Source organism: Lytechinus variegatus, chromosome 6, assembly GCF_018143015.1.
Source record: "Lytechinus variegatus isolate NC3 chromosome 6, Lvar_3.0, whole genome shotgun sequence".
Taxonomy (NCBI): Eukaryota; Metazoa; Echinodermata; class Echinoidea; order Temnopleuroida; family Toxopneustidae; genus Lytechinus; species Lytechinus variegatus.
This window is the reverse complement of record NC_054745.1, coordinates 7,344,378-7,414,774: the sequence shown is the minus strand read 5'-3', so window position 1 is coordinate 7,414,774 and position 70,397 is coordinate 7,344,378. Positions and strand designations below refer to the sequence as shown.

Here is a 70,397-nt window from a genome sequence, read left to right as displayed (position 1 = left end):
GGGTGCTTTTTATGAAAAAAAACACAAAAACACAAAAAACAACGTATTAACTCAATTTCATGCAGTTATATAGCCCGCCGGCCAGATCTTTTCAAAAGAGCCCTCAAGTATCCCTACCCCCCCTCCGGTTGTTTTTTTTTTTTTTTGTTTTTTTTTTTTGTTCTGAAGAGGGGTGCGTTTGCACCCTCCGCACCCCCTGGCGACGGCCCTGGTATAGCTTAATAAATAGAGTAGAATTCACTGAGCATAATGCCTAAAATTTCATCAATATTTGATAACAAATAACACAGTTATAGAATTTTAGAGTTTAGCAATATTTGTGAAAACAGTCGTCATGAATATTAATTAGGTGGGCTGATGATGTCACATCTCCACTTGTTCTTTTGAATTTTATTATATGACATTAGGTTTATTCAATTTTTTTCCTCCAAGAACTACAAAAATTGGACAGTCAACTGATTTAGTGCATTGGATATTTATTGCTGCAACCTATATAAGGGAGACATATTATTCACACAAGCATGAAATAATGAACAAATTATGATTTTATGTAATAACAAAAGAAAACGGTTAGTGGAAATGTGACATCATCAGCCCACCTAATGAATATCCATGACGGCTGTTTTCACAAAATATTGCTAAACTTCAAACTTCAATAACTTTATTATTTGTTATCCGATTTTGATGAAATTATTGGCATTTTGCTCAGTGAATCCTACTCTATGTATTAAGATTTAAATATTTTCAGCCCGGACCATCCCTTTAAGCCAAACATAAAGTCTAACCTACAAGCTGAACCTACAAAACTCCGCCTGAGAAATTTTAGTTTTTCAATAAATACTTTTTAAATTAATAAAAATTAAAATTTAAATACTGCATGTTTGATAGAAAAGAGACGGTACGTGCTGGTCCCTATGAAGTCGTTTCATAACACCGTTTATAAATGTACTCATCAATTTACACAAGACTGGAACATATTCTTTGGTGCTAAGTCAATTACGTAGGCATGCTAGGAATGTATCATTTAGCGCAATTAAATGATCACTATCAGTCGTGTGTAAGATCGTTAGTTGTCAATAGGGGTCCATTTCATTATATCTAAAAAAAACCCAAAACACGGGATTTGTTTCTTAAATCTTATTGTAGTAACAAATTGCAATCCTTCTTTCTAATTGGCTTGTGGTAATATTTTTTATAGAAATTCTGCATTTATGAAACGGAACCGTTGTCAGAGCAACACCAAATAAAATATATACAATAGTAAGTATGTAATCTTCACATCGTTTTCAACGATAATATTTAACCTGCAGTAAAAATGTATTTTGAGATCAATTTCTAATTCGTGTTTCATTGTACTGAGGGCATAGATTTAAAGAAGAAAAATAAACACCTCGTTAAATCCGATAATTTACTGTTAAAGATTTGGAATACGTTAGTCTCTTACAATCGATTATAGATGTATCATAATTGGTTTCAATGGCTTAAAAAATTTGCAGATTGTTTTTTTTTATTTATCACTCTCCGTAGTACTTGACCATCTCTTTTATCATTAACAATATTATGTTTAACTTAATATTCCAAAAACATGATTATCAAATATTTTACACGTATTGTGTTTGATGCGTAATAGAAATCGACGTTCCACCAACGAGACTATATTAAACAAAATGGGTTTATAAATAAATTTTTCTCCCGTACTATGCATAGCAACCTTTAATTTAAAAAATACTTAAAAAAACATTTTTTGACTGCTTGCCTGATTACTCCACGGCATGCATTTTCTGTGAGCAAGAATAGTACTACAGTGTGAAATTATCTTGTTGAGATTTGGATTTTTCGGATTCCCCCTTGTTTCCGGCACGTTTTCTTAACTCTCAAAGCTGAAATTTTAATAAAAAAAATCCGGGGAATTCCCAAATTTGGGGAGAGAGAGAGAGAGATATGGAAACAGTTTAACCATCGTTCGAAGACAATCACACGTTGGTTCCGTAGCTTCAAAGGTTAGCGGGGTAATCACTCAATGGAACGGCCTTTCAATGTTATCGTTGAATACGTATTCTATATATTTGATAAATTTATTCATTTCAGTTTTGTGTTCTCAGGGCAGTCCTTTCAGTTTCGTAAACTGATTTGGAAGATTGCCCTAGGAATGATAAATACTAACAAAAACTTACAGATTATATATAATCAATAACAATGCAGATTTAAACACATTAGTTAAGTAAATCGTTAAAGGTCTATTAGAGACAAATCAAACAAGCATTATGCTGACAATTTCATCAAAATCGGATGTAAAATAAGAACGTTATGACATTTTAAAGTTTCGCTGAAAAAAAGTGATATGCACAAGTCATTGACATGCAAAATGAGACAGTCGATGATGTCCCCCACTCACTATTTCTTTTGTTTTTTATTGTTTCAATTATACGATATTTCATTTTTTACAGATTTGACCAACTTGATTGAACCATATAGTATTAAACAATGCTAATTGCACATGTTCCGGGAGGAATTAATTGTTGTTTCTTACGACAACATGGAGAAAATTTGAATATTCCATATAATAGAGTACAAAATAAATAGTGAATTAGTGATGTCATCAGTGTCCTCATTTGCATACCCACTATTAAATAAATACAAATAAAAATAAAATACTGCATGTACAAATCCATTGAGTGATTACCCCGCTAACCTTTGAAGCTACGGAACCAACGTGTGATTGTCTTCGAACGATGGTTAAACTGTTTCCATATCTCTCTCTCTCTCCCCAAATTTGGGAATTCCCCGGATTTTTTTTAATTAAAATTTCAGCTTTGAGAGTTAAGAAAACGTGCCGGAAACAAGGGGGAATCCGAAATTCCCTCCCTAATCATGTTAAATCGGTTAAGACTTTTACACAATTTAAAAGAGTATTGAAACAACACTTCAAAAATGTCCCCACTCTGTAATGTTAAATATTCTTTCTAATTTCATGTGTATCATGTAGTCTTATATATATATAACTATTTAGTTATGATTTATTTTAATAATCAACTTGTTTTACATTTTATCATCATCTTTTGTTGTTTGCGTGAAAGTTTGATGTCAAACTTATTTGTACTTTTTCATATCTTAGGTTTTACGATTTATGAATTTTGTATTAGTTACGATGCATTTAGCGCTATTTAAAAACTGATTATAGTATAATTTTCATATGTAACCTAGAAGTAATGATCGTTTACTCAACCTGTTTTACAATTATTTTAATCATATTTTGCGTAAATGGTTTTCATGGCAAACTTATTTGTTTTTGTCTTTTCATATATTAAGTTTTACAATTCTTCGTGTAATTTCAGTGGTCTAGACTTAATTGATGTAGTTTGTAGATTTCTATAGGTGTTTTTCATATATGTACATTGTTGTCAATTACTGATGTAAGGACCCCATTGGAAATAAGCCATCTCGGCTTTCATGGGCAATCCTGTCAAGGTATACACTACTGTTCATATTTTTCATGTACTTGTTCACAGTTACCTGACAAATCAAATCAAATCAAATCAAATCATTCTTTAGTGCTAAGACAATTACGTAGGCATGCTAGGAACGTATCATTTAGCGCAATTAAAGGATCACTATCAGTCGTGTGTAAGATCGTTAGTTGTCAATAGGGGTCCATTTCATTCTATCTAAAAAAAACCCAAAACACGGGATTTGTTTCTTAAATCTTATTGAAGTAACGAATTGCAATCCTTCTTTCTAATTGGCTTGTGGTAATATTTTTTATAGAAATTCTGCATTTATGAAACGGAACCGTTGTCAGAGCAACACCAAATAAAATATATACAATAGTAAGTATGTAATCTTCACATCGTTTTCAACGATAATATTTAACCTGCAGTAAAAATGTATTTTGAGAGCAATTTCTAATTCGTGTTTCATTGTACTGAGGGCATAGATTTAAAGAAGAAAAATAAACACCTCGTTAAATCCGATAATTTACTGTTAAAAATTTGGAATACATTAGTCTCTTACAATCGATTATAGGTTGATCATAATTGGTTTAAATGGCTTAAAAATGTGCAGATTTTTTTTTTATTTATTATTCTCCGTAGTACTTGACCGTCTTTTTTATCATTAACAATATTATGTTTAACTTAATATTCCAAAAACATGATTATCAAATATCACATGGGTTGTGTTTGATGCGTAATAGAAATCGACGTTCCACCAACGAGACTATATTAAACAAAATGGGTTGATAAATCAATTTTCTCCCGTTGAGGAGTGATTTAGTTTATTTTAAAAATGAATTGGAAATATTAATTTTGACTGCATGCCTGATTACTCCACGGCATGCATTTTCTGAGTGCAAGAACAGAATTAAAACTGAAGTGTGAAATATTCTTGTTGAAATTTTTTATTTTCGGATTCCCCCTTGTTTCCGGCACGTTTTCTTAATTCTCAAAGCTGAAAGTTAAAAAAAAAATCCGGGGATTTCCCAAACTTGGGGAGAGAGAGAGAGATATGGAAACAGTTTAACCATCGTTCGAAGACAATCACACGTTGGTTCCGTAGCTTCAAAGGTTAGCGGGGTAATCACTCAATGGAACGGCCTTTCAATGTTATCGTTGAATACGCATTCTATGTATTTGATACATTTATTCATGTCAGTTTTGTGTTCTCAGGGCAGTCCTTTCAGTTTCGTAAACTGATTTGGAAGATTGCCCTGGGAATGAAAATACTAACAAAACTTACAGATTATACATAATCAATAACAATGCAGATTTAAACACACTATGGCGCTGTCACACCTTGGCGTTTTAGACAGCGTATGCCGGACGTATGAGGAATTTGGCGAATACGCTGGCGTACGTCGAATACGTTACGGGCAAGTTTTGCATACGTTAAGAATACGCTAAAACACGCTGGCGTACGTCGTCATACGGCGAGGTCGTCGAAAAATTTTGTGCAAGCACAAAATTTTTCGACGTATGCCAGCGTATTGCTCATACGTAGTACGTCCCGCATGCGCGTTTCCGTTTTACACCCTGGCGAAGGTATTTTCCGCAAATATAGCTAAAAAGTATGGAAGCTTAAAAGTGCCACCGAGATGTTGAGATAATTATCTCGGGAAGTCGACATCTTGATAGCAAAGGATAAGATGACGAGATCCCAGATCTCATCATGTCGACATCTTTAAGAAGAGATGTTGAGATGACAAGATCCCGGATCTCATCATGTCAACATCTTTTGGAAGAGATGATGAGATGACAAGATCCCGGATCTCATCATGTTGACATCTTGTAGAAGAGATGATGAGATGACAAGATCCTGGATCTCATCATGTTGACATCTTGTAGAAGAGATGATGAGATGATCTTGTCATCTCAACATCTCTTCTAAAGATGTTGACATGATGAGATCCAGGATCTTGTTATCTCATCATCTCTTCTACAAGATGTCAACATGATGAGATCCAGGGTCTTGTCATCTCATCATCTCTTCTAAAAGATGTCAACATGATGAGATCCGGGATCTTGTCATCTCAACATCTCTTCTAAAAGATGTTGACATGATGAGATCCGGGATCTTGTCATCTCATCATCTCTTCTAAAAGATGTTGACATGATGAGATCCAGGATCTTGTCATCTCATCATCTCTTCTAAAAGATGTCGACATGATGAGATCCAGGATCTCGTCATCTTATCTTTTGCTATCAAGATGTCGACTTCCCGAGATAATTATCTCAACATCTCGGTGGCACTTTTAAGCTTCCATAAAAAAGCGACTAGTAAAGAGTCTATACCCGTCGCTGGTGTTTATATAGGGCCTTGTCGCTGGTTATTGAGAGTCAGTCCGACACTGGCGAGTTTCCCCACACACAACCGCATGCAATCTCAGTGGCTACACGGCCACATAACTTCATATGTACACAGAGCTTTCATATGAATTAAATCTGAGCAGCTTGCAGTGCCGTTTGTGTACTCAGGGAGGTGAGAAACTTAGAATTCGGGCGATAGCCAAAATTAATTTAGTAAGCAGAATAATGATAAGACAAGAGTAGCAACAAGAGTACCAAACGAAAGAGAATCTACAGCATGTAGAAAGAAGTCCAGTTGTTTCGAAATATAATTGTTTGAAAATGATTCTATAAGTTACGATGAATTAAAATATTACCACCGATACTACTACTACTACTACTGAGCTACTACTACTGCTGCTGCTACTACACTACTAGTCTACTACTACTACTACTACTACTACGTACTACTACAACTCTACTACTACTACTACTACTACTACGTACTACTACTACTACTACTACTACTACTACTACTACTACTACTACTACTATACGTACTACTATACTACTACTACTACTACTACTACTACAACTACTACTATATAGGCCTACGTACTACTACTACTACGTACTACTACTACTAATAATAATAATTATGATAATAATAATTATAATAATAATAATACATAATGATACAATAGTGATGATGATAAGAAAAAGAAGAAAACAAGATGAAGAAGAAGACTGAGAAGTAAGAGGAAGAAGAAGGGAAAAAAACTGAGAAGAAGGCCGTAGGAGAAGAAGCTAGAACAAGACGAACGGTAATAATTAAATAATTAATAACAGTATAACTACTAATACTGTTCATAAAAATGACGCAAACAATATAATAATAATGATAATAATAATAATAGTGATGATAATGATGATAATATTGACAACAGACTATGCAATTTATAATAACAGTTTCAAAATGATGCTAATGAAAATAAAGTATGCTATACTTCTACTACTACTACTAACCATGATAAAAATATGATAATAATAATTTATCATATAGCAGTAATAAATGTATAACTACATTAACTACTTAATGTACCACTATTAATACTACTACGACGACTCGGATGCGGCAACTACTAATATTACTACTACAACTAATTATAGTTATAATTTGGAAAACAAAGTAAAAACTACTTGTAGCAATTTATAATCAACAAAGTATAATTTGTCCAGTTAGTTTCCCCTTAAAGAAATCGTCCAGGCTGAAAATCTTAATAAATAGAGTAAAATTCACAGAGCAAAATGCTGACAATTTTATCAGAATCGGACAAGTTTTTAAAGTTTATTAATATTTTGTGAAAACAGTTATATGCACATCATCAAGGTGGGCTGATGATGTCACATCCCCACTTTCCTTTTACTTATGTTATTATACATGAAATTAATTTTTTTTTCTTCATTTTTTCATAAATCTGTAAATGATTTGTCTCCATTATGATGAAATAAGATGCGGCAATAAATAAATAATGCACTTGATCAATTCAATTCTTTTAGTTCTTGGTAGAAAAAAACAATTGAATAAACCTAATTTCATGAAATAAAATACAAAATATGACATCATCAGCCCATCTAATGAATATTCATGAAGACATGCCTAGAATTGTTTCACAGGAATGATGCAAATCTTTAGAATTCAATAACTTCGTTATTTGTTATCCGATTTTGATCAATTTTCCAGCACTGTTTTGCTCTGCGAATTTCACTCTATTTATTGAGCTTTTATATGTCTTTTATCACTAATACACGGCCCCAAATACCATCGTCAAATTAAGGTACAAAGTATACAGTACTTTACATCAAAGTTTAAAAAAACAAATAACATAAACATTTCTTGCCAACAAGTGAATAGATAATATATGAATAAATTGTTTGAACATATTGTATTCATCAAGCTTGTATGAATCTTAATCTTACATTAATAATGCAGTGATCAACAAACATTGTCTTACGTATACCCTATAGGCTATAATGATTGTTTTTCAAAAAAAAATTAACTTGAATAGGTCTATTTTACATCCTACTCATAGAATGCAGTGTCATACAACGGTGAATATCATGTTCTTCCATGATAGTGAGGGGGCAAAAAATAGGTCCATCGGGTGCAAATTACCTGCAATTCGGCAAAGGCAAATGATCAAGACAAACATTCGTGTTGAACCTGAATACAGCTGCATTTGAACATAGAGCTCTATGATTGGAACATGTTCTGTTGTTATCTTCGGTGCGGGCTTTTGCATCGCGCGCCCAGCTGATAATGTAAACAAACGTAGACTCTTCCCTAGTCGCTTTTTAGCTATTTTTGCGGAGAATGCCTTCGCCAGGGTGTAAAACGGAACCGCGCATCCCGGTAAGGGAAGCTTGTGCTTCAGGCTGAGCCCAAAGCACAAGCAGTGAGCCCTGAGTTCATCGTCAGTCCGATTTGTGCCTTTGGAACTTGAAGAAATGATTGATGAAAACAATGAAATATACAAATGACACTACAGGACAACCCCGGGGGTACAATACACAGAATGATAATTCCTAAATGCTGGCAAAACTGCTACACGAAAATTAACCTGCACGAAACACAGCGCGCGCCTTTGAGTCGAACCCGGAAGAAGCACGACACAATGACGTCATAGAATCATGATTCAAATCACGATATCGTTTATACGACCTTTTTCGTTCGTGATTCTACAGAAACGTCTTTCCAAACGCCCCTTTTTTCGTGTTTCATGTTTGTGATTCTAATCATGATTATATTCAATGCAATCGTGATTCTGCAGAATCGTGATTTGAATCATGATTCTAATCATGATTCTAGGGTAAAAAAGTGTCGAATAAACGCACCCATTGTCCCACAGAATTTGAAAGGAAATGAATAAAGGTGTAAATAACTGTAAATGCTATGGAAACTATAACATCTAGAAGAATAAAGAGGGGGGGGGGTACAAATATGGATTACTCGTAAACAGAGTTTGTTTGGGTGACGTTGCAACAAGGTGGGTGATCTAAATAATTTTCAGGTTTCCTGGAATTGTAAAAAAAAATCCTTCTTTTCTTTAAGAAATAAAAGTCACATCAAAGTTATGAAGAGCAAGTCAATTATTCGTACAACAGACCATTGATACCTTAGTCTCTGGTCCTCCAAAATTTGAACATATGTTTTGTTGTTTTATTCTGCGAAAACGAAATAAGGTTCGATGTTCCGATGGTTCTTTAATCCGAAAACAAAATAAGGTTCGTTAATCAATTCGTTTTCGGACTTACGAACCTCATTTTACACAAAGTAACCAAGTTACATGAATGTACAGTAGTTTGAATAATGCCTTAAATGAATATTTTCATGTAGTTACGAAAATATGAGACCCTTTCCATCTTTTTCATGCTAGTGATTATAATAACTACCTATTTCTGAGTTAATAACCTTCAAATGTAGTTTTTATATCAATAGGAAATTCCTCGGAGTACAGGTTCTCGGTTTTGAGCGGACACTTGGCTGGCATGTACACACGGGATAGTACGTATACGTCAGTGAAAATAGAACCAAGGGGCTTCCTTGATAGAACATACTGCGGGAATTCGCCAGTTGAAAGATTACAAGCATGGGTTAACTTATTAGACCAAGAAAGATGTAAATCATTGGTCTGCCAAAAAGTTGGAAATTAAACTTAAAATCTACTTGTTATTACTGTAATAATGGCAATCGCTTATTAGTAACTTTTATTTGTAAAATATCTGTTAGTTTAAGGATTGTAAATCTATGTATTTATATTCATCTATATCTAACAGGGCAATTTTTCTTAAAGATTTTTTTTACATGTCAATTTTTAACAAAAAATCCATAATATTCAATTACCTTTTTTAAGTTGGTGTTTGGATATTTTTAGTTGGAAACGATCGCTTAATCACATAATCGATCACATAATATTTGCTATCTTTATTTTCTGTTGTGTGTTTGCAGTAATAACCCAGAGATAATACTTTAATATAAAATGTAATAATCAATGATAATAATAATAATAACAACAACAACAATAATAATAATAATGTAATAATATTGATAATAATGATTATGGCCCCCAGCAAAATAATTGACAAACACAACAAACAACTTAATAAATGACATTGTCCCACAGAATTTGAAAGGAAATGAATAAAGGTGTAAATAACTGTAAATGCTATGGAAACTATAACATCTAGAAGAATAAAGAGGGGGGGGGGGGTACAAATATGGATTACTCGTAAACAGAGTTTGTTTGGGTGACGTTGCAACAAGGTGGGTGATCTAAATAATTTTCAGGTTTCCTGGAATTGTAAAAAAAATCCTTCTTTTCTTTAAGAAATAAAAGTCACATCAAAGTTATGAAGAGTGTTGATCCTTCAACATTAGGGGTTCGGTGCCAAACGCACTAATCATTCGCCAACGCGAGAACAGTTACAAAACACACTGAACAGTTCCAAATGTGCGATGTATTTACAACGTTTAATAGTAGGTCACCTCTTGTGACTTCTCAACGATTTCACCAATTGTGTTATACAGCGAGTCTAATTCAGAAGTGTAGTGCGACAAGTGATTCAGCTAGTGTTACTCAGCAAGTGTACACAGTAAGTGGTTTGACTGAAAACAATAGAGAAAATGACATAAATGATAAATGGTATATAATACAAGAAATAAGACACTAGCACTTAATTATGAACAACTACGTAAATATCAGAGTAAACAATTATATACAATTTATATACAACTCATACCAATGCAATTAATGTAGTTGACTGTTATCAACATAACTAAGTGAAATCTGAATTATTCGTATCTCTGTCTAAAATTTGGAAACATAATTATGTATGAATATCAATAAACTCAAACAGTATGACTATACATTGTACTATATATAATTGTCAAGTAAAGAATCCATAATATGCATAATGGAATTATTATAACTCAATATCAAATGAGAAAAGTATTCAATTATACTCTATAGTAGTTCTGATAAACAATAATTATTACTGCTGAAACAATTCTTATACTTAAAGATAAATTGATATAACTCACCAACTGTTAGAACCCTATTAACAACAGCTTAATCAGGATTGCTCTCTCTTTCTTAGTCCAACCTCTCCTCTTAAGAGTGACTTCGAACACAATGAAAATGCTCCTGCTTGAACCCAGTATAAATGCATCTTCTTCCACACAAAGAGAATTATGGGAAAGTTACCCCCCTTTGGTCACTGCGTTGGTCATTGGATTTATCACTACCTAAACATATTTATACCTGATTAGACACTGGTAAACATTGGAGTGCAGGAATTTGGAGTATGCATATAATACACATGCCTCTATGCTGTGCTTAGAACAATAGTGTCCTAATTCTAACTCCCATACTATATAATGCATAGTATGCCGCTACATTACCGGCCCCAAATTAACAGACCTCAGGATGTTAATTTCTATAAATTTCTCTAATTTCTAGCGGCAAAGATGCCTAAGTAACAACCTTAAATATAAACAATAAAATGTACTTAACAAACAAATAGGAAATGAGAATCGTATCAAATAAACATAATGAATATATAAAATGATTATACGGTTAAACAATTATACTCATTATTTCATGTCAATAATCATTGACACAGTAATCTAACTGCTTATAACCAACACAAATTATACAAGACAATATATATATTTTTTTTATGTGATAACGAGAAGGTTGGAAATGCATCAAGTTGCATGCAATTTACACAAAAATTATTTTAATTGAATGGTGGCTGCGCATATTCAGGGCAGATGAGCTCTATACCTCATTCATCTTGAGCAGCGTTATGCTCACTACTTTCAAGCAGGCAAAGCTTGGTTATAGGACGCTTGTAAAACCTTGGTCCAACCTTTACTTCTGCCTGGCGAACCTTGCCATCCCTTCCGGGGTATACCTCCGAGACCTTGCCAATGGCCCACTGTCCTCTTGGCATAGTCTCATCCACCATCAGGACCAGATCATCAACCTTGAAGTTCCTGATCGAATGTAGCCATTTCTGTCTGTTCTGTAGCATTGGTAGATATTCACGACGCCATCGTTTCCAGAACAGATCAGCTAAATATTGGCACTGTCGCCATCTGCGACGGCAGTATTGGTCATCCTTCGTAAAGATACCTGGAGGCAAGCAATGGGGTTGTTTCATCATCAGCAGATGATTTGGAGTAAGTGGCTCCAAGTCATTCGAATCTTGTCTGATATTAGTCAAAGGTCTTGAGTTAAGAATTCCTTCGACCTCCACTAGTGTTGTCACTAGGATCTCATCATTCACTAGTTGTTCTCCAAGAACGCTCTTTAGTATCTTCCGCACGGATCTTATAAGCCGTTCCCACACCCCGCCCATGTGACTTGCTGCGGGAGTGTTGAACTGCCACTCGATATTTCTCTGATGCAGAAAGTCTGCTACCTTCTTCTGATTCAAAATGTGAAGATTCTCACGTAGCTCACGTTCGGCACCCTTGAAGTTTTTTCCGTTGTCACTACGAATTTTCTCTGGCCTCCCTCTTCTACTCATGAATCTTCTGAGCACGTTGATAAACGAGTCAGTGTTGAGGGTGTGAGCCACTTCAAGGTGTACAGCCCTGCTTGCAAGGCATGTGAAGATACATCCGTATCTCTTCACTGTTTTCCGCCCTTCCTTGACATAGAGTGGCCCGAAATAGTCGATGCCAACACTGGAAAAGGGTGGCTTGTCAGGTGTGACTCTGTCTTTAGGCAAATATGCCATGAACTGTTGCCCTCTGGCAGCGTTCCTTTTTTTACATCTGAAACACCTTCCGATTATTTTGCGTACTGAAGATCCACCATTGATGATCCAAAACCGCTCTCTTAAGGAGTTCCATGTAGCACCTGCACCACAATGCCCAACCAATATATGATGATGGATGATGAGCAGCTTGGTGACATGGTGTCCACTTGGAAGGATCACTGGGTGTTTGCTGTCGTAAGGTACTGGTGCATTGGCAAGACGTCCACCAACACGCAACACACCATCTACCATGACGGGATTAACTTTCGTTAAGCCAAGGCCGGAAGTCTTCTGAGCACTTCCATGAACAACTTTCAGCTCATCAGGGAACTCCTTCGCTTGAACATATTTAACAATAGCCGCTTCAGCCTCCTGCAGCTCTGCAGGAGAAAGCACGTCCTTGGTGCATGACTCATTGTCTCCTAACCTCTTCAAGCGAAGGTATCTCAAGAATCGCCTGATCCAGGCAATACCCTTCTTGAGTCTCGTCCATGATGAGTAGCGTTCCAGGAGATCATCTATCATCCTGTCACTACTGACAAAGTTGCTCTTTGCCATCTTCTTCACTTCAGGGTCTCCTTGAAGTTCTTGCATCGATCGAGGGAGATGCAAGGGTTGTGGCCATTGATCCTGGTTCTTCCACAGGAAATCGGGCCCATTAATCCATCTTGCTTCTGAAGTCATTTCACTTGCAGACATGCCTCTAGAACCCTCATCTGCAGGATTTGATTTTGTGTCTACAAATCGCCACTGAGCAACATCAGTTGCAGCACGGATCTTAGACACACGATTAGCCACGAAAGTATGAAAGCGTCTACTCTCATTTTGGATATACTGCAACACTGACGTAGAATCTGTCCAGTAAGTGGTTGTGGCTATCGGCAATTTCAACTCTTTCTGGATGGTCTGGCCAAGCAAGACTGCCAGAACAGCTGCTGAGAGCTCAAGACGTGGTATCGTAGTCGTCTTCACTGGTGCTAGCCTCGTCTTCCCCATAACGAAGGCACAGTGAACCTTTCCATCCACACCCTCCGTACGGAGATAGGCCACTGCTGCATACCCTCTCTGGGAAGCATCACAGAAGACATGCAAGTCTTGTCTTGATGTCTCTGCACTAGCCTTTAGTTTCAGGCACCGTTGAATCTGCAGTCCTTGCAGTTTCGGAAGTCCATTCTGCCAGTGCCTCCATCGAACTTGTTCAGCTTCACCAACAGCTTGATCCCATCCTAGGCCTTCTATGCAAACATCCTGCAAGAGAATCTTTGCTACCAGCACAACTGGGGCTACAAATCCGAGAGGATCGTATAAGGCACTGGTCACCGAAAGAATACCTCTTCTTGTAGGAGGTTTCTCCTTTGGATTTACCTTGAAAGTGAAGATGTCAGCTTCAACATTCCAAGATACCCCAAGAGTCCGCTCCATTGGAGGATTCTCAAAGTCGAGGTCAACTACTGATGCTGCTCGCTCAGAAGGAGGGATACTGGCAATGACATCATAGTCGTTACTGACCCACTTCGTGAGTCGAAATCCTCCAGCTGACAGCACCTTACGCAGACCTCTTGAGAGGTCTATAGCATCTTGTCTGGTTGCAACAGACACAAGGCAGTCGTCTACATAGAAGTTATCCTTTACTGCCTTTGTTGCTTCCTCAAGCCCCACTCCGCCATTTTCCTCGGCAGCCTTCCTCAATGCAAAGGCTGCACAACTTGGCGAAGAAGTGGCACCAAACAAGTGTACCAACATCTTGTAGGTCCTTGGTGTCTTAGACAAGTCTCCATTAGGCCACCAGAGAAACCGCAGGGCATCACTGTCTTCAGGTGCAACCTTCACCTGGTGAAACATCGCTTCGATGTCTGCCATCAAGGCAACCCTCTCTTCCCTGAACCTTGTCAAGACACCGACTAGGTTGTTATTGTAGTCAGGCCCCTGGAGCAGCTGATCATTCAGTGATGTGCCATGGCTCCTAGCCGCACAGTCGAAGACTACTCTTACCTTACCCTTCTGTGGATGGACAACTGGATGATGAGGCAAGTACCATGTCTTTCCTGAATGACGTGTACTATCCACATCAAACACTTCTTGTGCATAGCCTTTCTCTATGTAACCCTCCACAGTTTCCGTATACTTCTTATGCATCACTTGGTCCTTAGCCAAGCGCCTCTGTAGTGATCGCAGACGTGTTTCTGCCATCTTCTTGCCATCCGGCAAATTGACATCTGGATGACGCCAGGGCAGTCCAATTTCATAGTGCCCATCGACTTTCTTGACGGTTTCCTTGAAGATCGCCTCAGCTCGCTGATCTTCTACTGACAGCCCCCTTTCACCCTCTAGGTGGTGCTCTCCAAAGTCAAGTTTCCAGAACTTCTCGACTTGTCTTTGGAGCAAGTCATCGCCCATACTTGTGTGGGTAAAGTTGGAATTGAACCCTGACCTTTGTCTATTCTGTCGAGAAGTTGGTCCTAGTAGGGTCCATCCCAATACTGTGCGCATAGCATATGGTTCTCCCTTCTTACCCTGTCTATCTTCTTTAACCCAAAATGCTTCTGGAGTATCCCCTCCAATGAGGAGCATTACTTCATTGGAATCGATTTGAGGGATGGTGATATCACGGAGATGTGACCATCGTTCAGTGTCAGTTGGCCGAGGTATGCTATCAGCAGAAATCGGTAACTTCTCCACTGTCCACACCCCTTCTAAGTCAATGTGTTCAGTTTCCTTAATTCCAGAGACTGAGAGTTGGATTTCTGTACCACTCATCTCCTTGTTCTCCTGGTTAATGGTAGACAGATTAAACCTTTTCCTGTCACCCTTTATACCTAGTTTCTGGGCGAGCCTCTTGTCACAAAGTGACACATCACTTCCTCCATCGAGCAGAGCCCAAGTTTCGACTTCTCGACCACGGTTCCTTACCTTTACTGGGATAATTCTCAGACATACCTTCTTATTAACAGATGCAGCCAGACTGGTAGCTGATGGTTGGTTCGAAACATTCCCAACCTTGTCATTCCTGTCATCACCGGCCCCAGTCGATGCATCCGTCCTCGGAAAGTGAAGAAGGGCATGGTGCTTACCTCTACAGTCCTTTTGGTTACATAAGGGCTTGCGCCTGCAATCCTTCGCCACATGCGAAGGCTTCAGACAATTGTCGCACAAACGACTCTGGCGCACTAACTTAAACCTTTCCTTTTGAGTTTTACCCTTGAAGACATCACATGTCTCCAGGTCATGGATTTTCGAGCAACAAGGACATTTCCTCTTGCTAACTTTCCCTTCTTCCTCATTACCAAAGGTTGAGAGGGTGGTCCATTTCTTTCCCCCACTCCCTTGCTTGGCATGTGCCTTTCCAGTTACTGCTTTATGGCCTTGCCCTATGTTCTTTCCGAACAGGTTATTGGCGACCATAGCTTGCCTTTCAATAAACTCAGTAAGGTGAGCGAAATTTGGCTCTACGCCGGCCAAGAGAAGACCATTGGCACGCTCTGCCCATCTAGCCTGTAGTTGGATAGGGAGTATACCCTGGATCTTAAGCAGGTTATCTGTGGCATTCATGTTTGCAGTATGACCCATCTGCTCAAGCGTTATTCGGCAAGAACTCATTTCCCTTGCCAACTCGCGCAAACTGTTACCATCATTGGGTTTTATTGGGGAACGATTTAACACCTTCGCCAACCTAGCTTGTGATATTACATGTGGTTGGCCATACTGACTGGCTAAGATACTCCTAGCTTTCTTGTATCCTTCATCCGAAGGCATAAGGTCACAGCACTCGATGCATTCCCGCGCCTTACCCTCACAATATTGCAACAGATACATCAATTTTGTCTTGTCATCCTTAACCTTACATGCTACGTTTACATCAAAGCTATTAATGAATCCACTGTACTTAACTGGGTCTCCGTCAAATTTAGCTAGTTCTGCCTTTGGCATATTCATAGACAATAACATCATATTACACAAATCAACCATTGGATTAACCATATCTACTGTACCTCGGATAGATTTATCTACCTCAGTATTACTGTTAAGATTGGCGTTCACACCAATCTTTCCCACCCCAACACCTGGAGCATCATTAATTACATCATCGTTACATGCACTATCAACAACATTAATAGTATGTTTGGTTTCTACGTTACCCAGAGGTTCATCATTGTTCTGAGACGGTTCATTAAGTTCTTGATCACATTCAAGCTCCTCTAATATCTCCACTTCAAGTTCAGCATTCTTTATTTCATTCTCCATTTGCAATGTTGCGAGTCTTTCATCCAGATCCCGCTTAGCCCGCTCAAGTCTCTGTTGCTCCTTCATCTGTTCCATTCTTTGTTCGGCTAACCTCTTCTTAAGCCTTGCTTCTCGGAGCCTCTCACTGCTCATTGAAGTAGAAGAACATATCGACGATTTAACAGTATCAGTGTCACTCATCCACACCTTAACACGAGTTTCAAACTCAGTAAAGTTCAGCTTCTGGCTATTGAATACAACGTTGGCGTCAGACTCCGCCTTTCCACTCAGTAGGGAAATATACTCCCCAAACTTCCCCTCATAGGAAGAGAATAAGTCAGTCAGCTGACAGTACTTTGTTTTGACTTGATCACGATTCACCGGATCCAACATCAGTTGCTCCAACTCCTTGTATCTTCGGCCCAATTGGCCGAGATAACCATTGCATGATTGCTTCAGAGCTGCTACCTGATCCATGGTGCCAGTTGTCAAACTTTAATGTTGATCCTTCAACATTAGGGGTTCGGTGCCAAACGCACTAATCATTCGCCAACGCGAGAACAGTTACAAAACACACTGAACAGTTCCAAATGTGCGATGTATTTACAACGTTTAATAGTAGGTCACCTCTTGTGACTTCCTCAACGATTTCACCAATTGTGTTATACAGCGAGTCTAATTCAGAAGTGTAGTGCGACAAGTGATTCAGCTAGTGTTACTCAGCAAGTGTACACAGTAAGTGGTTTGACTGAAAACAATAGAGAAAATGACATAAATGATAAATGGTATATAATACAAGAAATAAGACACTAGCACTTAATTATGAACAACTACGTAAATATCAGAGTAAACAATTATATACAATTTATATACAACTCATACCAATGCAATTAATGTAGTTGACTGTTATCAACATAACTAAGTGAAATCTGAATTATTCGTATCTCTGTCTAAAATTTGGAAACATAATTATGTACGAATATCAATAAACTCAAACCGTATGACTATACATTGTACTATATATAATTGTCAAGTAAAGAATCCATAATATGCATAATGGAATTATTATAACTCAATATCAAATGAGAAAAGTATTCAATTATACTCTATAGTAGTTCTGATAAACAATAATTATTACTGCTGAAACAATTCTTATACTTAAAGATAAATTGATATAACTCACCAACTGTTAGAACCCTATTAACAACAGCTTAATCAGGATTGCTCTCTCTTTCTTAGTCCAACCTCTCCTCTTAAGAGTGACTTCGAACACAATGAAAATGCTCCTGCTTGAACCCAGTATGAATGCATCTTCTTCCACACAAAGAGAATTATGGGAAAGTTACCCCCCTTTGGTCACTGCGTTGGTCATTGGATTTATCACTACCTAAACATATTTATACCTGATTAGACACTGGTAAACATTGGAGTGCAGGAATTTGGAGTATGCATATAATACACATGCCTCTATGCTGTGCTTAGAACAATAGTGTCCTAATTCTAACTCCCATACTATATAATGCATAGTATGCCGCTACAAAGAGCAAGTCAATTATTCGTACAACAGACCATTGATACCTTAGTCTCTGGTCCTCCAAAATTTGAACATATGTTTTGTTGTTTTATTCTGCGAAAACGAAATAAGGTTCGATGTTCCGATGGTTCGTTAATCCGAAAACAAAATAAGGTTCGTTAATCATTTCGTTTTCGGACTTACGAACCTCATTTTACACAAAGTAACCAAGTTACATGAATGTACAGTAGTTTGAATAATGCCTTAAATGAATATTTTCATATAGTTGAGAAAATATGAGACCCTTTCCATCTTTTCCATGCTATTGATTATAATAACTACCTATTTCTGAGTTGGACAACCTTCAAAAGTCGTTTTTATATCAATAGGAATTCCTCGGAGTACAGGTTCTCGGTTTTGAGCGGACACTTGGCTGGCATGTACACACGGGATAGTACGTATACGTCAGTGAAAATAGAACCAAGGGGCTTCCTTGATAGAACATACTGCGGGAATTCGCCAGTTGACTCGCGAGGATTACAAGCATGCATGGGTTCATTTATTAGACCAAGAAAGATGGTAAATCTTTGGTCTGCCATAATTTGAAATTTAAATAAAATTTTTATTGTTATTACTGCACCAAGGGCAATCGCCTATTTATAATATTTATTTGTAGATTTTTTTTTAGTTTAAGGATTGTAAGTCTATTTATTTATATTTATCTATACAACTAACAGGGCAGTTTTTCTTAAAGAATTTTTTAAAATTTAAAATTTGTAAAAAAAATCCATAACATTTAATTAACTTTTTTTAAGTTGGTGTTTGGATATTTTTTATATAGAAACAATCGCTTAATTACATAATCTATCACATAATATTTGCTATCTTTATTTTCTGTTGTGTGTTTGCAGTAATAACCCAGAGATAATACTTTAATATAAAATGTAATAATAAATGATAATAATATTAATAATAATAATAATAATAATAATAACAACAACAATAATAATGATAATGTAATAATATTGATGATAATGATTATGGCCCCCAGCAAAATAATTGACAAACAACAAACAACTTAATAAATGACGTCCCACAGAATTTGAAAGGAAATGAATAAAGGTGTAAATAACTGTAAATGCTATGGAAACTATAACATCTAGAAGAATAAAGAGGGGGGGGGGGGGTACAAATATGGATTACTCGTAAACAGAGTTTGTTTGGGTGACGTTGCAACAAGGTGGGTGATCTAAATAATTTTCAGGTTTCCTGGAATTGTAAAAAAATTCCTTCTTTTCTTTAAGAAATAAAAGTCACATCAAAGTTATGAAGAGCAAGTCAATTATTCGTACAACAGACCATTGATACCTTAGTCTCTGGTCCTCCAAAATTTGAACATATGTTTTGTTGTTTTATTCTGCGAAAACGAAATACGGTTCGATGTTCCGATGGTTCGTTAATCCGAAAACAAAATAAGGTTCGTTAATAATTTCGTTTTCGGACTTACGAACCTCATTTTACACAAAGTAACCAAGTTACATGAATGTACAGTAGTTTGAATAATGCCTTAAATGAATATTTTCATGTAGTTGAGAAAATATGAGACCCTTTCCATCTTTTTCATGCTAGTGATTATAATAACTACCTATTTCTGAGTTGATAACCTTCAAATGTCGTTTTTATATCAATAGGAAATTCCTCGGAGTACAGGTTCTCGGTTTTGAGCGGACACTTGGCTGGGCATGTACACACGGGATAGTACGTATATGTCAATGAAAATAGAACCAAGGGGCTTCCTTGATAGAACATACTGCGGGAATTCGCCAGTTGAAAGATTACAAGCATGGGTTAATTTATTAGACCAAGAAAGATGTAAATCTTTGGTCTGCCAAAAGTTGGAAATTTAAATTAAAATCTTGATTGTTATAATTGCACAAAGGGCAATCGCCTATTAGTAATATTTATTTGTAAATTATTTTTTAGTTTAAGGATTGTAAGTCTATGTATTTATATTTATCGATATCTAACAGGGCAATTTTTCTTAAAGAATTTTTTTACATGTCAGTTTTGTAAAAAAATCCATAACATTTAATTAACTTTTTTAAGTTGGTGTTTGGATATTTTTTATATGGAAACGATCGCTAAATCACATAATCGATCACATAATATTTGCTATCTTTATTTTCTGTTGTGTGTTTGCAGTAATAACCCAGAGATAATACTTTAATATAAAATGTAATAATCAATGATAATAATAATAATAACAACAACAACAACAACAATAATAATAATAATAATGTAATAATATTGATAATAATGATTATGGCCCCCAGCAAAATAATTGACAAACACAACAAACAACTAAATAAATGACATTGTCCCACAGAATTTGAAAGGAAATGAATAAAGGTGTAAATAACTGTAAATGCTATGGAAACTATAACATCTAGAAGAATAAAGAGGGGGGGGGGTACAAATATGGATTACTCGTAAACAGAGTTTGTTTGGGTGACGTTGCAACAAGGTGGGTGATCTAAATAATTTTCAGGTTTCCTGGAATTGTAAAAAAAATCCTTCTTTTCTTTAAGAAATAAAAGTCACATCAAAGTTATGAAGAGCAAGTCAATTATTCGTACAACAGACCATTGATACCTTAGTCTCTGGTCCTCCAAAATTTGAACATATGTTTTGTTGTTTTATTCTGCGAAAACGAAATACGGTTCGATGTTCCGATGGTTCGTTAATCCGAAAACAAAATAAGGTTCGTTAATAATTTCGTTTTCGGACTTACGAACCTCATTTTACACAAAGTAACCAAGTTACATGAATGTACAGTAGTTTGAATAATGCCTTAAATGAATATTTTCATGTAGTTGAGAAAATATGAGACCCTTTCCATCTTTTTCATGCTATTGATTATAATAACTACCTATTTCTGAGTTGATAACCTTCAAATGTAGTTTTTATATCAATAGGAAATTCCTCGGAGTACAGGTTCTCGGTTTTGAGCGGACACTTGGCTGGGCATGTACACACGGGATAGTACGTATATGTCAGTGAAAATAGAACCAAGGGGCTTCCTTGATAGAACATACTGCGGGAATTCGCCAGTTGAAAGATTACAAGCATGGGTTCATTTATTAGACCAAGAAAGATGTAAATCTTTGGTCTGCCAAAAGTTGAAATTTAAATTTAAAATCTTGATTGTTATAACTGCACAAAGGGCAATCGCCTATTAGTAATATTTATTTGTAAATTATTTTTTAGTTTAAGGATTGTAAGTCTATGTATTTATATTTATCTTTACAACTTACAGGGCAATTTTTCTTAAAGAATTTTTTTACATGTCAATTTTGTAAAAAAAATCCATAACATTTAATTAACTTTTTTTAAGTTGGTGTTTGGATATTTTTTATATGGAAACGATCGCTAAATTACATAATCGATCACATAATATTTGCTATCTTTATTTTCTGTTGTGTGTTTGCAGTAATAACCCAGAGATAATACTTTAATATAAAATGTAATAATCAATGATAATAATAACAACAACAACAACAACAATAATAATAATAATGTAATAATATTGATAATGATTATGGCCCCCAGCAAAATAATTGACAAACACAACAAACAACTAAATAAATGACATTGTCCCACAGAATTTGAAAGGAAATGAATAAAGGTCTAAATAACTGTAAATGCTATGGAAACTATAACATCTAGAAGAATAAAGAGGGGGGGGTACAAATATGGATTACTCGTAAACAGAGTTTGTTTGGGTGACGTTTATGGCAAGCCGTTTGTACCATAAAGGCGATAAACCGAGTTTATCGCCGATAAACTCGGTTTTTCGGTCGATAAACAGAGTTTATCGACCGAAAAACTAAGTTTTTCGGCGATAAACTCAGTTTATCAAGTGATAAACTGAGTTTATCGCGAGAAACTCTGTTTATCGTCGAAAAACTAAGTTTATCGCCGATAAACAGAGTTTTTCTCGATAAACTAAGTTTATCAAGTGATAAACTGAGTTTATCGAGATAAACTCTGTTTATCGGCGAAAAACTAAGTTTATCGCCCACTACATGGCCGATAAACAGAGTTTTTCGCGATAAACTAAGTTTTTCACTTGATAAACAGAGTTATTTGATAAACTAAGTTTTTCAAGTGAATAACTAAGTTTTTCAATTTTGAAATACCTAGTTTATCGAATCGAAAAACCTAGTTTATCAAAATCGAAAAACCTAGTTTATCGAAATTGAAAAACCTAGTTTATCGAACATGAAAAACCTAGTTTATCGAAATTGAAAAACCTAGTTTATCGCCTTTATGGGACAAATGGCGTTCTTCGATAAACTCAGTTTATCACTTGAAAAACCTAGTTTATCGCCTTTATGGGACAAATGGCGTTCTTCGATAAACTCAGTGTATCAGATTCGAAAAACTTAGTTTATCAGATTTGAAAAACTTAGTTTATCGGCGATAAACTAGGTTTTTCAAGTGATGAACTAGGTTTTTCAATTTCGATAAACTAAGTTTTTCGATTTGAAAAACTAGGTTTTTCGATTCGATAAACTGAGTTTTTCAATTTCGATAAACTAAGTTTTTCAATTCGAAAAACTTAGTTTATCGAAATCGAAAAACCTAGTTTATCGAGCGAAAAACTAAGTTTATCGCCGATAAACTTAGTTTTTCGGCGATAAACTAAGTTTATCGAGTGATAAACATAGTTTATCGAAATAACTCTGTTTATCGCTGAAAAACTCGGTTTATCGCCGATAAACAGAGTTTATCTCGATAAACTCAGTTTATCACTTGATAAACTTAGTTTATCGAGAAAAACTCTGTTTATCGGCGATAAACTTAGTTTTTCGACGATAAACAGAGTTTCTCGCGATAAACTCAGTTTATCACTTGATAAACTGAGTTTATCGCCGAAAAACTGAGTTTATCGGTGAAAAACTTAGTTTTTCGGTCGATAAACAGAGTTTTTCTCGATAAACTAAGTTTATCAAGTGATAAACTGAGTTTATCGAGATAAACTCTGTTTATCGGCGATAAACCGAGTTTTTCAGCGATAAACAGCGATAAACAGAGTTTAAACAGAGTTTATCGACCGAAAAACCGAGTTTATCGGCGATAAACTCGGTTTATCACCTTTATGGTACAAACGGCTTGCCATAGACGTTGCAACAAGGTGGGTGATCTAAATAATTTTCAGGTTTCCTGGAATTGTAAAAAAAAATCCTTCTTTTCTTTAAGAAATAAAAGTCACATCAAAGTTATGAAGAGCAAGTCAATTATTCGTACAACAGACCATTGATACCTTAGTCTCTGGTCCTCCAAAATTTGAACATATGTTTTGTTGTTTTATTCTGCGAAAACGAAATAAGGTTCGATGTTCCGATGGTTCGTTAATCCGAAAACAAAATAAGGTTCGTTAATCATTTCGTTTTCGGACTTACGAACCTCATTTTACACAAAGTAACCAAGTTACATGAATGTACAGTAGTTTGAATAATGCCTTAAATGAATATTTTCATATAGTTGAGAAAATATGAGACCCTTTCCATCTTTTTCATGCTATTGATTATAATAACTACCTATTTCTGAGTTGGATAACCTTCAAATGTCGTTTTTATATCAATAGGAATTCCTCGGAGTACAGGTTCTCGGTTTTGAGCGGACACTTGGCTGGGCATGTACACACGGGATAGTACGTATATGTCAGTGAAAATAGAACCAAGGGGCTTCCTTGATAGAACATACTGCGGGAATTCGCCAGTTGAAAGATTACAAGCATGGGTTAATTTATTAGACCAAGAAAGATGTAAATCTTTGGTCTGCCAAAAGTTGAAATTTAAACTTTATATTTTAATTAAGACTGAATTGATGGCAATCGCTTATTAGTAACTTTTATTTGTAATTTTTTTTCTAGTTTAAGGATTGTAAGTCTATGTATTTATATTTATCTATATCTAACAGGGCAATTTTTCTTGACGAATTTTTTTACATGTCAGTTTAAAAAAAAAAATCCATAACATTTAATTAACTTTTTTTAAGTTGGTGTTTGGATATTTTTATATGGAAACGATCGCTAAATCACATAATCGATCACATAATATTTGCTATCTTTATTTTCTGTTGTGTGTTTGCAGAAATAACCCAGAGATAATACTTTAATATAAAATGTAATAATCAATGATAATAATGTTAATAATAATAATAATAATAATAATAATAACAACAATAATAATGATAATGTAATAATATTGATGATAATGATTATGGCCCCCAGCAAAATAATTGACAAACAACAAACAACTTAATAAATGACGTCCCACAGAATTTGAAAGGAAATGAATAAAGGTGTAAATAACTGTAAATGCTATGGAAACTATAACATCTAGAAGAATAAAGAGGGGGGGGGTACAAATATGGATTACTCGTAAACAGAGTTTGTTTGGGTGACGTTGCAACAAGGTGGGTGATCTAAATAATTTTCAGGTTTCCTGGAATTGTAAAAAAAAATCCTTCTTTTCTTTAAGAAATAAAAGTCACATCAAAGTTATGAAGAGCAAGTCAATTATTCGTACAACAGACCATTGATACCTTAGTCTCTGGTCCTCCAAAATTTGAACATATGTTTTGTTGTTTTATTCTGCGAAAACGAAATAAGGTTCGATGTTCCGATGGTTCGTTAATCCGAAAACAAAATAAGGTTCGTTAATCATTTCGTTTTCGGACTTACGAACCTCATTTTACACAAAGTAACCAAGTTACATGAATGTACAGTAGTTTGAATAATGCCTTAAATGAATATTTTCATATAGTTGAGAAAATATGAGACCCTTTCCATCTTTTTCATGCTAGTGATTATAATAACTACCTATTTCTGAGTTGATAACCTTCAAATGTCGTTTTTATATCAATAGGAAATTCCTCGGAGTACAGGTTCTCGGTTTTGAGCGGACACTTGGCTGGGCATGTACACACGGGATAGTACGTATATGTCAATGAAAATAGAACCAAGGGGCTTCCTTGATAGAACATACTGCGGGAATTCGCCAGTTGAAAGATTACAAGCATGGGTTAATTTATTAGACCAAGAAAGATGTAAATCATTGGTCTGCCAAAAGTTGGAAATTAAAATTAAAATCTTCTTTGTTATTACTGTATTAATGGCAATCGCTTATTAGTAACTTTTATTTGTAAAATATTTTTTAGTTTAAGGATTGTAAGTCTATGTATTTATATTCATCTATATCTAACAGGGCAATTTTTCTTTAAGATTTTTTTTACATGTCAGTTTTGTAAAAAAAATCCATAATATTTAATTAACTTTTTTTAAGTTGGTGTTTGGATATTTTTTATATGGAAACGATCGCTAAATTACATAATCGATCACATAATATTTGCTATCTTTATTTTCTGTTGTGTGTTTGCAGAAATAACCCAGAGATAATACTTTAATATAAAATGTAATAATCAATGATAATAATAATAATAATAACAACAACAACAACAACAATAATAATAATAATGTAATAATATTGATAATGATTATGGCCCCCAGCAAAATAATTAACAAACACAACAAACAACTAAATAAATGACATTCTCCCACAGAATTTGAAAGGAAATGAATAAAGGTGTAAATAACTGTAAATGCTATGGAAACTATAACATCTAGAAGAATAAAGAGGGGGGGGGGTACAAATATGGATTACTCGTAAACAGAGTTTGTTTGGGTGACGTTGCAACAAGGTGGGTGATCTAAATAATTTTCAGGTTTCCTGGAATTGTAAAAAAATCCTTCTTTTCTTTAAGAAATAAAAGTCACATCAAAGTTATGAAGACCAAGTCAATTATTAGTACAACAGACCATTGATATCTTAGTCTCTGGTCCTCCAAAATTTTAACATATGTTTTGATCAGATTCAAACAAACAAGGCCGTGGCTATTCATATAAAACATTAAGTAAAACTTATTCTAGTTTGTAAAATATTTTTTTATATGTGTTTAGTGCAAAGTTTTATATATATTTTATTTAAGTGAAATTAGATAGTAAAATCAATAAATGCCTATATAACTACTTTCCAAAAGTTGGTGTGTGGATAAAATAAAAAAAAGTTGAAAAGCTTTAAGTCTGCTATATAATCGATTACATATTTTTCTGTCTTTACTTCGCGTTGTTCGTGTACTGTCATACCGAAGTGTGACGTCATGATGTCATGACAACGAACCGGCTGGGTCTAAACTTAGTCTCAGCTTCACGATCGTCTATACACATTTGTTTTTGCAAAAATGCTGATGGTTTTTTGTGCCCGACTGTTACCATCGTTCTGAGAGTCCTGACAGGCGCCGGTTCATTAAGAGCGACTTCAAGACCGACTTGTAATCCTTTCTTTCGGTGAATGGTATAACTGGCGATGGCTTAGGGCATATTGCCAGTCGCTAATAACTGATGAATAGCTTTATGAAACGGCCAACGGGTTCATTTTGTTTAGAACCAGGTTAGTCTGCTGTGCAAACCCTTCACTCGAGTAAAAGGTCTGAATTGCAGCCTACTCACGCCTTGTGTACTGAAGGCCCTCTCGCTCAGGCAAGTTTTGTATGTGCTAGTATTTGCGTGGAGACACACTTGTTGATCAAAGTTTCAATCAGGTTCTGTGCCTGCAGACTAGAACCATGACACCATGGCTACTGACGTCATCGCTTCGGTTCTCCATAACCAATAGGAACTAACCTGCTTTTGTATTACATGAAAAATAAGTTTTTTTTACCTCGAACAAAATGAATGGCATGCACATATTTTTTATTGCAATGTATTTCTGTTAGATAATAATGATATCTTATAATAGCAATGGTGATAATGATGATTTTAACTAAATTGAGAGAGAGAGAGAGAGCAAATATGGATCATTATTCGTAGACCCCTCCCCCTCTCCCTCCGTAATTCTACCTTAAAGCACATTTCCGGATCATTTTCAGATAGTTTTCGGGAAATTAAAAAGTTCATGGAAATTTAGGGAAATCCGAAAATTACGATAAAACAACAATTAAACGTAGCAACTTCATTATCCGTCATAATAATAATCTAGACAGATGATTGTTCTAAATCTCGTCATGAATGTGACCAAAGAGCGTTCCAACCAATGTCACGAAGTTGCCATGAATCCCGACGTCTGACGTCACAACCTGGGAATAGTATCCCGAGCCGTGACGTCAAACCCAAGCTCATGTCCCATGTGCACTTATACAATGCACGTATGTGATCAAGCCAAGGACATCACCAAAGCTAATAAAAAGAACTGATGAATTCTCCCTCAAAGATTGCTATTCATTCAGTGATAATTAGATTCCTTTCTGATGCATTTAATTCCGATGACGGATATAAATCAAATATATACGGCCTTCGATCCAGTGGCGTTTTATGGGTCACGACTTCAGGGGGGCACCGGCAAACTTTTTTCGTCACTTAATGAGCGCGCGAAGCTGCCATGTATACTGACCTAATAGAGACATTTTAAGCACAGTGTAATTAAATGGATATGCATCTCACTGATCACGCGAGCGCGAAGCGCGAGCTGAAAATTTGCAGTGTGTGTACATAGCTGATTCAACGGATCTGCATAGCACAATAGTCCCGGAGTGGAAGCATTTTGAATTTTGGGTTGTGTGTTGTCTCTTTGACCAATCAGAGTGCAGCTGCTAAATAGACTTGACTCTCCAATAGGATGCTGACCGTACCCTAACACCTCTTCTTATATCCAATAGTATATTCAATTAAAGCTTAGATCTTCAGCCTTTTATCGTGATTCATGAATCATATTTGCTCGAACAGAAATAAAAAATAACAGCTTTTGTCAAGTGAAAATGATTATTTTGTGGCATGTTTTAGATCAAGAGTTTCACCTACGTCGCATTTTTAAAATTTACAGAATGAATCTTCCTTTTTACAATTGTACCAAAATTATAAAATTTGATCTATGTTTAGAGTAGTGATGACCGAATTAAAAGAGTTGTTTGGTCAACACCTAGCTAATTAAAGCTCATCAAATATGGAAAACTTCTACAGTCACGAATATCACCGAAATAATGAAAGGACAAGTCCATCTCCACACAATGTTGAATCAAATAAAAATGAAAAATCCAACAGGCATAAAACAAAAATTTCATCCAAATCGGATGTAAAATAAGAAAGTTATGGCATTTTGAAGTTTCACTTAATTTTACAAATTATATCCAGTCAGTATGCAAATGAGGGGGCTGATGATATCACTCATTCATTGTTTCTTTTGTATTATATATAATATGAAATATGACATATCGTAATTTTCTCATCATTGTCCTGTAAAACAAAGTTTTATTTCTCCCTGAGCATGTGGCATAACCATTGTTTAACATGTTATGGTTCAGTGAAGTGGGTCCTTATTGTCAAATCTGTAAAATTTGAAATATTGTAGAATTCAAACAATATAAAAACAAAGAAAATAGTGAGTGAGGGACATCATCGAATCTCTCGTTTGCCTGTTGCCAAGTTGTGCATATAACTATTTTGTGAGAAATATGCAAAACTTTAAAATATAACTTTACCTCTTCCAGACATGATGTTTTACTGATGAGATGAGCTGATAGCGAGTTGAAGATCAGACCGGAGCAGTTGTGGCGTTGTGGCGTGCGCCTGTAATCCAAGCTGTGGGGAAGTTACAAATTGATGCAGAGGGTCGAGGTTCGAGCCCTGGTCACGTCTTTCGGATGGTGACGTTAAAGGTCGGTCCCAGACGTAAATAATCATATCTGATTGATACACGTCTGACAAAACTCAAATACACACACATCACATCCAATTTTGATGAAATGTTCAGCATTATGCTTGTCTGATTTTTCTCTATTGATTCAAATTAAAAAAAAATCCTGAAGTGTACTCTAGCTTTAAGCTTGCTTTTGAGGGCCTGCTGACTGTATTGCTATTTCTTCATGGGTGATTTCTATTCACATCAAAGATATGAAGTGAATGATGGTGTTGTCTTTAATTCATGGTCATTATCATCATGGACATGGTAACACCCAGCATATCACGGAGCACGAGCGGAAATGTACGTATCGAGGTAAAAAAAAACAATTTGTCAATATTCATGTTATATTTAGTAACAGTCTGTACGTTAAAGGTAAGTGCTAGTTTTGGTAACGATATCAAAATGAGTTCGTACAGAATCCACTGAAATGACCACAAAACTGTCTGTTTGTATAAATAAATCGCATGTGCCAAAGGATTCTGGGAGAAATTGTGTAATTGCTGAGAAATCAGCAAATAAGCACAGGATTTGGGATTCGGGCCCGACGCTCTAAGCAATAATGTCCCACGTGCGCTTATCTGCGTTGGGGATCTTTGGTGTAAACATTTTTCAGCGTAGATTTCAAAATTTCACAAAGATCAGTTAATGTAACTGTACCAGATCTAGATCCTCGATGATATACTGACAATCAGTGTTTACTGCAATTACTGGAATTTCTCTTTAATTGCTGTTAGTTGAAAAATTAGGATTTTCTGGATTTTTTCAGTTTTTCCCGAACCCGTCTTGGAAATGTCGAAATATTTGGAAATTTTCCGCTTTCCGGGTAGGTGAAAAGATACTTTGGAATCAGTTGAACGGTTACAGGCATGGATGTGATGTTAGACCAAGAATAGTGAAAATATTTGGTCTGCCAAAATTTGGAAATTAAATTATAATTTCATCAAGACTATAATATATGTCAATTGCGTATTATTAACTTTTATTTGTAAACCATATTCTAGTTTAAGAATTGTTAGTCTATAAAACTTTATTCATCTATATTTTGCAGGACAATTATTTTTTGGATTTTTTGTATAATAATTTTTTTAAAAAACCCATCCATTACATTTAATTAACTTTTTTTTTAGTTGCTGTTTGGACATTTCCGGATGGAAACGGTCGATCACATGATATCTGCTATTTTGTGTTGTGTGTTATAACAAATAACCCATAGATAACTACCAGTTCAAACACTCCAGGAAAAATAAGATTTTACCTCGAACAATTACAATGCATATATATTTTTCACTACAGTTCATTTCTCATGGATAATGATGGCAATATCGATGATGAAAATAACACCGAGTTGGAGGGGGGGGGGGGGTGCAAGTGTTGATCATCATTAGTAAAAGTGTTTTGATTTGAACGGTATAACAGTTGTTTTTTATCATTGGCGTTTCCAATTTTATTCTAATTAAAGATTTATTCCTCCCTGACCATGTGGAATTACAACTCATTCTACCATCATGCACCCCCCCTCCAAGGAGCATACAAATTTTCAAATTTTATTCTGTGTGACCTAAACGGTTATTATGTCTTCAAAATCAAACCAAAGTAAGAAGTTCTTTTTGTTTATCCAATCAATTTCATTTTTGTTCTGATCGCCATATTAATTTATAATTTGTTTAAATATAAAATGTAATATTAATAATAATAATGATAATAATAATAATAATAATAATTAATAATAATAATAATAATAACAATAATAATACTACTACTAATAATGATAATAATGATGATAATAATAGTGTAATGATATTGATAATAATGATGATAATGATTATGGCCTCCTACAAAATAAATGACAAAAAACACAACAAATAAATAAATGACATTTGCCCACAGAATTTAAAAGGAAATGAATTCAGATTCAGATTAATTTATTTCACAACTCTTTAAAATACACTAAAATATACAAATACAGATAAATTCTTATACAGCAGAACAGATATTGACAAGTAAAAATTATAAGTAGTCATAAACAGACAGTAAAACACAGTAAATAAAAATGATTTCCGCTGTATGGCGAATGTGGGGGAAAGGCAGAAAGCCATTGACCTATCGAGGTCTATCCCCCTGATTACCGTAAAACAGGAAAAGGCTTACACAGTTTACAAGAAAAGAGAAAAAAACAACTAAACGTAATGCAAGAAAGAGAAAAACAAAGGAATTATAATCCTAATTTAGCGGGGAGGGAGGGGGGTGGAGTTAAGCCGATGAACTGTAAATGCTATGGAAACTATGACTATGTATTTTTTAATATTTTTTTAGTAATTTAGGAGAGGGGATGGGAGAAAGAAGAGTAATGTGGAGGGGGGGGGGTACAAATATCGATTATTATCCGTAGAGGTGCCGTGGCCGAGTGGTCTTAGGCGCCTGGCTAAACATGGAAGTCCGGGGTTCGATCCCCGGCCGCGGCACCTATGCCCGTGAGCAAAGCATTTAATCTACAATGCTCTTTTATCCTGCTTTCAAATAAATGGAAATGTATGGAAGCTTAAAAGTGCCACCGAGATGTTGAGATAATTATCTCGGGAAGTCGACATCTTGATAGCAAAAGATAACATGACAAGATCCCAGATCTCATCATGTTGACATCTTGTAGAAGAGATGATGAGATGACAAGATCCCGGATCTCATCATGTTGACATCTTGTAGAAGAGATGATGAGATGACAAGATCCCGGATCTCATCATGTTGACATCTTGTAGAAGAGATGATGAGATGACAAGATCCCGGATCTCATCATGTCAACATCTTTTAGAAGAGATGATGAGATGACAAGATCCCGGAACTCATCATGTCAACATATTTTAGAAGAGATGATGAGATGACAAGATCTCGGATCTCATCATGTTGACATCTTGTAGAAGAGATGATCAGATGACAAGATCTTGGATCTCGTCATGTCTACATCCAGTGGAAGAGATGATCAGATGTCATCTCGTAACTCGATTATTATAAGAGATTATTAGATGACATGATCATGGATCGAAGATCTTGTCATCTGACCATTTCTTCTAAAAGATGTCGACATGACGAGATCCGGGATCTTGTCATCTGATCATCTCTTCTAAAAGATGTCGACATGATGAGATCCGGAATCTTGTCATCTGATCATCTCTTCTACAAGATGTTGACATGATGAGATCCGACATCTCGGTGGCACTTTTAAGCTTCCATAGAATGTTATATGCATTATTGGTAACTAGGTGTGCACTTGTTTTTTTTTTTAAAGGAAACAGTGTTGTTTGGGTGCCGATCTAAATAACTTTCTGGCTCCTTGGAATGGTTTAGCACTTTTCGTCATTTTCATTCTTCACATCACAACTGTAAAAGAATAAAATCAATTTTTATCAGACCATCAAACAGAGATTTCCTGGTCTGCCAAAATTTATGAAAACTTAAAAAAAATATAATCATACTTATAATAGGGCATTAGCTTTATATATAAATCAATAAGTCAGTTTTATTCTAGTTAATTAATTGTTTGCTTGTCAAAAAGAAAAGATTTGTAATACAATATTTCATTGCAATTCTTCTGTTAAAATTCAAAAGAAAATACATTTCGTTAAAAGTATTTTCTGACAATTGGTGTGTGGACAAAATAAAAACGTAAGAAAAAAATGAATGTAATATAATCGATTATATGATTATTTGCTGTCTGTGTGGGTGAAAAAGAAGGCCTTGTCGCCGAATTAGGCTTCGTACAAAGGTGCCAACTTGTTACTGTGCCTACACTGGTCTGTTTACTTTTGTTGATGTTCTTAGCTGAGGTTTTTTGTTATGTAAAAGCGTTTGGGGTGTATTATTTTACTGTATTCATGGTATGTGTAGTACATTAATGAGTGTATGTAAAAATTGTATGTCTGTTGATATTTTCATTAATGAAATTATTGAAAGAAAAAATTACTTTGCGTTGAGCATGTGTCCTGTTCTATCACAAAGAGTATCGAAGTGTGACGTCAGGATGTCATGACAACGAACCGTCTGGTTCTAAGCTTAGTCTCAGATGTACGATCATGAATATTCATTAGGTGGGATGATGATGTCACATCCCCACTCTCCTTTTTCTTACGTTATGACATGAACTCATAAATTTGTCATTTTTTCATCCATTTAAAAATGATGTGTCTCCATTATGATGGAATAAGTTGCGGCAATACTAAAGAACGAGTGAGAATATGACATCATCAGCCCACCTAATGAATATTCATGATGACATGCCTAGAACTGTTTCGCCGGATAACGCAAATCTTTAAAATTCAATATTTCTGATCTGATTTTGATCCAATTTTCAACATGATGCTTTTTCAATTTTACTCTATTTATTGAGATATAAGTCAGCCTGGACCATCCTTTTCATTGTAATTTCCTGCATTTTTTTTTCATTTCTCGAACGTTTTTTTTTTAAAGAGTAAAAGTTTACCGATCTCCCGCCCTACGGAAAGAGTTGAAGCACACTGTGATATCCAAAGAAAAGTTTACAAGAGTAAAGATTGAAGATATATGGTCGAAAAATATCATGAATTTTTGGTCTACCAAAATTGAAATTGATGAAAAAATGTACTGACACTTATGTCAGTAATAATCACATATTGATAATTAGAACAATTATTAAAATTAATAAAAACCCAATTTGAACAAAAACATATGATGCAAATTTGTTCTAGTTTTTTATTTACCCACAAATTTATAATAATAACTAGAATATAAAAAACAATATACTATATAAAAACACGAGACTAGAATTCATTTACTATACGGATCGCGGACGGACGACATTTGATCGCAACAGAATAGGAGCGGGAGTATGCCAGAGTCTCAAAAGACCGCTATATATACTTTGTTGCCCGAAAAAGGCGATCCGCTGGACCCAGCGAACCGGCGACCAATAAGCCTTTTGACTGTTGACTATAACATCATTACAAAGATATTACAGTATACAAATAGCGAATAGGCATGAGTGCGATGGTGCGAGATTTCGCATGAGGTGGAAGAAAGATGCTCTATTCAACGAGGCGTTAGCCGAGTTGAATAGAGCGTTTCTTTCTTTCACCGAATGCGAAATCTCGCACCACATCACGAATAAGAATATTCGCTATTTGTGTTGTACAACGCCTCGGAATCTAGCGAAATATGAAAAAAAACAAGTTTTTCCCTCCAGTAATCTATGAAAAGGGAGCAAAAATATTGAAAGCGAAAAGCAAAAAAACCCACAAGCCGGGCCCACAAGCGCACATGATCTTGGACAGCATTGCACATTTAGCCAGCTGGCTGTACGCGCATTGTCACCTTATTCAATGAAATCGCATTGTGGCGTCACCTCCTAAAGCCGTGCAATGGTACGTTTTGGACGGTACATTTTGGATGGTACGTCTTTGGGCCCCAAGTCTGCGCACCTAACGATTTGAGTTAAGATTTAAAGTGAATTTCTTTTTATTTCACAAATTCTTTCAGTTGATAGGCTTATTTCGAAAGGGTGGGTGCTGTCGCGTTAGGGTGCGTCAACGCGAAGATTCGTCCAAAGGCCCCCCGGTTTGGCCGAAAGGGTGCGTTGGGAGCGCCACGTCGCGTCGCGTTCACTGGAACGCGCCCTTTCGTCCAAAGCCCCCCCCCCGGTTTGGACGAAAGGGTGTGTTTGATAATAATGAATAAATAAATACAAATATTTATAAGAAAGCTGAACAAACAAAAAAGACGAGTGATATGTGAAATTTGCATAGGAACATAAATCATCATATGGCACAAAAAAAACAATGACGGCATGCTGCATGAGGATTTTTCGGTGGAAATATTTTATGGTGTAATATATTGATACATGTAAAAATTATGATTGATTTCAAGGCTCTTTCAAACAAAAAAAAGTAACTTACCTTCAATTTTATACTTTACAGGTGTGTATTTATTACAAAGGAAAACATTCGTATACCTGGAGATATTTGGTGTCCCCCAAATTATAAAACTTACGGCAGATGTGTCCTGGAAGGGCAAGGCCAAAATTGATGTCGGGTCAGCATTCACAACGTTTAACTCTTCAGACCCTACCTTGCTATATTTTACACTTAAGACCCTGCCTCAGTATATTTTGTGAGATGTATCTGTTGTGTATGTGTGCGTGTTGTGTGTATAATAATAATAATAATATGTGCGTGTTGTTTGTATAATAATAATAATACTTATAATAATAAAAATAACAATAATAATAATACTTATAATAATGATAATAATAATAATTTTCACCTCAAAGAGTGAATTTATGGAAATGAATCTGGAGTGAAAAATTGGCGCCAAGTGGCTTATTGCAAGGGTGGGTATCTGATTTTATTATCATTATTATTATTATCATTATTATTATAAGTTGAACTTTTCTTTCTTTTCTTCAAATTGTCAATGCTTTAAATGATTGACAATCCACTATTTTACGTGCAAATTGGCAATGTTTGACAAAATACCTTATATTCAGCTTTCTTATAAATATTTGTATTTATTTATTAATTATTATTAAACACACCCTTTCGTCCAAACCGGGGGGGGGGCTTTGGACGAAAGGGCGCGTTCCAGTGAACGCGACGCGACGTGGCGCTCCCAACGCACCCTTTCGGCCAAACCGGGGGGCCTTTGGACGAATCTTCGAGTTCGCGTTGACGCACCCTAACGCGACAGCACCCACCCTTTCGACATAAGCCCAGTTGATAATGTTTCTTACATCATAATGAGTTAGTTTGCGAAATATCTCATAAAAATTTGAAAGAAATATATGATTTTCTTGGAAAAAACCTCGGGGTGTCATTTTCAGATTGAAAAAAAAAATGGTACCCCATGTCTGCGCACTCATTCACTTTGCACACGATTCGGGGATTTTGGTGACAAAGGCTGCATTTTGAGGCTGTCGCATTTAATGCCCTGAATTCACTATTTTTCCACCATTTTGAGTCAGATTTTTTTATGAATACCTGTCTGTATTGCATGTGTAAAGTTCGTGCTCATTGCGTATCTTCTTTTACTAGAATTGCGCAGATACGCGGGTGCGCAGACTTGGGAGACCGCGCAGACATGGGGGAACTGACCATACAATTAAGAATGTTTCGGGTAATGCCTGACATTATTGACGAACACCAAACTTGATCTGTTCCTGGGCGTTTTATTCACTCTAATTTATGTTTGTTAAGAGATATTATAGATTGTTCTAAACTTCGTAACAACTGCTGTGCATTAATTTCCATGGATCAGCACGAAGCTTTTGATAAGGTAAATTGGGACTTTATGCTAAGGGTCTTAGAAAAGTTAAACTTAGGCCCTTATCTTATTCAGTCGGTACGAATCCTATACACGGATATCAAAAGTCGTCTGTTTATCAATAATGTTTTTAGTAAAGATGTGCTAATTTGTAGGGGAGTAAGGCAAGGTTGCCCTTTATCTCCTCTACTCTATGTTTTATTTATTGAACCACTTGGGCGATTAATTAGATTAAGTAAAAATTTAATTGGATATCATGTTCCTGGAGGATGTGGTAGATCAGTTAAGTTTTTACAGTATGCGGATGATGCCACATGTATTGCCACGTCACAGACAGACGTCGAGCATTTCTTTAGATCATTTTCCCTTTTTGAAAGAGCAACCGGAGCTTCGTTAAATTTAAACAAGACACAATGTCTGAAGCTAGGTGTTTTTTTAGGCAGGAAGTTAAAGGGAAATATCGACTGGAGGGAAGATAAAGTTATCATCAATGGAATTCCCTTTGGCTCGCAGAATAGTATTAATGATTATTTAAAAGACTTGTATGAAAAAGTGAAAAGGAAAATCCGATGTTGGTCATCGCGCCATCTGACTTTAGTTGGAAAGGTTTCCATTGTCAATTCTTGTATATATTCATTGTTTTATTACCTGTCTCGGGTTTATTTCTTAAGTGAAAGTTTATGTACGGATCTGCAAAAATTCGTTTTCTCATTTTTATGGGAAGGGAAGACGGAACTAGTTTCGAGAAAAACATTAACGTTACCAAAAATTAAAGGGGGTCTTGGTTTAGATGATTTTATTCTATTTTATTATAAAGGCTTCGTTTGTTCTTTTTTGATCCCTCACTTATCAGGTGAAGATACGAAGTCATGTAACTATAAGTTTCTGCGTTATTTTTTGTCGTGTTAGTTACGAGTCATGTTTCCACAGTTTCATTCCAATTTACTTCCTTCTTGCGACAAGATTTCACGGTCTTACTGCAAGGCGTATGAAGTGATATCGTATTTGTACAGTCGTAAGCATGATTTTGTTATCAATTGTAAAACACTAAAGGACGTTATTTCTTTATTAACGATAGATTTTGTTCCAAAATGTAAGGTTAAGTATCCAAGTTGGAAATGGGACACTGTTTGGAAAATAAGTATCGTCTGCTATGCAATAAATTAAGATCATTTTGTTGGAAAGTGTCCCATGGGGCGTTGGGAGTTGGTGAGAAACTTCTCAAATGGGGAGTGACAAATGGGAAATGCCCATTTTGTGGGAAACTAGAAAATATATCTCATATGTTCTGGGAATGTAAGTCTTTGAGTAAAATTCTTGACTGGGTCGACGATTTTGCAAATCGTCATTTAGGTTTTGATCACGCATTAGTTAAATCATTATTTGTCTATGGACTCCCACATTTAAATTTGACTGATGTGGTCACTTGGCCGCGAACCTGGTTTGTTTTTACCGTTATTGTAAAAAAATGCTATCTGGGCTGAGCGGTGCGGGTTTTTGTTGTCGAAGGAAAGAATAACAGATGACGGGTTAATTTTGAGAATTAAAAATGAGATTAAAGTAAGATTAGAGATAGATTTTAACAGAGTACCTAGGGGACAGTTTGAAAGGCTGTGGGTAAAAGGGTCAAGCTTATGTTCAATAGAAAGGGGTAAAGTTAGAACACACTTTGTGTGAGTCATCAAGACCTCACAGTGTGTTCTTCTGGCATCCCAGAAATTTCAAGAATGTCACATATTTGGCTGAATGTCCCATTATCCTTGGCAGTCCTTGCCGCGCTTTAGTTTTAAAGGGAGAGTAATAAATCTTATAGAGAATGGCAAGTGTGCAAGCCTTGATTCATACGCAGGTTGTTTTAAAGGGATTGAGTGCTTCGCATGGCTTAGAATTAATGGGTGGGGAAAGGGGGGGGGGGGGGGGGCTTTCACCGAATTAGGCTTCGTACAAAGGTGCCAAGTTGTTACCGTGGTTTTACACTTTTTCTGATGTTCTTAGTTGATTAAGTTTTCTGTTATGTATAAGTGTTTGGAGTGTAGTATTTTACTTTTCGCATGGTATGTACATTACATGTACTGAGTGTATGTAAATATTGTATATATGTTGATATTTTGATGAATAAAATTATTGAAAGAAAAAAAAACAGCATTGTATGACCATCACCGACAAATGGTCTAATATATACCTTATATGAAAGAAAGTACATGTTTACTACATAGCTTTCCTCTTAATTAAAACTACTCTAATGTGGGTGGTCACAGATTACAGCCGTTTGTGATTAATTCTAAGGGATGATCAGGGCTGAAAATATGGAGGCTTTTTAAGCAGCTGTGAGTGAGCGAAGTGAACGAGCAAAATATTCGATCTTTTCAATACAGTAAAAACATCTTATTTTGTGATAGATTGAAACATACCAGTGATAAGCTAGAATGAAACTTGTGACAGGTAAGAGTCTACGAATGACACTGTTTATCATACTAACCGATTTGGGATTCACTATCACCATTCGCGTATAAAAAGAGACATGCATTTTTTTTCATAATCGATTATACAAAGGTCTGAATTAAGACAAAAATACAGATATTTCAGTGATATTCATTAAATAACAATAAACAATGATCATTAAGAAACCAATTTTTTCAATGTTTTCAATTTTTAATTATCAATTTGAAACCCAACACAAGTGATGTAAGTATTTTGAATCTATTTTCCATTTAACTACAAATTTAAATCAATAACTAGGACATACCATGACTATATATTGTATAATAAGGAGAAGCGCTACATTTTTTTCGACGGACGACATTTGGTCGTAACAGAATTGTATCCTTTTTGGAGGACCACTACTGACGGAAGTGGTCTATATAACTCTAAAGAAAGAACATTCAAGATTTCATCATTATATTTCCATAGTGTGAAAGGTCAGTTTACAAAAGATGTGGATTTATCTTAAATCGTTGAAATTCAAAGGAGTAAAAAAAAACTGGTGCCCGTTTCTCGACACCGTCCGAAGTCTAACTAAACTTCGTGACTAAATCGGAGATAGTGAGCTACTTGTCCGCTTACCGTTTCACGAAGGCCTCTTCACCAAGATCGGGTACAACAACCTCGCCAAATATTTATGACACCTCCGAACCTGTCATAACTTCTTTCTTCATGACGTAGTGACGTGGCATCACCTGGGCTCGGACAGGCAAAAGAGCCTGAAACTTTAAAATTGTAATCTTACGTAATTAATCATAGAGGTTGAAATTACATCACAAAACAAGTGGGAAAATGCATTCAATGATAATTGTAATGCAAAGAAACTACAAAAACTGTTGGTAAAACGCCACAACACCATTCATCTTGAAATAGTGAAATAATTCAATCGACAAACATTCTACCACGTCAGGCCATCCATTAACTCGTATTTGTTGTTTTCAGACCCCTATTAACATTTGGATAAATTCTATCTCTAATTTCTGCATATAATTTGTCAAATATCGTATGTTTCGGTATCAAAGATTTAAAAGGGTTTCGTTAAACTATATTTTGATGACGTTTGGAATCGTAAAAGACCGTATAATTGTCATAATTTTGCAAAGAAACCAGTTATTGTTTTCTTTTGTAAACTATTAAAATTGGATATCCCGGGGGTATCCATCTCAACGTCCACAAGTGGGTTTTTTTTTGTAGTCATGAAATGAATTATTCATAATTTGATTTTCTCAGCAAGTGAAATGCTCCAGTCATTTCATTTCATTTCATTTCATTTATTTCCACATAAAAACACATGATACATAATATACATAAAGCTGAACATAATTGTGGAGGAGTCACTAAAAGCCAAGGGCTTGTCAAGAGTGACTCCTACTGTAGAGTTACTTTTACATAATACATATACATAATACAAGTATCAAATTATTACAAGGAAAGAATATTACTACAAAAGAGAGAGGGCAGAAGAAAAGAAAGCAAGAAGGAGTTTGATAAAGTGATAAAACAAGCAAGTTATGTGTTGGTTATTACATTACATATTCTCTAGTAGCAACTGTTTATATTTTCTCTTGAAATGGTTTAAAGATTTACTTTATCTTATGCTATCAGGTAGATTATTCCATAACAGTGGACCTTCATAAAATATTGATGATTTAGCAACTTGTTTCTTCATCAAAGGTGGATGAAATTTATTCTTATTTCGGGTATTATATGTATGTACATCTTTATTGAATAAGAATCATGGACTAAGTATATATGATGCATAGTTCACATGTACTATTATTTTGAAAAGATGTATTCCACAATTCATCACAATCTGTGCAATATTGTCATATTTTTTTTTTCTTTTTGAAATTATGCTATTTTGTGACTAGGGCTATACGTCTCGTCTGCTCTCTCTACCGATAGTTTCGATATCAAGGGATTCTAGTTAGGAAGCCCTTCGTGAAACGGGGTTAGTATAGTATTAGTAAGATTGGAACTAACTCTGTGGTTGGTAGATAAAGATATGACTAAGTTGTCCAGGTGGGCGTTTCATAAAGCTGTTCGTAAGTTAAGAGCGACTTTAAGAACGACTGGTGATCCTTTCTTGTGTTAAATGGTATATTCATTGGCGATGGTTAAGCGCGCAAGAAAGGTTCACCAGTCGTTCTCAATGTCGCTCTTAAATTACGAACAGCTTTATGAAACGGCTACCCGGTGGGTGTTTCATAAAGCTGTTCGTAAGTTAAGAGCGACTTTAAGAACGACTGGTGATCCTTTCTCGTGGCAAATGGTATATACATTGGCGATGGTTAAGCACATAAGAAAGGTTCACCAGTCGTTCTTATCTTATGAACAGCTTTATGAAACGGCTACCAGGTGTTGAAACAAGGAACCACTGGATGGGCGAGTCTTGGAGTATGATGGGGGCTTTATAAACAGCTTGCTGCTAGGGAGCAAAATATTGTCACCTAACACAAATATACTAATTAAAAAAAAATGAAACTTCTAGATATAATACTTAAATATAATTTAGGATTTTCCCGGCGAATTCGCTCAAATTTCATTTTAATCAATATTTTTTGGCACGTAAATTAGCGTAGATCGGTTTGACCGTGCGAATTGCCATTAAATAGTTTTATTTTTACATACGATTTACAATGTTTGGTAAAGGTTTGTGAGTTCTTTTCATTAAAATTAGAAACGAAACAGCAAGCATTAAAAATAGTTGTGATTATCGAAGCTTCATTTCTAGCTTTAATGTTAGCGATTGTAATTCTTTTCTCTTTTGTTTTGAAGGGTTCATTCAAGTTAATAATGCAGGGGAATAAATGTTACAAGCGTTTACAAATCATAGAATGTGCCGAAAATTGACGTGTGACATTTCCTCCATTTGTTATGTAGCGGCACAGCTTTGCAAGACGGCCGGTGGCCGCCCACCGTCTTGCGCTGCCCACGTACAAAAAAAGGACGGGAGTCAAAGAATGACAAGTTCGATGAAGTTAAGTTGTGTATCAGGTTTTATTCTAAATCAAAGTCAAATTACATGCTGGATAATAATAAACGTCGCATCTCTGGGCTGGACGACCGACGACAGACAAAAATTAAGCCGACATGGCCTACGGCGGCAAAACAAATCGGGAACGAAAAACTGCCCCTTGTCAACTAAACACTCCCTTTTTATTCCCTTTCGGGTCAAACACCGCGTGGCGAAAAAAGCCTTTCCCCAAGTCGACCCTATCACTTTTGGTGTAATGCGCGAAATTAATCCGCCTATAATGTAAGTGTATAAAACGGAACTTAATTATTGTGTACTCCGACTCCAAATTCAGGTTCTTCGGCTTTCCATTATTCTTCCAACTTACGTAACTCTCTTTACCACTCCCCAACTGCTCTCTCAGTCAATTAATCCTCTTTTGCGACTCTTGTCACTTCAGCCACTCCCACTCACAGCTCACTTCCACCAAGGAATTCACTCCTTGCTTCCACACCTGTTCACATTCTCGCTCTCTCTCTCTCTCTAATCACTGAAGAATGCAAGCGAGCCGAAGAACATGAATAAGAAGCAAAGTATTAAATAACCAAAGTTCCAATGGACTTCTGTTAGTCCTGAACGCCTAGCAACCCAGTCAGTTTGCCCTCTTTCACTTCCACATTCCAATCGCTAGCCTGGCCCAGAAAAACTAGCAAACGAAATCAACACCTTTAAGGAATGTAAACAATGGAAGAAGGCTAACGAACTTCTTTACCCAAACAAACAAATCTCTATTTTCCATCCCGCTATAGTTATCAAGAACGAAGTATCTGTGTCTATTCAGAATTTTAGCCAAGAGGGGGAGTAATAAATGTACATTCTCCAAAGACATGTCTATAGCATATTGAGTAAGAAAAGATATATTATATAGCTATTTATGAATTTTTGCGTTCAGGGGAGTTTTTAAATGATTTGTCTATTGATAATCGTAGATGGATTTTCCTCAAACTTGCAAAAAAAATTTGATTTTTTCTGCCAATTTTATGATAAACGTTTTGTCAGTGTAAGCTTCTCCTTAATGCTGTAAAATGTTTTTTTCTGAAATTTCTTTTTTTAATTATATAATATAAAGTGGTTTAATTTTACATTGGCGTATGAAGACTTTTTGAGCAGCTGTGAGTGAGCGAAGTAAACGAGCAAATTATGTTATCTCCTCAATACAATAAAAAAATTGTGATCGATTATAACATGCCAGTAATATTCCGAAAATAATATATTTCACTCTTTTCTTTTCTTTCTTCCCTTTCCTTTTCGTAATTTTCATTGGCCGTGGAAAATGTTGGGTCCAATGCACCAAAAAAAATGACGAAAATAAACAAATTAATAAATAAATTAAAGTAAAAAATGTAGCAATGTTCAATCAAAATGTAAAATTCCTATTGCTAGGATAACTGAATGCAACATATTTTACTTCTTGAGTTCTATGGAAAAAAATGTGAGAAATTGAGAGATTAAGAGGAGGCAAAAGTGGAAATTGCCTCCAATAGAACCCCCCACAAGTGGGAGGGGATAGTTTTTTCTCTGTATGAATGCATGGGTATATGCACACTTAAACAAATTGAATGAAACTATTGACAGATAAGAGTCTGCAGTTGACATCGTTATCGTAATAACGGATTTGGGATTGTATCACTGTCACAATAAGCATATAAAAAGAGATTTAAATTTGTTTATAAATCTTAATCGATTATAAAGGTACAACTAGTAAACGATAATTAAAAAAAGAATGTACAGTAATGTCAGTAATATTTATTAAAATAAATAGTAATGAACATTTATTAATATTACATTTCATGTATTTTTTATTTAAATGATAAACCGAAAGCATAAAAAGTTAATATCTTAAAATTATTGTATATTTGACTAAAGATTTATATCAATCACTATTATACAGATATTGCCTACCTAGAGTTTGAATATAACATTTCCTCTCCCCGATGGAGTTATATTTTTCCCAAGGGAATATATTTTGCCCGAAGCGCGCAGCGCTGAGGGAAAATATTATCCCGAGGGAAAAATATAGCTTCGGAGGGGAGTTGAAATGTTATTTATTAAAACGATAGACCAGGCAATATCTGTTATATTATATAGTATATGTGGATTCGCCATCAGAAATTGCATTCATCATCTGGTTCAAGAGCGAAATTCTTGCTACAGCTCTGATCCGTCTACGTCATAATAGATTTTTTTTTTTGAAAATACATCAAGCGCGTTCTTCATGCAATCGACGCGTTAACACTAGCGCGTACATCAAATAAACTATCTTGTTGCGCAACTTGTATGCAGCGAGTGACGTCACCTTAGGTGATATAACGCCGCAATTGAAAATACTACGCAGTATATTCCCTGAGGTGACGTCAAAACCTAGAATATAACAAATGCGATCCTCGCAGCTATGGTCACGTGATGGCGTATTGACCTATCACTGATTCGAATCTACATAGCTCATGTAATATAATATAGTATTACTGTGTATTGTATCAAAACAAGAAGCTTTCGTTTCAATTCGACGGACGACATTTGGTCGCAAGAGAATTATATCGATTTTTTGGAAGGCCGTCATGCACGGACGGTCTAATATATATTCTAAAGAGAATTCATGTTTACCACATTTGTGTGTGTGTTTGTGCGTGTGTACGAGTTAGATCTCAGACCTGTATCCATCAGATTGTTTACGTCTGAGACCGACCTTAAACGTCACCATTCGAAAGACGTGACCAGGGGCGGTATTCTGAACATTGTCTTATCTCCATATTTTATCTTATCTCAGAGATATGACAAAGTCGGTATTCTGGTGGATGTCATAACATGTCATAACTTTTGTCACAAAAAGTGTCATGAATTTTGTCTTATCTCTTTGGCGCGCACCAAAAATACGCGGCTTTGTTGCGCGTAATCCTTTTATACAAGCAAAAGATATGACAAAAGTTATGACAGGGGGTAGCAGTCATAAATTTTGTCATATCTTTTAGTACCAAATATCCCGATACCCTGCCGACTGAGTGTCAAGCATATAACGATATCATTTAGATTAGATTGTGGCATAAGTTTCACTCATCATCCACGACAATTTTTAGAATTATTTTGTCATGCTACAATTAGTTAGGCCCTACATATCAATTTCTCCCTTTTTTCTCTGTTTTCCTTATTTTTCTACTTCTCCTCTAAAATCCTTCACAGCTCCCTGTCTCTCTTTGTAATTAAGCGTATCAATATTCGCGTAGTTGCGCGATGCCAGAAACAGAATTGGGGATATCCCCTACCTGTCACGGGGCATTCCTATTGGCTAGAAGGGCTCCCACTGGGAACTAACGATGATTTTGATTGGATTGCTTCCGAAAAGATGGGCGGGAACTTTGAGAGATATGACAGGAAAAAGACAATGTTCAGAATACCGATTTGTGACAATCATAGCGATGTCACATCTCGGAGAGAAATGACAAAATTTATGACAAAAGTTATGACAGAGTTACAGATTACCACCCCAGGGCTCGAACCTCTGCATATCAGTTTGTATCTTCCCCACAGCTTGCATCGATTACAGGCGCACGAAACAACGAATTCTTCAAATATTCGTCAATGTTGGTTCCACATGTGAACGGCCACAGTGTACAGCCGTGTGGATTTATTCTAAATCGTTACAAATAAATTATAAACAATTTTAGGGGCGAGTTTTGGACATGGAGGCTTTATAAACATGATAAATAGATCGCTGCGATTGACAAGATTTAGCAAATTACTTTCACCTATCTAATATAAAAATGTAATTTTGAGATATGCTTTTGAATACTACTCAAATGTAGTATTGGATTTAACGGCGAAATTAACGCAATTTTCTTTCAAATCGATATTTTTGGCATTTAATTAGCGTAGATAATAGCAATAATGAAATTAACAATATCTCTTAATTACCCAGGGAAGCCACTCTCTGCTGTAAGCTGTTCCCTGCATTATTTTATTACCCTTCTCCATTCTCATACGCCAGGCGCCTGAGAAGGAGTTCCCATTTTTGAAGGATGGTATGACTCGGCCGATGATCGAACCCACGACGTCGCGTTCATGAGGTGGATGCTCTACCACTGAGCCGCCATGTCCCGTTTTGCCGTGCAAATTGCCATTATTATAAATATTTTTATTTTTTACAAGAGTCTTATGATGTCTGTCGAAGTTTTGTGAGTTATTTTCACTTAATTTCGAAATGAGCCAGTTAGCATTCAAAATAGTGATTATCGAAGCGTCATTTTTAGGAAGGGATCATTCAAGTTAAGAATGCAGGGTAATAAATGATACAAAAGTTTACTAATGTAAGAATGTGCCGAAAATGCTTGTTCGACGTTGTGATCTACTCTGTTATTTCATCTAATCATTTTCAAGAACAATCAAAACTGACATAAATTGGAAGGCCAATTCCGGCCCATAGCCCAATTTTCATACCCTTTGTTTCAGTGGGCAGTACTCGCTCAACCATTAATAGTTTTCTATTTGTTGTCATCTGAAAGTTGACTGTATAGGCTTCCATATAATGTCAGTGTTTTTCCCAGAAGTGCATGTGTGCATATATATGAAGGCTAATACATACTAATGAAAATGCGAGCACGCAACGCCAGCTGATAAGTTTTAACGATCAGACCAGAAAAAAATACGTTGAGCACTTCATGGAATACATGAACAGAAAAAGTACTTCAAACGAACCTCATTTCGTTTCTGGACTTGTTTTCGGACTAACGAACCTTATTTCGTTTTCGCACAAACGAACCTTATTTCCTTTTCGCATGAACGAACCTTTGGAATTATGAACCTTATTTCGTTTCTGACTAACGAACCTTCGGAATAACGAACCTTTGGAAGACTAGAACCTGCGGAATAACGAAGCGTCGAAATTACGAATGTATGCGCCTTGGTCTCATATTAACAGTCAAAATTAGAAATTTTCTCCCTGTAAAAAAATAAATTTAAATAATAATAAATCTCGAAGCTAAACCAAAATCCTTGATATTACATGCACAGATCATTCTGTTTGCGGAAGTTGAGTGGGAGTTGTTTAATTGTCACATCATCCCCCCTCCCCTCTTTTAGAAGAGGGTAGGGCATTTCTGATGATATCCACTGCTGAAACAAAATATCACGTTTTTAATAAATACATATAACAGACATATAGATCAAAGAGCTGCTCGTTCGTGACTTCACAAAATCAACAATTTTTAAATTCATAATTCTGTTATTCTTTATATGTTGTTTCTATTCTTTTTATTAAATACAACTTATATTGTCAGGATATGCTTCCCTTTTAAAAGAAAAGAGAAAAGTGAAATACCCAAAATAGGAATAAATGAAAGTATGAACATGATGACTAATATTTGATAAAGAAAATATAAGAAGGTTAGGAATTTGTATAATAATAATATCCTGTAATTAGCTGCTATTTTTTGTCTTCTCTAATCTAACAAAATTGAACATAATAAAACATTACATTCATGATCATAAATTAAAAAAAAAACGATATCAAATAAAATTATATCATTACACAGCTTGGTTTAAACGTACAATTGTGATGAACGCATCCATATATTTGACAATTCTTTAACGAAAATGAAGTAGCTGTACCAGATCTAGATCCTCGATGATCAATTAAGCCTGGTTTTACAGACTTTCTCATGAAATCAGTGTTTACTGCAACTACTGGAATTTCACTTTAAACCATTATCATGGTGATTGGAGTTATTTTGCATCAATAGTGAAATCAGGTAAGACACGCACGAAAAGGTCCGTCTTGGCAAATTCCAAGAGTGGTTTACTTCTTCTTTGAAATCCCCATGGTTTGTTTTCACGATCTTAGCCATATGAAGAACGGTCTTTGCATAGATAAATGAGAAACCAAGTTTTATTTTATGATTTCGGAGGCTGCGTTCTTAATCCAGTTCTTGTAAATCATTATGGGCTGTTGTTTTGTATGCAGCGCATTTAACGGATATAGCTTAGGCATACCATAAACCCAGTTCCTTAAATCGTTTAACTTTTGAGGCTGAGTTCTTAATCCAGTTGTTGTGAATCATCACTGGCTGCTGTTCCGTATGTAGCGCCCTCCACGACGGGTCGAAATAGTATCGTCCGCTGACGAAAAGGTCACCATTCATAGGGTGAACCCGCACCATTTTTTTGATATCCCTTTCCCGAAGTAGTCTGTTAAGGATCACTTGATCAGGGGTCTTTGGGTCTGCTGCTATCCGCTCCATGAATCGCCTGAGGAATTCCTTCGTGGCATTCGTTGATCTGTAATACACAAAGCCGGCACAGAAGACATCCGAATGGTTGTGATTGTCTTTCTTCCAAACATCCATTTGGAGAGTGACATCGAGATCATCGTCAAAGTGTGGGAAAGGATCCTTGAGAAGAACGATGTCGACGTCGGAAAAGAGCACGTCAAATCCTTTCTTGAGGAAGTGAGAGATATAGGAAGGACGTTTATTGACAAATTTAAGGTAGCCATCGGAGCTGAACTTCAGAACACCTTCTTTGTGATGTTTGGCATCGGCTGCTAGTTTGACCTCGAGGCTTGGATAGTCGGTGAAAGCATTGATGGCTTTGAACGATGCAGCGTCTTCGGCCACGATGACAATTTTGTCCTGAACACCACTGCGTTTCAGGCTTTCTAGCCAGTTCTTGGTGAAGTGCAGGAAGCCTGAATTGGTTGTTGCCAAGATCATTCGCTTGTTTCTTGGGACAATGTCGGTGGCGCCCTCTACGTCTTCATCAGCAATGTCGGTGGTGGCGACTACGTCTCTATCCGCGATGGAACCCCTGATTGGAGGCAATGACCTGCATGTGAAATGCAGATTTATGTTAGTGCTTCAACTAACGTTGATTAAGTGTATACTCTATAAAGAAAAGTCTAAAAAAAATCCACAATTAAGAGGGGAAATATGCCATGAACACAGAATTATTATACATGGCCTAAAAGAACAGGTTCTCCCAAATAGTTTGATACCTTATCTATGTGGTATGCCTCAACGCTAGAATAATCAGTATGTATTCTTTGCGGTTATATGAATCTGTATTCCCTTCAAGTAAATGCATGGTAGCAAGGAATGAATCCAGATCTCAATGATGTCATAATCCTACAATGGTTCATGAATATCCTTTCAAATCACCTTGTCAGTAATTTACAATAGTGTTTAATACATATTTTGGTATCAATAAATTGCTAAGATATACCCATCGAAAAAGGGATTTCCAAATAATCATGTTAACTAACTCAAGTAGAATTTTGACATCATTGGCATCTATGCCGTTAATTAATTTGTTTATATGTATGTATTTTTGTCGGTATTAATTCATGTATTTATTCAATATTCTTGAACCTCACACTGCATATACATTAGAAGGTAAAGTTCTCTTGATGCTATGCTGTTTTACTCTTGCATGTGCATGTACATCGTATCCAGTATTTTTCATAAGGAGGGAGCACATTTTCCCGAGGAAAATTATCAAGCAAAAAACACAAAAAAAGGGCCTTCATATTTGAAAGGGCACACTTCTGATTTAACGGCAATTTACATTAAAAAAAAATAATAATTGTGCTCTCAGAGGAGGGGGCGACCATTGGCCGGCTTTATATAACATACATTCATATACAATTTTACCTTGGAGTTATTCTCTGACCGAGGTAGACTGGACCTGTAAAGGTAAAAATAATTGTCATGGCAACTGCTCCAGAAATCCATCCTGCCAAATATGGTCTCAAAGAAGCCGCCATTTGTTTGTCTTTTGTATGTTCTTTCTTCCTGATGCCACCTTTCAATCAATCTGCAAAAAAGAACGACATTAAATAGTAGATACATTATATCGATCCCCCCCCCAAAAAAAAAAAAACAGCGCAGTCTATGGCACAAAGAAATACGTTATCATAAGCGTATGTTTTTTATACAAAACACATTCAGTATATTTCACCATAACCATAATACTGGTAAATTATTGCGTTTTTTTGCCCCCCCCCCCCACCTCTATACTCGTAATTCATTCGTACCACGCCCCTCTACACACATGGCACTATTATTTAGCCGTTTTAATAAACTGAGGAGGACATCATTCTGTATTTTGAAAGTGTGTGTGTGGGGGGGGGGGGGGGTGTTAACCATGCCAAAATACAGTCAGATGGTATCAAAAAGAACCTATATGTACACGGTATTGGCAAATGTGTGTGGGAGGGGGGGGGGGGTTAAGTCGAAGCCCCCCCCCCCCTCTCCTCCTCATAACCCCCGCTATAAATATCAAAACCAGTCTTACCTTATGACACTTTATTTCCTCATTGGGCTTGTGATGAAACGAAATCCATGATTGATACAATCCCATCCTAGATTGATGAAATACGATGTGTTGATGTGAGTGAAATAATAAGTGTGTAACGACATAGGGGCTTTCACAAGCATCTTGATGAAACGACGAAATCCAGGACTGATTTGCCTTATAACGTCGCAGCCCTCTTTTCACAAAATCACACTTATCCAACACGTCCTTGCAAAATGATATTGGCCGTTTACCCGCATTCATACATGGGAATGTACAATCGATGACACTTTCATGAAACCAGGTCTGCTGAGAGGGTCAGGATTCGAGCCAGTATATATGCAATGAAATTCTATTTTCTAACATGCATTTCCAACGTCTATTACCATGACCCTATAAGCCAGCTGAGTTGGAATATACGGCGGTATACCAGTCGCATGTATCTAAATGTATCGAATAAGCTTGACCACTTGAGAGGATTTTGAGTCGGTATTTTGTTTACCCAGAAAATAGTACTCCTCTGTGAAGACTTATTGTATTTTGTTTGACATGGGCAAACACGGCGATGGTAGGAAACTTTCTTTATGTTCTTGTCGGTCCGTTATTTACTTGATATCTTGCAGTTTGTTGATCTCCTCATCGTTGTATCTGTGCATGGGTGTCGACCGGTGTTCATGGGGCGGGGGGGGGGGGGGGTGACCAGAGAAGTGGATATAATAAGCATCTTATACTGGGGGTGACACTGATTCTGTGAGAAAGTTAAGGGGAATCCAGCGTTGGTCATGAAATGTTGTGTTTATTTGGAATTAAAGGAGAAAATAAATTAAACAGAATGGTGAAAGTTGGAAAGAATTACCGAACAAGCAGTAAGAAAGTATTACTATAAGACTATGTAGATTTCAGATTGGCAACTGGGTAAGTAAATTATTATAAGGGTTAAGGTCTTAAGGACAACTCCCCATATAGACCATTTACCCAAAGGACAAGTCCGCCCCAACCAAAAGTTGATTTGAACAAAAATAGAAAAATCCAACAAGCATAACGCTGAAAATTTAATCAAAATCGAATATAAAATAAGAAAGTTATGACATTTAAAGTTTCGCATATTTTCACAAAAAAAGTTAAATGCACATCCTAGCCGCTATGCAAATGAGGGGACTGATGACGTCACCCACTCACTATTTCTTTTGTATTATACTATATGTGATATATGAAATATTCTGATTTTCTCCCCCTTGTCATGTGAAATCGAGTTTTATACCTCCCTGAACATGTGCAATTAGTACTGTTTAATGCTATATGATTCAATTAAGTAGGTCATTATTGTCAAATCTGTAAAAAATAAATATTGTATAATTAAAACAATAAAAAACAAAAGAAACAGTGAGTGATGGACATCATCGACCATGTCGACTGTCCCATTTGCATGTCACTGAGCTGTGCATATCACTGTTTTGTGAAAATTAAGCGAAACTTATGTCATAACTTTCTTATTTTACATCCGATTTTGATGAAATCTTCAACATAATGATTGTTTGATTTTTCTCTATTTATTCGAATCAATATTTATCTGGGGTGGACTTGAACTTTAATGATCAGATGACAAGGGGTAAGTACAACTCTCCCATATAGATGCATGTACTTTATTATCAGGGATTTGTGGTTTTCTCTAAGTATACCCATTTCCCTGGGGCGGTAATTTAACTATAACTCAGGTATATTGGTTTATGTCCTCATGGAAGAAAAATAAAATATGAAATAAACTTGTTGGGAAAAATAACCTTCTAGCCATTTTAAGTATTGGAGTACTAACATCACTATGATATGACAAATGCGGCCAATTTGAAGTCTCCATTTTGTTTTGGTACACAGCAAAAACTGTGGTGTTAACCGTTGTACATAGAGGAACACACCAGTTATTTTACACCGGTGTTAAATTGGTGGTATTATACCTATAGGTGTTATTACAACACTTATGATTATGACACTCTTTGGTGTTATGTTCAATCTCTAGGGTTTTATTCACACCTCAGGGTGTGGTCCTCTATACACCAATTGGTGTCCGTTTTAGCACCACAGTTTTTACAGTGTATATTGGCTTGGAAATGAACAATTTTAATGGCTTTTCAATAATCTATTTCCAAACAAATGAAAATCAATATATTACAATATATTACAGCCTAGTATAGTGGAGGAAACTGAGGGGTGCTTGGAAATAATTTGGTCACGTGTGCCCCGGGGGACCGATGGGGGGGGGGGGGGGGGGGGGTAACTCGAGGGAGATAGAGAGGTGGAGGTACAGAGAGAATAGTGAAAAGGGGGCGACGAAGACGTACGAGAGAGGGGTGCACAACAAAAACTGTGGTGATACCGGGTGTACACAGAGGACCACACCAGTTATTTTACACCGGTGTTAAATTGGTGGTGTTAGTTTTACACCTATAGGTGTTATTACAACACCTATGGTTGTATTTACACTTTTTGGTGTTATGTTCAATCTTTAGGGTGTAATTTTAACACCTCAGGCATGTCAGGGTGTGGCCTTTATTAATACCGATTGGTGTCAGTTTTAACACCACAGTTTTTACAGTGTGGGGATCGAGGGAACACTCAGAATGAAATGTGATGGATAGGCATAATTATCTTGACAGACTCAGTTTCTTTATGGGCATTTTTGTCTGCTATATTAAGATCCAAAAATCAGTACATTAGAAAACATGTGTGTGCGTTATACAGACATGAATAATCAGAAAGAATATGATACGTCTTGGACCGATATTGGACTTCAGGTACCGTTGCCCTGGACTTGGTGGCTCTCGCACCCCCCTCAAAAAAAACCATGACCCCCCAAAAAAGAAAGGGAAACGAAAAGGAAAGGAAGAAGGAAGAAACACGATATGGTATTTTCTTGACATTGAATCATTCGACATTGTGTAAAAATCTATCACAAACTTTGATTTTAAAATTTCAAAATTTTTGCTTGCAAGCTCATGACATTTTTTTATATAAATTTTACGCGGCATGCCATATCTAGCCCCTCAAGAAATGAAGAGTTTACTTGCAAAAGGTGTTAGGTCCACTTCGGACCATTCCGAGAAAAAAAACCATGTTTTTTTTATTCTCACTTATTGCAATATTCTTATGAGAAACTAAATTGTCATGATGTACTACCCTATCTTATCTACATAAAATTGAGTATAAAAGAAATCTACCTGTCTTCATTTTTTCCCTATATAATTAAAAAAAATTATCATTGTGCAAGTAATCATCTTTTGCAAGTAAACTGAAATTAATCCAATCTCTTTTGAGTAAAAAAAGTGATTTTTCTTTGGCTTTCATTCACGTTTACATTTTTATATTGTCTTATCTATCATCAGAGTAACTAAAAAATTTGAGTTTTAGAGACAGAAAACAATAAAATTTATGAAAAAATAGACCTAACCCCTTTTAAAAAATGAGTTTTTCAGAAGAGTTTCGTTGCAAAAGGAGTTAGGTCCACCCCAAGAATAAAATTTGTCCATTCTCCCATATTGCAATATTCTTATGCGAAACTGAATTATCATGATACCCTATATACCATGCTGAGGACATGAATTGGGTATAAGTGAAATCTACCTGTCTTCATACTTTTTCAAAGTTATTCTTAAAAAAAAAGTCTGTGTGAACCTAACCCCTTTTACAACTAAAATGAAATGGAACTAACCATTTTGAAAAAAAAGTGATTTTTCTTTGCCATTTTAGTTTACCATTAATAGGAACTTCAACTTTTCTTTGGTATCATCATCTTATAGAGCTACTAAAAATCTTTACATTAGGACATAAAAATCAAATTTGATGACTGAGAAATGGACCTAACCCCTTTTGCAAGTGAGCTCTTGAAATATTTTGCTCTTTACTTAAAGGGGAATGAAACTTTTGCGATAACTAGACTTGTGTGGAAACAGAAGAATCAAAGAAAAAGAACAAAGAAAGTTTGAGAACAATTGGACAAATAATGAAAAAGTTATGAGCATGCTATGAAGATCCTCCCATTGGCAATGCGACAAGGATGTGTGATGTCATATGTGAACAACTTTCCCTTTGATGGACTATAAAATACCCACAAAATGTCTCTTTCTGCTTCTTTTTGTGGTGATAAAATATCTTTATCCATGATGTATTCTTTAAAAATCTATAATACGGTACATGCCCTCCTATAAAAAGAACACATGATCTACTCATAGATGTGATAAAAGAGGCAATTTAAGTGAAATATATACTAAAGTTATGGGGAGAGTTGTTCACAAGTGACATCACACATCTTTGTCGCATTGCCAATTTGAGGATCTCCATTTCATTAGTGATCACAATATTCAAAAGCTCATTAGTGATCGCAACTATCAAATGCTCAAATTTTCTCATTATTTGTCCGATTTTTCCCCGGGGGGGCCACTTCCATTCACGAGTGGATACCATGCGCGACCATGGGGTCTCGAAAAGCACCCTAAACACGTAATTTCCATATTCTGAAAATGCACCCCTTAACAAGTATTGGCGTGTGAAACCCTACCCTTAACAAGTATTGGAAACAAAACGATACTCTTGGAAAATATTCCTTGAAATGAACCCCTAAACAAGTACAGGAATGTGTTATTGTTGGTCCTTTCGGTCGTCGGCTTTACCCTTTTTTGGTACGACCCCCCCCCCACCTTCTACACCTCGCGCAAATCGGACTCTAAACACGAAGTGTTGGGGCAAAAAGGACATCCTTTATAAAACATTTTAATTTTGTTTTATCGTCCCCGCAAATTCGACCCTAAACACGTAATTTTCTTAGCGAAATAGATACCCTTTTTCATTATTTTTGTGTTTTTGACACCCTTATCACGTTACGTACGTAACGTGCCCTATCGTGAAAAAGACATCCTTTTTACGTGTTTTTTTGGTCGCGCATGGTATCCACTCGTCAATGTAAGTGGCCCCCCGGGGATTTTTCTCAAACTTTCGTTGGTCTGTTTCTTTGATTTTTCTGTTTTCACACAAGCTGTCTAGTTCCAAAGGTTTCATTCTCCTTTAACTATCGTAAGATGTTGTTGTTGCTATTTTGAATAGGCATATTAGTCAGTTTTGACTAGTGTTGCCTTGTAAAATTTCTTTCCTTTCTTCAAATAAAGAATAATTTCTTTGTTGAATCTATATCAGTTAGAAAAAATACGTGACGTGAATAATTCCACCACCAGAGGGCGTTTATTAAATTTGTCCTTTTTCCTCTTCGACTCGTCAAGAAGTGACTGTGCAACCTTTCGGTAGTTTCCAAAATCGGATTCATCCGACACTTTCACTTCTATTTTTCAACTGAAAATCCACATTCTTTGAAGAATCATGCCTGCCAAATTCGATCCTAATGAAATCAAAATTGGTAATTAATATTCAAAGATATTTTATCGATCTCAACATTTGGATGTTACATAGCCATTTTTGTACAGTCCCATCTATCGAAATTTGTGCTGTTGCCTTTTAGGGCCCACCATGAACATGTGCACAGCACATGCAGTCGCACATTATACGCAGCGAATATCAATAGCAAATACAAGGGCTAGTGATGTTACAAAATGCCATTTTGAAGAACAATGTATTGATAAATATTTTAATTAGAACCAGATCTACGTATAAAATTTGAGTAGGCCGTAGGCCTAGTTGATCCTGGGCAATCCTGTTCGTGTTGGGCCTTATATAGGGGTCTAAATCATTGTAAATTCAGTATAGGCGCACGGCCAATATTTGAGACTGTCTCCAATGTAGGACTCTGGGAGATTATCTCCTATATCAGAGATTTTTGTGAAGAATTTGGGTATCCAATTTCAGAGACGGTCTCCAGTTTTGGAGACCAATTTCCTTTGTTTACATTTGCGGCAAAAGGATTACCTTGGCTTGGGCTTGGCGGCAAATAAAAATGTGGTAAACAGATTCCTCATGAATAATTACCCCTTTTCACCGTCTACTTTCATGACTGTAAAAATTCACCGTCTGCTTTTGTTTTAATAAGGATTTTTGTTGTCAATCACACACAGAACAAATCAGTAGAGGCGCTGGTCAGAAAATTGGGATCGTCCCAGTTTCGCTGGTCAGAAAATTGGGATCGTCCCAGTTTACAGGGACTGTCTCAGTTTATAAGGATTTCTTCACACAAGAAATCTAGGAATGTTCATTCACCTGTCAAGTGCCGACACCAATCAAGTGTGCTAGTCAATGTAAACATATCAGGTTTCATAACAAGATTATTGGAAGACGGTAAGTCATGAAAAATAGACGGTGAACTGGGGGGAATTGAGGTCACTGAATCTATTTTTAGCACTCTCAATTTCCGTAATTGCTGTCTTTGTCCCATAGGGGGAAGTGAAAAAAAAAACGTCCCCATAAACAAGGACAGTCTCAATTTATCAAGACATGATTTGTCTTGGTTTATGAGGATATCCTTGTTTTCTGGGACAATCCCAATTTTTGGACCAGCGCCTCTACTGCAAATGGGCTTCTGACCTGAGACAAAATTTTGGGTTGAAAAAATCATGCTTTTGTTGGTGTTTCTTTTGTCCTTTTGCAAAGCAAGTCTCCATGTGGGAGATTGTCTCCCCTATTGGAGAGAGTCTCCCATATTGGCCGTGCGCCTCTACTGAAATTATTTTAGGTTGCTAACTTCAGGCAAAAGCTCCACGACGCGACTGCTGTTAACCTAGTTGGTAGTTCAGTAGTGTGTACTACGTGCTGGGTATGATGGGCCATTAATGCCATTATTATAGGACTTGTTGTCTTGTACTAGTATACAGCTACACGCCTATGTAGACATGGTAGATGTAAAGTTGTATTTACCAATGGGCTAGCATGATATATGTAGGGGCCAGCATGGCCAGGGGGATGGTATAGAATAACGGTAATACGGTATACCTAAAGCCGTCATTTTTTTATCTCTATTTTTAATTAGGAAAAAAATGATTTAAATAAGAGCCAAGTTGTATGAATAATAGATGTAATGGAAATTGTCAGTGTAAAAAATCAAGCATTTGCCCCAAAGAAAAAGAGAAAATAAGCCAAACTTTGCCACCCTTATTTTGCCACACATGGAGATATAACTGAGAACAAGGTTATATTATAACCTTGTTCATTGAATGAGTGGGTATATCTGAGCACTTATGGGTGAAGGACGAAGAGTATAATGGTATATATCAAACCAATGGTAATCAGCGTTACTTGTCATGGGGGGGGGGGTTAGAGAATGAAGAAATAATAATGGCATTAACGGCCCGCCATACCCGGCACGTACGTACGCACTACTGAACTACCAACTACCGTTAACAGCGGTCGTGGAGCTGTTGCCTGAAGTTAGCAACCTAAAATAAATTAGACCCCTAAAATACAGGATTGCCGATTACCGTATGGCATATAGATCTATAAATGGGTGATTTCAAGTAGATCCTACCAACACACGAGCAATAACACCGTACTTGAAATCAGGCCTGTGTTGGGATTGACCTCAAAAAATATAACGTATTTCCGGCAGTTCGTGTTGAAGAATGGTGTTGTATTTCGTCTGCTAAACCCAGCATGTGGCTGGTGTTGACGATCTACGTGCAATTTCCCCATCAGGCAACACCGACCCCCAGCCCCAGAAATTGGGAAAATCATGATTTCAAGTTCGATGTTGGTGTTGGCAATCTCAAGCTCGTGAACAAGCGGCGAACAAGATGAAACGTCCCCATAAAATTAGCTTTTACAGTTGAAGAATAAGATGAGTACAACAAATAATTTGAGCTTTTATATATTTTAATGAAGAATAATGTTCATTCTTTCGAATTCTTGAATTGATTTAAGTATTGGTATTCTGGATGAGAATTTGATGCATTTCTCTCTGATTTCATTTTCGTCGTCGAGACTTCTCGCGTGAAGTTGAGATGATGTAGTAGCGCAGCGCAGAGGCGTGATGTCATGTACTATCGATAAACGCAACCGGTAACGTTCCTCTGAGCTCGGTGTTGGAGCTCGGTTCAGCGGACTTTTTACGCTCTCAGCACCAACACCGAACACCGTACTTGAAATCACACAATATGACCGATTACAAATGAGGACTCATTAAGTACTATAACGTACTACCGTCGGTGAATGGGGATGATAGTAAAATGTCAGAAATTGTCAAATAAATCCCCAGAAATGACGGTTATTCTCGTCTAAGTGACGTGTATAGAGTTTTGTGCTGCTATCAGTTTTGATGATTTAAATTGCGCTCTAGTACATCACAAAATAATCGCTTGAACTTTTTTCAGTTGTGCAATCAGATTTTGATTATCACTATTAATAATTTTGATATAGTTTTTATTAGTAAATAATGATCATTAGAAATAAGAGGTCCGGAAATAATAATTTATGGACCTCTTTTAACTCTAAACATCGAACGTCCTCGTTCAGCTGCGTGTGACTTCGTTCAGAAAACAAGCTCGCGTGCATCAACAGCATGCATTTCCAATTCAGTTGGCTGATATGTCTGATGTTTGGGAGAGTGCCGTATTTGGAAGGGTGTCAATTTTCCCGGTCGTCTGGAACCGGGGGGGTGGGGGAGCACCTACATTGACGAGTGGATACCATGGGCGACCAAAAAACGTTAAAAAAGGATGTCTTATTTTCCAGATTGGGCATGTTATGTACGTAACGTGATAAGGTTGTCAAAAACACAAAAATAATTGAAAAAATGGTATCTATTTCATTAGGAAAGCTACGAGTTTAGGGTCAAATTTGCGGGGATGATAAAACAATAAAATGTTTTTAAAAAGGATACCTTTTTGCCCCAAAACTACGTGTGTAGAGTCCGATTTGTGCGACGTGTGGAATGTGGGGTCGTACTAAACCAAATGATATGTAAAGTAAAACCGACAACCGACCAACCCGTGACATATCACTGTACTTGTTTAGGGGTTCATTTCAAGGAATACTTGTCAAGAGTATCGTTTTGATTCCAATACTTGTTAAAGGAGGGGTTTCACACGCCAATACTTGTTAAGGGGTGCATTTTCAGAATATGAAAATTATGTGTTTAGGATGCTTTCGAGACCCCATGGTCGCGCATGGTATCCACTCATCAATGAAAGTGCAGAATCAAAGTCATTTAACACCATTTTTCAGTTCATTAAAGCCTCTGAAATGTCCCATACAAATGGCGCGTGAATTCTTGGACTTGATAATCGACTTCTTCAACATAGTTCTTCGAGTTCTTCAACATAGATCATCTCATTTAAATATATTTTAGCCACGTCTTTCATAGAGAATTCAGACTCAGAGCTCTATTTTGTTTTGGTGTCGAATCTAGTAGTAGGATGCCTTGGCTGTAGTAGTCTTTGATATATACACTGAAGTTAGCCATCAAATTCAAGCTCGGTGTGAAAGCATCATATTTGCTTCTGAAAAAGAAAATGTTAATTTGTATATAACCATGGCAATGCATTTACGAAATTTGATTTTCCCTCCTTTTTCAGTGTGTCTGAGGGCTGTGGGTGGTGAAGTCGGAGCAACCTCAACTCTTGCCCCCAAGATCGGTCCTCTTGGTTTGGTGAGTTTTACATCTTGCAACATTTCATGTGAAGTGTGATTATTCTGTAGATGTCAAAATTTTCTTTTGTGTGTGTGTGTGTGGGGGGGGGGATTCTGTTCCATAAGACTATTAGTGTGATATACATTTCTACATTTAACCGGATATGGTGGCTCAGTGGTAGAGCGTCCGCCTCATGAACAGGAGGTCGTGGGTTCGATCCTCGGCCGAGTCATACCAAAGACTTATAAAATTGGGACCTTCTGCCTTCTTGCTAGGCACTCAGCATTTAGATTGGAGAAGGGTAATAATAACATAATACTATGCAGGGCCCGCTGGTAGAGCAGTTTCCTAACTGAAGTGGCTACCCTGGGTAAATAAAACATTATTATTATTATTCTATGAAACAAAGTATAACTCAGTTCAGCACTTCTACATACAATATGAAGAATGTCCGATTGTGGTGAACCAGTACATACTTCTTTGCCAGCCTGCAAGAATAATGTTTTAACAGTAACGTTGTATAGTTAACAAGCCACCGTTCAACAAATTGTTATGCCATGGCGGAGTGGTCTAAAGCGCCGAATAGGCATTTTGAAAGTTCGGGTTTTGACCCCCGGCAACGGTAGGCCTACCTATGCCCGCCTGCAAGGCATTTAATGAGCAGTTCTTTTTTATCCTCAAATAAAATAAACGCAAATGCTACGTGCATTCCCGGAAACTCTGTATGGACTCTTTTAAGCAAAGATTATGGTACTGTAAAGATTTAAAGTGTGCATTCTTTACTGGAACTTTTACCGGTATTCATTAACGAAAGCATCTTTATTTCCGAGAAGTGAATTAGGGCTCTTCTATTTTTGGCGGTGCTCTGTCACAACCACAAAATTCAAATGTTCCAATAAATGTCAAACATTGTCTGAATGTCAGGCGACGTTCACATGCATGTATCAACCTTTTCACGAAAGACTAAGAATGGTGATGCAGGGAATATGACATAGGGATGATATTTTTTTTGTAACCCCCTTTCCCCTTTGGGTCTTCTTGTAGAATTGTTTTAAACAAATGGCTTATATTGTGATGGGATATGCATCCTGGATACACAACTTTAATGAAAAGGTTTATATAGAAGTTCCAATGTCACACACAATAATTTTCCTGGTATCGCATCGCAATTTGCTTCACATTTTTTAAAGACTAGTAGGTATACATAAAGTCTTTTGTGTAGCATATTTTTACATAGGACTGTACATTACTTTGGTTGAGAGCCTTTCTCTTCTGACCAAAAATGCTATTCAAATTTGTAAAGCAAAATTATTCCCTGTCACAATGGTATTTCAAAATATTATATTGGATGGCTCTGAATCGAATACCAGAAATACTCCAAGAGTTTGGGCAAATATTCCATGAATTGCAGATGAGTGGAATATTGGCCCTAGCGAGTGGAATATTTCTGGTATGCCATGAAAAAAGGCCATCCAATATAATTATTATCATCTATCCCACCCCTTGCAATCAAAAAGAGAGAAATTTGATTGAACAAGTCATATCCATTGACCATTTATCACAATTGCATCACTTCATAAGATCAAATTTGGTCGTTGACATGCGACTTGCGTGCAGTTCATTGTGACGTAATTGGGCGTCGTCATGCTCTTATGCTGCGCATCACATTGCTTTCATTGTTCTATGCATTTTTTTTACGCATTTGGGCATGCGCACAATACTGTTGAACATGCTCTCATATTCAATAGCGAATTTTGTACAGGAGCGTACTGGATGATCTTTGGATTTTCGGTTATTCTAGGGATATTCTCTTATACTAGGCATTGAGCAGACCAAATACACGTTTTTAATGTATGGCTAAAACACTCTTTATAGTAGATGATTATCTATTATATTACAAACCTTAGTTTCAGACCAATGTTCAGAATGATTTGGGTACAGAAGGTCTCTCGCTCATGGCCATACACAGCAGTTAGGGGGAGATATATGTATACTTGTATGTACAAACATACCAGGCTTTGAGTAAGTATAGCAGGAATTATTTATCCCAGGTTGGACTGGCATTACTAATAGTGATTATGCCAGTAGACCCGAGGATGCATAATTCCCGCTATACTTTCGAAATAAATGCGTGGTATATTTGTTTTATATCCTACTTTAATAAAAATTATAGAAATAGATCTTGATAATCTAGTTCTTGTAATCTTAGATCATCCTTTTTTTAATCTGAATCAAACCAGCTGCGCTGACTGACCTATTTTTCCTGAAGCGTTTAGCTACCTGCTCAGTGCGCGGAACGCGCATTAGTGCTTGCGTCAAAGATGGAATAGTGGACTATTCCATCATTGACGTCGCGGAATAGCACTTTTTCTTCGGTGGGCGTTTCATTTTCGACAACACAAAATAGTGAGAATATCTTTGATCACATGATGGTATTTTAACAAATCAGCATACAGGATTTAATTTATGTAGGATATAAATATATATTTTTTTATTCATTGGTCATGATCATTCAATGGCAAGAGAAATGTGCTATTCTTATGTGAAGCACCACTTGTTGATCAAATTTTCAATCAGGGTCTGCACCTGAAGACTAGCTGCTTCGTGCTGACTATCAGTGAATGAATGAAGTGAGCGAATCTAATTGAACAGACAGAAGATCTTGGTCTATAATATGATATTCAAATCTCTCCACAACAGTCCCCCAAGAAGGTCGGTGATGACATCGCCAAGGCAACCCAGGAATGGAAGGGTCTGAAGATCACCGTCATGTTGACCATTCAGAACCGTCAGGCCAAGGTCAGTGTGGTCCCAAGTGCTTCGTCCCTCATCATCAGAGCTCTGAAGGAACCTCCTCGTGATAGAAAGAAGGTCAAGAACAGTAAGTTAAATTAAGTAAAATAAAAGATTGGGATAGGTGGGGGGGGGGAGTCATTCTTTACTTGACCATTTGATGTCACATGTGAACAACTTTCCCTTTGATGGACTATAAAATACCCCCAAAATGTCTCTTGTTGCTTTATCTTATCGTGATACAAACTATATCCATTATGTATTCTGTAAAAATCTGTATTACATGTCCCCCTATAGAAGAACACATGATCTACCGATAAATGTGACAAAAAGAGACAGTTTAAGTGAAATATGTACTAAAGTAATTGGGAGAGTTGTTCACAAGTGACATCACACATCTTTGTCACATTGCTAATGTGAGGATCTCCATAGCATTAGTGATCGCAATATTCAAATGGTCATAACTTTCTCATATGTCCAATTTTTCTCAAACTTTCATTTTTTTTCTGTTTCTTTGATTTTTCTGTTTTCACACAAGCTATCTTGTTCCAAAGGTTTCATTCTCTAAGGTTTGCAGCTTTATATTGAGTGCTATGTGATTGTTGCGTACAGGTATTACCGAGCTGCCAAGCAATACGGATTTTCAGTATTTAGTATTGAAAAAATAAGAATACTGATGGTTTCATGCAAAATACGGATTTCTAACGTTTCCGTTTTATGTGTTGTCTTAGGTTATTTCATTGAAAATACTGGTGTCATCATCAAAATGCTGTTTTTCAGTTTTAAAAATGCTGATATGTTCTTTTTCAGGTTGGCAGCTCTGCTGATATTCTTTCTTTTCCTCTTTTCTTGCACAGTCTCACACAGTGGGAACATCCCCATCGACGCCATCATTGACATCGCCAGGACGATGAGGGAGCGTTCCATGGCTCGTGAGCTCAAGGGAACAGTCAAGGAAGTCTTGGGAACGGCTCAGTCTGTAGGATGCACCGTGGAAGGACAGAACCCTCATGATATCATTGAACAGATCAACGATGGAGACATTGAGATCCCAGCGGTGAGTTATTGAGCGGGGTGTTCACAGGGGTCTCCATTCATAAACCCAATTATGCGGATGATAGCAGCATTATTTGGTTGTAAAATCGGAGGAGGACCGGAGTTATCCGCATTTTATCGATGCTGCCAATTATCCGCATAATAGCAGCATCGGGACCAGATTTTGACTTTATGAACGCATATCCAAAGTAATGCGGATAATTGCCATGGTGCGGTCACAAGGTCACCCTTTTCCAACGCAACCCCATCGGAGGGGGCGTGTGCAGTTGCCGTGACAATTATCTGCGTTTTTGTCTCACCTGCGAAGCAAAGTGAGACTATAGGCGCCGCTTTTCCGACGGCGGCGGCGACGGCGGCGGCGGCGGCGTCAACATCAAATCTTAACCTGAGGTTAAGTTTTTGAAATGACATCATAACTTAGAAAGTATATGGACCTAGTTCATGAAACTTGGCCATAAGGTTAATCAAGTATTACTGAACATCCTATTAGAGTTTCATGTCACATGACCAAGGTCAAAGGTCATTTAGGGTCAATGAACTTAGACCATGTTGGAGGAATCAACATCGAAATCTTAACCTGTGGTTAAGTTTTTGAAATGTCATCATAACTTAGAAAATATATGGACCTAGTTCATGAAACTTGGACATAAGGTTAATCAAGTATCACTGAACATCCTGCATGAGTTTCAGGTCACATGACCAAGGCCAAAGGTCATTTAGGGTCAATGAACTTTGGCCGAATTGGAGATATCTGTTGAATTCCCATCATAACTTTGAAAATTTATGGATCTGATTCATGAAACTTGGACATAATAGTAATCAAGCATCACTGAAAATTTTGTGCAAGTTTCAGGTCTCATGATTAAGGTCAAAGGTCATTAGGGTCAATGAACTTTGGCCGAATCGGGGGTATCTGTTGAATTACCATCATAACTTTGGAAGTTTATTGGGCTAGTTCATTAAACTTGGACATTAGAGTAATCAAGTATCACTGAACATCCTGTGCACATTTCAGGTCACATGACCAAGGTCAAAGGTCAATGAACTTTGGCCGAATTGGGTGTATCTGTTGAATTACCATCATAACTTTGAAAGTTTATGGATCTGATTCATGAAACTTGTACATAAGAGTAATCAAGTATCACTGAATATCCTGTTTGAGTTTCAGGTCACATGATCATGGTCAAAGGTCATGTAAGGTCAATGAACTTTGGCCATGTTGGGGTTTTTTGGTGAATAACCATCATATCTCTGTAAGTTTATTGGTCTAGTTCATAAAAAGTGGACATAAGAGTAACCATGTATCACTGAACATCTTGTGCGAGTTAGAGTAGTATTCAAAGTCAGCACTGCTGCTATATTGAACCGCGTGATGCAGGTGAGACGGCCAGAGGCATTCCACTTGTTCAGGTCAGGCGTCTGTAAAAAAATAAAATTATTTTCAGAGTTTGTGAGTGCAATTTTTATTGAATTATCCGTATAGGCGGATAATTGGAGTATGGGTTAATGAAAGGGGTATAACAAAGGAAATTTTGCCTTCAGATTACATCTTCTCAATGTAATGCGGAGAACTGATTCAGATTCAGGATTCATACATGACAAATATCATTTTAATATTTGACTTGTCAGTGAGGGAAATCAGGGCTGAATATGTTGTGATGACAGGGCCGTCACCAGCTTTTTTCTAGGGGGGGTGCTTTTTATGAAAAAAACACAAAAACACAAAAAACAACGTATTAACTCAATTTCATGCAGTTATATAGCCCGCTGGCCAGAATGGATATAGACAGTACATACTGGTCAACATGCCTATTGTTCCTCAATGCAGTTTCGGTGTCTGTGAAGGATACTGGCTTACCATTTACCTTTTTTTTTTTTTTTTTGTTCTGAAGGGGGGTGCGTTCGCACCCTCCGCACCCCCCCTGGCGACGGCCCTGGATGACATTGCATCGAGTACTGGCTTGAAGTTTTGAGCAGTGGAAGGTTCTTATCGGCTGATACCAATTAATAGTGAAGACCGAGCATTTGAGTTGGAAAATTCAAGTAAAGTTTGTTATCTCCACCACCATTTATCCTGTAGTTTGGTGACATTAGGATGTATCCGGAGAGTGACACAACATCTGCTTGTCAGAATTGGTTCTCCGACAATTACTTCTCTGACAATTACTCATCTTACAACTGGTCTTCCCGCTACTGCTCCTCCAACATTTGCTTCTCCCTCTCTTGCTCCACCGACATTTTCTCCAGGATTTGTTTGTCTTATGATGTAGGGTTGCAATAGGTTGTTATGTTAGAGTAGGATGCAGTCTTACATTCAGGGTTGAAGATAGTAATTCAATTAGTGTGTGGAATCTATAGCAGAGTAATTACAGTTTGAGCAATTGTTTCGCAACCACCAGGAGTGGCTGTACAATTAATGTGATGGTCATTGTTTTGACTCATTTGTTAACATCTGTATCGCATCCGTATGTAATCTGATAATTGTATGTTACTCTTTGCCCGCCAAGGACACTCCTATGCCACATTGATTTCAATTCAAGGTACAACCTTAAAGGAGAATGAAACCATTGGAACAAGATAGCTTGTGTGAAAACAGAAAAAATCAAAGAAACACATCAACAAAAGTTAGAGAAAAATCGGACAAATAATGAGAAAATTATGAGCATTTGAACATCGCGATCACTATTGCTATGGAGGTAGCAAATTGGCAATGCAACAAAGATGTGTGATGTCACTTGTGAACAACTCTCCCCATTAATTTAATATATATTTCACTTGAATTACCTCTTTTATCACATCTATCCATATATCATGTGTTCTTTCTACATGAGGGCATGTATTACATATCTTTTAAGAATACATCATGGATAAAGAGTTTGTATCATCATTAGAAAAAGCAAAAAGAGACATTTTGAGGGTATTTTGTAGTCCACCAAAGGGAAAGTTGTTCATCAGTGACATCACACATCCTTGTCGCATTGCCAATGTGAGGATCTGCATAGCATTAGTGATTGCAATATTCAAATGCTCATAACTTTCTCATTATTTGTCTGATTTTTCTCAAACTTTCTTTATTCTTATTCTTTGATTTTTCTGTTTCTACACAAGTCTTTTTGTTCCAAAGGTTTCATTCCCCTTTAAGAGGGGTTTTACATGGACCAGTATCACATGCTAATTCAGCTCAGAATAGCTTTTGATTAGTTTATTGTGAAGACAAGCTTTGTGTGTATACAGTACAATGCGATGCATACATCACTATTGTGTGTGAACAATAGACCTAATGTCCCGTATTCTGAAGTTGGGATTAACTAAAACTCAAGTTTAAAGTTGTGGTTTAAGTATGGATAGCCAATTGTTACATAAATCACCAACAGTAGAGATATCATATTTCAGCTCATATGGCTCTCAAATCATTCATAATTGTCTTGGAAGTATAAATAGATGATTGTCTTCACCATCGATGAATGTAGAAAGAACACAGTAAATCATACAACTTAATTTTTTTTTTACACTTATGGCTTCCCCGGGGGGGCCACTTAAATTGACGAGTGGATACCATGCGTGATGAAAAAAACATGTAAAAGGATGTCTTTTTCACGATAGGGCACGTTACGTACGTAACGTGATAAGGGTGTCAAAAACACAAAAATAATGAAAAAAGGGTATCTATTTCGCTCGGAAAATTACGTGTTTAGGGTCGAATTTGCGGGGATGATAAAACAAAATTAAAATGTTTTGTAAAGGATGTCCTTTTGCCCCAATACTACGTGTTTAGAGTCCTATTTGCGCGAGGTGTAGAAGGTGAGGTCGTACTAAACCAAATAAGGTAAAGCCGACGACCGAAGGACCCGTAACAATAAAACATTCCTGTACTTGTTTAGGGGTTCATTTCAGGGAATATTTGCCAAGAGTATCGTTTTGTTTCCAATACTTGTTAAGGGTAGGGTTTCACGCGCCAATACTTGTTAAGGGGTGCATTTTCAGAATATAGAAATTACGTGTTTAGGGTGCTTTTCGTCTTTTCGAGACCCCATGGTCGCGCATGGTATCCACTCGTGAATGGAAGTGGCCCCCCGGGATGGCTTCCCATAATTTTAGAACAGAGTTAGACCATAGTCTAAGTTAAACCTGACTTCAGAATGTTTATTGTGAAGAGAATGTGACTCTAATTCAACAACACAGGTGCAGAGTTAATCATATACCAATGTGCTTAAAGCCATTCCTAACATGCAAACATCTGTATGAAACATCCACTTGGATTCTTATTAAAACAAGTGAAAATCTACCCAATTGACACCTTTTTTTTCTTTTATCTTTTGCAGGAATGATCTGAACGTGGAAAGCCAGCGGAAGCAAGGAGGTGGCATGATCATTTGGTTTCAGTCCAGTATTTAACATCTCATGCTGTGAATGTGTGATTAAAGTCATCATGAAAAAACACCAATGTCCCATCTGCTTGTGATTTCTGTCAAGGTATTAATTTTGATGAGTGGTAATCAGAAGGCAGAAGTGAAAATTAAAGGCCAAGTCCACCTCAGAAAAATGTTGATTTGAATCAACAGAGAAAAATCAGACAAGTACAATGTTGGAAATTTCATCAAAATTAGATGTAAAATAAGAAAGTTCTGACATTTCAAAGTTTTGCTTATTTTTAACAAAATAGTTATATGAACGAGCCAGTTACATCCTAAATGAAAGAGTCGATGATGTCACTCACTCTTTCTGTTTTTTTATTGCTCAAATTATACAATATTTCAATTTTTACGAATTTGATGATTAGGACCTCCTTGCCTGAAGCACAAAATGTAAAAATAATGTAATTCCACGTATTCAGGGAGGAATGAAACTTCATATCACATGAAAATGACGAGAAAATAAAAAAATATTTCTGATTTCATACAATATTAATACAAAAGATATAGTGAGTGATGTCATCAGTTCCCTCATTTGCATACTGACCGAGATGTGCATATATAACTGTTTTGTGAAATGAAGTGAAACTTCAAAATGTCATAACTTTCCTATTTTACATCAAATTTTGATGAAAACTTAATTGTGTTACTTGTTGAGTTTTTCTCTTTTCATTCAAATCAAGTTTTTGTTGGTGTTGACTTGTCCTTTAAATATTTTAAAATGCCAGGGCTCGAATTACAGAAATTACAAGGAGCAGGGCCATTTTTTAAAGGAAAGAAGTGTTCACTTTTTGGGCATTTACCCTATATAGCCCGGGGAGGGGGGGGGGGAGGCCTAAAAGGCCCCCCCTCGACATTTTTCGCGATAATTTTTAAATGCAAAAAAGAAATGTCCTGAAATTTCATGAATTTTTCTTTCACATCTCCCGCACATTTTGAGACCCTGTTTGCGAAAATTGGGGGTACACTTGCAGAGATTTAGCACACATTCTTGACCAATGTCACTGAAAATGGCAATTTCCATCGACTTTTGTGTGTACAATGTATGGGTTTTACAAGAAGTGTTGTCAGATGAATGTTTTTTTTCTGTTTTTCCTCATAACTTTCTTTTGAGCTATCACCAACTATTCTAGATTAAAAAAAAATAAAAAATAGAGATTTCAAAACAAAGGAATATATAACAAATTAAAAACAATGAAATACATAAGAATTTGGAAACACAGAAGGAAACAAGAATATTATCCAACATCTAATAAATTACTTTGAAACATTCAACTTTCTGGCTGCTAATGAATATTCATTTATCTCTAATTTGCATAAGTATTTTCACTTTTTGATGATATAATGTCAAAATATAAAGTAAATATCACTTTTCTTCAGTACACAACTAGAAAAAAAAATTATGCCCAGACGTGGTAATCAATATGTCAAATTCAGAATTTCGAGAAAAATTAGCATATGCGCATAATTAATTACTATTATAATCTAATAATTATACAATTTCAATACAGTTGAGTGAGCTGTCTATTAGATTACATGACTGGCTACTAACATGCTTAATTCCATTACATTTTCTCATAAAATGGGGGGAAGACTACAAAAAAATGAAAATTCCTTGAAAAATTTTGAATATTTGCATAATTAATTAGATAAGAAAAAAATGATAATAAATATCACAAAATTTGAACGCATTCTTGTAAAATACGAGACATCCACACTCCAAATTTGGTCGCAATCGGTCGATAAACGGCCGAGATCTGAGGGGGGGGGGCCTAGTAGCCCCCCCCCCCCCCCGGGCTATGCAATTTCAAAATAGCCCAGGCTATATAGACCAATTTCACGGCCGGTTTATGTATTTGGCCCGCTATCGGCGACGCCATTGCTGCGGTGGGCAAGTGCGCTGACCGCGATTAGCTCTGTGTACAAATTCAATGAAAGATTACAGATAAGCTCTGATATTTTGTCAGTAACTTCATCATAAAACAATAAAATAAAGCATGGACACCTGGGTAGACGATGTAAGACAATGGCCATATCTGACCGATGAAGGTATGATGAATTTTTGCACTTTGGCTCCTTTTCCCCTTAGTTTTGTCAGTAAAAGTGAGTTGATGATTACCAAGAAACGCTGTTGGTTTTCATCAGGGAGCTCACTTCTTGTTAGTAAATTGTGTTAGAGTAGCGGGAGAGTGAACGAGACATAGAGTGAGAGAGAGGATGAGAGGGGGGGGGGGAGAGTATGTGTGAGAGGAGGGGGATAGTGAGAGGGGATTAGTGAGAAAGAGGGGGGGGGGGGGTAGTGAGAGAGAGAGAGGGGGGGGGGGGGCTAGCGAGAGAGTGTGTGAGAGAGAGGGATAGTGTAATACAGAGAAGGGGATAGT

At 36.5% G+C, this 70,397-nt stretch overlaps 3 protein-coding genes across 4 annotated transcripts; 1 reads left to right on the top strand and 2 right to left on the bottom strand.

Annotated features, from left to right (window-relative positions):
* Positions 1-10,198: 10,198 nt before the first annotated feature.
* Positions 10,199-18,368, bottom strand: LOC121416939. 2 transcript variants are annotated; one of them, XR_005970279.1, is made up of 2 exons: positions 10,882-18,368; positions 10,199-10,446 (listed from the first exon to the last, which is right to left on the bottom strand). XR_005970279.1 is itself a non-coding variant. In XM_041610469.1 (2 exons), the coding sequence occupies exon 2, from the start codon at positions 17,304-17,306 to the stop codon at positions 11,628-11,630; it is 5,679 nt and encodes a 1,892-aa protein (XP_041466403.1). In that variant the 5' UTR covers positions 17,307-17,577; positions 18,013-18,368; the 3' UTR covers positions 10,199-11,627. The 2 variants fall into 2 exon arrangements, 1 of the variants encoding a protein (XP_041466403.1); XM_041610469.1 differs by having other exon boundaries at positions 10,199-17,577; positions 18,013-18,368.
* Positions 18,369-47,880: 29,512 nt separating this feature from the next.
* LOC121416485 (UDP-D-xylose:L-fucose alpha-1,3-D-xylosyltransferase 3-like) lies at positions 47,881-50,632 on the bottom strand. The gene is made up of 3 exons (XM_041609974.1): positions 50,203-50,632; positions 49,560-49,722; positions 47,881-48,735 (listed from the first exon to the last, which is right to left on the bottom strand). Exons 2-3 carry the CDS (start codon positions 49,670-49,672, stop codon positions 47,895-47,897), a joined length of 954 nt encoding a protein of 317 aa, XP_041465908.1. The 5' UTR covers positions 49,673-49,722; positions 50,203-50,632; the 3' UTR covers positions 47,881-47,894.
* A 4,807-nt stretch (positions 50,633-55,439) lies between these two features.
* LOC121416938 (60S ribosomal protein L12-like) lies at positions 55,440-68,029 on the top strand. Its single transcript, XM_041610468.1, has 5 exons — positions 55,440-55,600; positions 59,700-59,773; positions 62,456-62,636; positions 63,406-63,605; positions 67,927-68,029. Exons 1-5 carry the CDS (start codon positions 55,564-55,566, stop codon positions 67,930-67,932), a joined length of 498 nt encoding a protein of 165 aa, XP_041466402.1. The 5' UTR covers positions 55,440-55,563; the 3' UTR covers positions 67,933-68,029.
* Positions 68,030-70,397: the final 2,368 nt, after the last annotated feature.

Coding starts and splice junctions, on each gene's coding strand:
- LOC121416939 (XM_041610469.1), bottom strand. CDS start 17,306: ATGGATCAGGTAGCAGCTCTGAAGCAATCATGCAATGGTTATCTCGGC.
- LOC121416485 (XM_041609974.1), bottom strand. CDS start 49,672: ATGGCGGCTTCTTTGAGACCATATTTGGCAGGATGGATTTCTGGAGCA. Junction 48,736..49,559: donor GGTCAGAGAATAACTCCAAG/GTAAAATTGTAT, acceptor TTTCACATGCAG/GTCATTGCCTCCAATCAGGG.
- LOC121416938 (XM_041610468.1), top strand. CDS start 55,564: ATGCCTGCCAAATTCGATCCTAATGAAATCAAAATTG. Junction 59,774..62,455: donor AGATCGGTCCTCTTGGTTTG/GTGAGTTTTACA, acceptor TCTCCACAACAG/TCCCCCAAGAAGGTCGGTGA. Junction 62,637..63,405: donor TAGAAAGAAGGTCAAGAACA/GTAAGTTAAATT, acceptor TTTCTTGCACAG/TCTCACACAGTGGGAACATC.